At 34.1% G+C, this 72,089-nt stretch overlaps 2 protein-coding genes, 1 long non-coding RNA gene and 1 pseudogene across 4 annotated transcripts; 1 reads left to right on the plus strand and 3 right to left on the minus strand.

Annotated features, from left to right (window-relative positions):
- Positions 1-21,287: 21,287 nt before the first annotated feature.
- LOC120069981 (uncharacterized) lies at positions 21,288-26,623 on the minus strand. 2 transcript variants are annotated; one of them, XR_005479764.2, is made up of 3 exons: positions 26,484-26,623; positions 22,025-22,162; positions 21,288-21,790 (listed from the first exon to the last, which is right to left on the minus strand). It is a non-coding gene; the product is annotated as an uncharacterized LOC120069981 (long non-coding RNA). The 2 variants fall into 2 exon arrangements; XR_005479753.2 differs by having other exon boundaries at positions 22,020-22,162.
- Positions 23,139-26,852, plus strand: LOC120069902 (alpha/beta-Hydrolases superfamily protein). Its single transcript, XM_039021770.2, has 9 exons — positions 23,139-23,682; positions 23,885-24,002; positions 24,908-24,944; positions 25,049-25,118; positions 25,212-25,316; positions 25,499-25,649; positions 25,730-25,812; positions 26,295-26,388; positions 26,494-26,852. Exons 1-9 carry the CDS (start codon positions 23,652-23,654, stop codon positions 26,576-26,578), a joined length of 774 nt encoding a protein of 257 aa, XP_038877698.1. The 5' UTR covers positions 23,139-23,651; the 3' UTR covers positions 26,579-26,852.
- A 4,182-nt stretch (positions 26,853-31,034) lies between these two features.
- LOC150038861 (uncharacterized) lies at positions 31,035-31,838 on the minus strand (annotated as a pseudogene).
- A 3,701-nt stretch (positions 31,839-35,539) lies between these two features.
- LOC150038862 (uncharacterized) lies at positions 35,540-41,155 on the minus strand. Its single transcript, XM_090314764.1, has 9 exons — positions 41,148-41,155; positions 40,327-40,393; positions 40,076-40,165; positions 39,898-39,962; positions 38,950-39,024; positions 38,429-38,579; positions 37,254-37,355; positions 37,033-37,099; positions 35,540-36,217 (listed from the first exon to the last, which is right to left on the minus strand). The coding sequence occupies exons 1-9, from the start codon at positions 41,153-41,155 to the stop codon at positions 35,691-35,693; spliced, it is 1,152 nt and encodes a 383-aa protein (XP_090170890.1). The 3' UTR covers positions 35,540-35,690.
- Positions 41,156-72,089: the final 30,934 nt, after the last annotated feature.

A 72,089-nucleotide genomic window follows, 5' to 3' on the forward strand; every position in this document is an offset into this window, starting at 1 on the left:
GATCAAAAGGCTTAATTGCTTGGATTAAAGTTTGGGCCTAAATTTGAGGTAAGTAATCTTACTACTTTTACTACTGGAATTTCCTTTGTGTCAGGCGATAAAATTAAGGTTAATTTCGATGGTTTTAAGACTATATGAATCGAGATGCCTGATTAGAGAAAGTATATGAGCTCATTCAGATAAGTATGATGTATGTTATTTATATGAGCATGATCTTGTTTTACAAGATCTTCTACATGAATGTATGAGCATGATCTTGACCTTTTGTGGCATGTATGAGGATGTATGAGTTTCATATTATGTTTAATGTGTGGAACTCTATTAATGATGCATGAAACTTATGTTAGTGATAGTTGCCTCCTACCCTTAGTCATGTACCCACCAGAGGTTGGTGTTTCCTTCGAGATCCACCAGAGGTTTGTTTTTCCTTTGGGATTCATCAGAGATTTGTGTCTCCGTCAGGATTCACAAGAGGTTGGGGATTTCACCACAGGTTAGTGATCTTCTTCAGGTTTTCACTAGAGGTTTGTAGGTACATTTCACCTACGGTAGGGCGAGTTCAATTATCTACTAAATGGCCATCCATGAAAAGTAAAGGTGTATGCATGACCCACTAGAAAGATGCATTTACTGGACATAAATACTTAGCCTGACCCTGGTAGTGGGGTTACTTACTGAGTATTTTATACTCATTCTTCCTCATGTTTCTTTTTCAGGTAAAGGTAAGAACACGTCGGCGAATGACAAGCGGAATCCGTGATTGAACCACTGGGACCAATCAATGCTTTCACTCTTTTTTTTTCTATGTTTTCATGATTTTAAACTTAGCCAATTGTTAAATTCAGAGGATTTTCAATTTTCTTTTTGTACATTTGATTTTTTGGATGATGTTTTATTGTGATATTTACTTTACTTCTTTTTTTAAGGTAGCCTGTTAAATGAATTTATTTTATTCACTTTTGTTAAAGTTATTAACTTTGGTCTTTTATCAAATCATGGAAAAGTGTCGTTTTAAAATGTATGTATGCATGTCTATAGTGATGACCAAGTTTAAGTCCTAAGGAGCCGGGTCGTTACATTCTAAGCAGGCTGAAACTAGTAACAAGGACCCATCTACCAGAGCTTGTAAGAATCATCCTTCTAGCAACATCATTAGTAATTTTGAAGAAGGGGGTGACTACTAGAAAGAAAGATAAAGTGAATTATCTTGAGATTATCAGTAATATTTGTTTCACCTCCCCTGTTGAACCAAGAAATGTCAAAGAAGCTCTTGAGGATGAATGTTGGATTAATGCCATGCAAGAAGAGCTTATACAATTTTTGAGAAATAATGTTTGAGGGCTCTTGTCCCTTGGCCAGAGTCTTTAATGTGGTTGACACAAAGTAGATATTCAAGAACAAGACTGATAAGAATTGTAATGTCATTAAAAATAAAGCCAGATTAATTGCATAGGGTATACTCAAATAAAAGGTGTGGGTTTTGATGAAACCTTTCCCTAGTTGCTTATCTAGAGGCTATCAAACTATTGCTTGGAATATCTTACCTCCTGAAATTCAAATTGTATCAAATGGATGTAAATAGTGCATTTTCGGATGGATATCTAAATGAGGAAGCATATGTTGAACAACCCAAATGATTTGTGGATCTTTCACATCCTGATTATATGTACAAACTCAACAAGGCTCTTTATGGACTTAAGCATGCGCCAAAAGCCTAGTATGAACGTTTGACACAATCCCTTGTGAACAATGGTTATAGTAGATGAGACATTAATAAGACCTTTCTGTGAAAAAATCTCAAGAGAAGTTTGTAATTGTCCAGATTTATGTTGATGACATTGTGTTTGGAGGGATGCCACAAGAGATGGCAGAACTCTTTGTAAAATAAATGCATAAAGAATTAGAAATAAGCATGGTAGAAGAATTATCCTATTTTATGGGGGTTTCAAATTAAACAATTGAATGAGGAAATTTTTATCTCTCAAAGTAAATATGCCAACATTGTGAAGAAGTTTGGCCTTGAAAAGACTAGTGTTAAAAGAACCCTTGCTCCACTCATGCTAAAATGTCGAAAGACTTGGATGGAACTCAAGTTGATGAGAGTCTGTATAGAAGTATCATTGGAAGTTTTCTTTATTTAACCACCAGCAGACCGGGCATTTCATTTTCTATTGAGATTTGTGCCAGATATCAGTCCTGTCCAAAAAAACAGTCTCTTGTTGAGTACTAAAAGAATAATTAAATACATTAATGGCACAAGTGATTATGGTTGCTATAAACATTTGATACAAGTAGCTCTCTTGTTGGCTACTGTGATGTTGATTGGGCTGGGAGCTCAAAAGATAGAAAAAGTAATTCCAAAGAGTGTTTCTTTCTTGGGAACAACTTGATTTCATGGTTTAGTATGAAACAAAGGTTTCTTTGTCAACAGCTAAAACTGAGGCCTGAGTACATTGTAGCAGGGAGCAGCTACACCCAGTTGATATGAATGAAACAAATGTTGCAGGAGTATGTGATAACTGGTAGAAATACAAGTTATTACAACTCAAATAAGTAAAACAATGAGAGAATGTGATGGTAAGTAAAATAAGAAATATCCTGTCCAAAAGCACTAAACTGAAAGGAATTGCGATCGCATGTGCCCATCGCATAAAAGCAGTTAATTTACTTATTTTGTGCATGAAAAATGTGATGGCACAAGTGAAATTGCGATCCAAAGGAACAAGGCGTCAGCGCGCGTGAAGATTGCGATCACAAAACATACGATCGTATGCGATTGTGAGAAGTTTCTTAAAAAGGTGGCTGAATCAAAGTGGCAGCACAATAAATCACGATGGGATGAAAAGCTGATAACAGTCGAATCTGAATTTAATTGATAAGTCGTTAAAGCCATAATGTAGCAAGTACACTCAACTTTTCGGTGACCATTAATCGGTGCATCAGAGCAAGAGAATTAATATCGCCCATCATTGCAATCATTAGAAAAGAAGGTTGCTTCACCTTAAGCTCTATAAATATGAAAGGCCACCTGTGTAAACAAGTAACAAGTTAGAGAGTTAGTTAGTCTATTCATGCACATACTCGTAGATATACTTAGAAGACAGAGATGAACAAGGAGACGAGGAAGCTAGGAGATCATTCTCAGATAGATCGAGAGAGCGCCGGAAAGCGTTACAAAGGAGAGAGGGCCAACACTTATGAGAGCAAGAATACACATCGAGAACAGAGCTGAAGTGAAAAAGAACAGTGTAAAAGGCCACGGGAAGCAAGCAAGACATTGCTTACCGAGCTTCTTATCTCTCAATTCCATTTGTTATTTTGTATTCAGTACTTTATTTATAGAAAATGGAAATCTCATTTCAATCTAGTTCAATCTCTCCATACTTTGCATGAGTAGCTAAATTTCTGAATGGGTTGAAAAGTATTTAGCTAGCATGACTTAAGATTTATATTTTATGCGATCATCTTTTCTTATGTATGCGTTATTCACCCTTTAGAGATACTTGAGAGAGTAGTCTAAAGATAGAATCTAGACATGAGAGAGTCAGATTAGAATCTAGGCTTGAGAGAGTCAGATTAGAACTGCATAAGTAAGAAATAGAAACTTATGTTACATCGCATGCACCCTAAAAATAGGTATGATTGTATGTGGTCACCTTGTTTTATGTGTGCATTACGCATCATCGCATAGACAAGAATAGAGGCTTAGACATAAGTCCTATCGACTTTATCGTATACTCATCGATACGTCCTAGAAATAGGAGTTATGGCATTCTGCATTAAGAGATGACGTGTTGTTATTTGTGTGTAGCATGATCACATAACACGTGCACAATCTTAGGAAATGTTAGCTAAACCCCTTCTTAACCCCTTCGTCGCATACTCATTGTAACTCTACACTTTTATCAACTCTGCATTCAACTCCGTCGCATAGAAAAAATTCTTAATCAAAACACCATCCACTTCATTTGTTTTTACTACTGCAAGAGAATCAAAGTGACTGTCGCATATTTACTTAGTAGTCCCTGTGTTCGACCCTGGACTTACCAGGAAACCTAATAAGGCTTATACTTGGGTCTTGTTAGGAAAACTTGCATGATCACCACCTAACACACATCACCGCAAAATCACAAAATAATTGCATGCATTAAGTTTTTGGCGTTGTTGTAGAGGACTACAGTACATATTGTGCTAACAGTAAACCTATTTGATTTTCTTTGTAGCTTTCAACCTCTGTGCATTGTCATTCCTTCGGTGAAGGAAGAAGTAGGTGTCACAAAGCGAAGGACATGGTCTTGAGCCCAACTTCAACCTAGAGATCGAAAGAACATTTCGAAGAAGACAGAGAAACAACCACCGACAACAACAAGAAAGAACTCCTAGAATGGCAGAACAACTGGAAGAAAGAGTCGCAAATGTGAACAACATAATGGCTAATCCTATCCTCCTGGCGAATGATCGCAATAGACCCATCTGGGACTATGCGTCATCCAACCTGTATGATTTCTCCCCAGGAATTATGAGGCCAGCTTTGGACAGATCAAGGTTTGAAATGAAGCCGGTTAAGTTTCAGATGATCCAGACAGCCGGACAGTTTGGCGGACGGCTTAGTGAAGATCTGCACGCCCATCTCCGGAGCTTTATTGAAATTTATAACACTTTTGTGTTCCCGAATATCTCTGTTGAAGAAGTTCGACTCACGCTGTTTCCTTTTTCATTATGCAATCAAGCAAGGAAATGGGCATATTCCCTCGAACCAGGGGAGATAACTTCGTGGAAACAAGTTATCGAAAACTTCATGAAGAAGTATTTCCCTCCTACGGAAAATGCAAGAAGGAGGAAGTTAATCACACATTTTGAACAGAAAGAAGACGAATCGCTCAGCAATGCGTGGGCGAGGTTTAAGAGATTAGTGCGAGATTGTCCGCACAACGAATTACCAGACTGCCTACAGATAGAAATTTTCCGAGAAAATGCGAGATTAGTGCGAGATTGTCCGCACAATGAGAGAATGTGACGGTAAAATAAGAAATATCATGTCCAAAAGTGCTAAACTGAAAGGAATTGTGATCGCATGCGCCCATCGCATAAAAGCAGTTAATTTACTTATTTTGTGCATGAAAAATGCGATGGCACAAGTGAAATTGCGATCCAAAGGAACAAGGTGTCAGTGGGCGTGAAGACTGCGATCGCAAGACATGCGATCATATGCGATCATGAGAAGTTTATTAAAAAGGTGGCCGCATCAAGGTGGCAGCACAATAAATCACGATAGGACGAAAAGCTGATAACAGTCAAATCTGAATTTAGTTGACAAGTCGTTAAAGCCACACTTTAGCAAGTACACTCAACTTTTCGGTGACCATTAATCGGCGTATCAGAGCAGGAGAATTAATACCGCCCATCATTGCAATCATTAGAAAGGAAGGCTGCTTCACCTTGAGCTCTATAAATACCGAAGGCCACCAGTGTAAACAAGTAACAAGTAACAAGTTAGAGAGTTAGTTAGTCTGTTCACACACATACTCGTAGATATACTTAGAAGACGGATACAAACAAGGAGACAAGGAAGCCAAGAGATCATTCTCAAACAGATCGAGAGACTGCCGAAAAACGTTACAAAGAAGAGAAGGCCAACACTTACGAGAGCAAGAATACACATCGAGAATAGAGTTAGAGTTAAAAAAAACAGTGTAAAAGGCACGGGAAGCAAGCAAGACATTGCTTACCGGGCTTCTGATCTCTCAATTCCATTCGTTATTTTGTATTCAATACTTTATTTATAGAAAATAGAAATCTCATTTCAATCTATGTTCAATCTCTTTATACTTCGCATGACTAGCTAAATTTCTGAATGGGTTGAGAAGTATTTAGCTAGCATGACTTAAGATTTACATTTTATGCGATCATCTTGTCTTATGTATGCATCATTCACCCTTTAGAGATACTTGAGAGAGTAGTTAAAGATAGAATCTAGACTTGAGAGAGTCAGATTAGAATCTAGGCTTGAGAGAGTCAGATTAGAACCGTATAAGCAAGAAATAGAAACTTAGACATAAGTTCTATTGCAATCTACACATCGCATGCACCCTAGAAATAGGTATGATTGTATGCGGTCACCTTGTTTTATGTCTGCATTACTCATCATCGCATAGACAAGAATAGAGGCTTAGACATAAGTCCTATCGACTTTATCGTATACTCATCGCATGCGTCCTAGAAATAGAAGTTATGGCATTCTGTATTGAGAGATGACGTGCTGTTATTTGTGTGTAGCATGATTGCATAACATGTGCAAAATATTAGGAAATGTTAGCTAAACCTCTTCTCAACCCTTTCGTCGTATACTCATTGTAACTCTACGCTTTTATCAACTCTGTGTTCAACTCCGTCGCATAGAAAAAATTCTTAATCAAAACACCATCCACTTCATATGGTTTTACTACCACAATAGAATCAAAGTGACTGTCGCATATTTACTTAGTAGTCCCTTGTTGGACCCTGGACTTACCAGGAAACCTAATAAGGCTTATACTTGGGTCTTGTTAGGAAAACTTGCATGATCACCGCATAACACACATCACCGTAAAATCACATCATAATTGCACGCATCAGTATGATGTCTCATAAGATATCATGACTTTTTATTTTGACAACGTGAGTATAACCAATATATCTAAAAACCTTGTTTAGCACAATCGTACTAAACACATCAACATCAAAAATCATTTCATTCATGACCTTGTGAAGAGTAAACAGATCATGTTGGAGCAAATCAACACAAAAAAACAAATAGTAGACATTTTTACAAAGGCTTTAGATGCAACTCATTTTGATGCCTTGAGAGCAACGTTGGGCCTATGTGTTATGAAGGCATAAAAATTAGTCCAGTGGGCCAGTATGAGATATCACTTGGCCCATCAAGCTTGAAAGCCCTAACGGTTAAGTAATTTTAAAACCATATTAATTCTGATTGGTGAAGTCGTGAGGAAGTTTAATTAGCGTTTAATTTCAAATTTTCTTTTGAATTTGAATTGTCTTCAGTTGAAGTGTGATGTTTTTTTGCTCAAAATCGTGGGTGCCCTTTGCTCTCAACCGTTTCGAAATAGTTCCTTGCTTACAATTTATGTGATTTTCTCTTAAATGATTAGCACTAGACAAGGAACACACACTTTCAATAGAAAAATGGTGAGATACAAAGAAAAGGCTAAAAGGAAGATGAATGTTGAAGAAGATGTTCCTCCAACTACAACAAACAAATATGGAGTCTGTGTGCGTGGAATCCCTACTGCTAAGAAAGAATTTTGAGTTTCTCCTCCTTCGGCAAAAGGAAAAAGATTGGGAGCCGGTTAGTTTGTGGAAATAAAAGGGAAAGAAAAGTTGAATACTCTGTCTCTCACATTGACTGGCCTTATTGGATCCAAAGTTGAAATTTTTCTGGATAAAGAAAAATCCTCATCTAGTAATTCATCTAGCCACATGCATGAGTTTATCGCTTTACCTAGAAACCCTAGTGATCCAGTTGTATCATCTGATGATGTTAAAAAAAAAGTTAGGGTTCCTGAGGGAAGCACAACAATTGATGATAATCTTGCTTCTATTGTTGGCAATATTGAATCTATTTTATCTTAATCTAGTGTGCTTGTTGAAGAAAATATTGGTAAAGAGAGTTTGTGTATGTCTAATGCGAATGTTTCAGACGATTTTGTTGATAAAATGGTTTCTGAGATGCTTGCTTTTATATCCACTTTGCCTGTAATTAATGCTTCTAAAAATCTTGTTGAGAATGTTGATCTCGTTGTTTCTCCCAAATTTGTGCAACTTGATAAGGAGGTTGTTAATGCTTCTCTTGAGAGAAATACCATGATTGATCAAGAAACTATAAATGATGATGACCCTATATCTACTAAAAATGATGAGAAATTGAAGGATGTTGTATTGTCTGATGTTGGCCCTAGACCGTGTGAGCGGAATCCTGAACATTCCCCTAGCTCTGCCCATACTTATGATAATGACATTGATGTTAATACTTCTCTTATTGATCTACTATCGAAGAGAATTGAGCATATTGGAACTGGTGTTGATGCTTCACATGAGACATCCGAAAATGTTTCTGAAAAGTTTCATTTTGAGGAAGATTCTAACTGGGGTCTACATAGTAGCTCTAACAATAAGGTCTCTTATAATGTCTATGTAACTCATGCAATAGCTAAATGCAAGGGAAAGTAGGCTATTGGATGTAATATTTCTCCTGTTCCCTTGGATGGAGCGTCTTTCCATACCAAAAAGAATGCCAGTTTGTGGGAATATGTAGTGAAGAGATATTGTCCATAAAAAAGAATTGTCAGAGCATCTTCAGAAGTGTCTAGACCTTAGGGAATTGTTACTTGATGTCAGGCTTGAAAGGACAGTCTTGAGTTTGGGGCCTTATTATCCCCAACTAGTTTGAATTTTTTTTTGTGAACTTGACCTCTGATTTTGCTGATCCAACCAGTTCTAACTTTTAGAAAGTTTATACATACGTCATTCTTTTGTCGTATCTCCAGCAATTATCAACCAGTTCTGAACAACGCCCATCTTTAAGGAACCTTGTGTTTGAATTAACAAGGGGTGCTCCATCTTCATGGCCTAAAAAGTGTTAGCTTCCTACAGTAGTGCTCAGTGTAAAATATGTCCTTCTCTATAAGACAAACATCTCGAATTGGTATCCTGGCTTCTCTGTATCTCTTGTTATATTGATCTATCAAATTGGAACTAGGTGTCAATTCAACTATGGTACATTTGTGTTGAATCAAATTAAACGGCACATTCGGACTAAAGCCCTTCGGTTGCTCATTTTCTACCTGAGGTTAATTTGTGGGATTCTCCTTTCTCAAAAACCTGATTTGATTGCACCTACTGAATCCACTGGATCTCAACCTAGCCACTTTATCATCCATTTTAAGCTCCTACAAGGACATCATGTTCTTGATATTGACATTACTACCACGACCTTTCATGTCGATGGCCCTAGTCGAGCTTTCATTGAATCTTCTTTTGGAAGTCGTGTTTTACAAGTGTTATTTAATGAGTCTCGCGACATTGAGACCTTGATGTAAAGACTACATGAACAAAATTCTTAAATTGATGGGGTGTTGTAGGTAATGCGAGGTGTACTGTCCAAGACTGGAAAGGCTTCTTCTTTCAGAGGTGTGCTTAATCTTTTTTCAGCTAGAAAGGGGGAGAATTTGTGGTGTTGTGTTGATTTGGAGGGAGTTTGTTAAGCTTCTTTTGTTTTGGCTCTTGATTTTGTTGGTTATGGTGATGGTTGTTTGGTTTTGTGGTTGGCTGGCAAATTGACCTTGTTTTTTTTTTTTTTTTTTTTTTTTTTTGTTGTAAAGACTAATCTTCCTGTTGTTACTAAGAATGTTTTTGTTGGGGTTGATGTCCTAAATCTTGTAGGGTCATATAGTTTGTAAATTTTTTTTAACAAACTCATTGTTTATTTAACATATTTTAGTTGCATTAATCACAAACCAATAAACTAACATCCAAGGTTATCTTGTAGCTTAAACAAGTATATGGAGACATACGGGTGGATCATATTTAATCGATAACCTAAATGGTCTATAGTAGATGGATAAGACTGGGTACCTTATCCTAGTGACACTACGAATATGGCCCACTTTGTAGGTGTTACAATTGTTGTAAAGTGTAACACCCCAAATTTTTATTATTTATACAATTTCAGTAATTTTTATTAATTAAGGGCATTTTTGGAATTTTTGGACTTAAGTGTAATTGCGAGAAATTAATGGATTGACGTTGAAATTATTCAATTTGGAAATTAATGGATTGACGTTGAAATTATTCAATTTGAAAATTAATAGCAGGAATTAATTTCATTTTGGAAGGAATGGGTGTTTCAATTTAATGGTTTAATCGGAGGGAAGTTATGGAAATTTGACTTTTAATGTCACACAAATTTAATTTGAAATTAATGTCAAGAATTAATTTTATTTTGGAAGGGGGTTATATCACACAAATTTAATTTGAAATTAATGTCAAGAATTAATTTCATTGTGGAAGGGAGTGAGTTAAATTCTTTGTGAATTGAAAATTTTACGGGAGAAAAGGATTAAAAGTTGGAAGCATGTTCTGATTGAAGGAAGAATTTTGAGATTGGAATCTTGAGGGTGATTGTTGCTCAAGCTTCATTGGGGAATTGAATTCAAAGATTGATTATTAAAGACTACCAGTTGAATCGCTATCTGAATCTAGTATCGAGGTAAGTAATCTTACTACTGGAATTGCCCTAGTGCCAGGCAATGATAATTATGATTTATTGAGGATATATTGATATTTTGATGTTTATGTATGCCTTGCTGACATGAGGGTTTAAAAGACTAGTTGTGCATAGAGATGTTTAAATACTAGTATGATTTGAGTATATTATTGTTGTTGGAGATCCTGCTGAATCTGAGGATGATGAGATTCATACGTATGTTATAGAGCTATGATGAAGAAATTCATATGTGTGTTATAGAACCATGATGATGAGATGCATACGTATGTTATAGAGCTCTGATGAAGAAATTTATATGTATGTTATAGAACCATGATGATGAGATGTATATGTATGTTATGAGACTAAGATGACAAGAGGTATATGTACGTTGTAGAATCATGATGATGAGATCTATATGTATGTTATAGAACCATGTTGTGATACTTGTGATGTTGAGATTGTGATAGTGTCCTCACTGATTAGTTAAATGCTCACCAGATATTGTGTTCCCTTCGGGATTCACCAGATATTGTGTTTCCTTCGGGATTCATCAAATATTTTGTTTCCTTAAAGATTCACTAGGGGTTGTGTTTCCTTCGGGATTCACCAGAGGTAGTGGATGTACTTAACTATCGTAGGATAGAAATCAGTTTTTCATGTATGTAGGTGTCTCATGAGGACTAGAGTAGTTTATATGTTCCACCAGAGGTAGGCATCTAGAGGACATAGATGCCTAGCATGACCCCAATAGTGGGGTTACTTACTGAGTATTTTATACTCACCCTTTCTCATGTTTATATTTCAGGTAAAGGTAGAGACATGCTAGTGAATGACAAGAGAAATCCATGAACGAGCCACTGGGGACCATTTTTAATGCTTCCGCTCATGTTTTAAAAGTTATTTTATGTTTTTAACTTTCGGTCTTGACATTTGGAACTTATCGTTTGAGATTTGTTTTCAGACTTATTTATTTCCATTTATGACTTATGGGTACCCCATTATTTGTTTTTAATATTTGAATTTAATGAAGGACTTTTGAACTTACCTTATTTATTTATCATTTCTTTCACCATAAAAGGGTGTCGTTTTAAGTTCCATGCATGCATGTATTTAATAACGGCCTAACTTAAGTCGTACGGGATCGGGTCGTTACATAAAGTGCTACAATTGATCTAATCTTGATCATTCATATATAGACATGTGAGCGGGGATATTCTATACAAAGAAATTTGTATAAGACCGGACCACAAAATGTTTAGTATCATTATATAACATCGTTCATAATAGAGAATTATATTTCACCAAGATGACCATAGGTAACATGACCTTAACCCTGAGTGAGTTGTGAACTCTTACCTATGAGGGCGGTCCTTTGATTTGTATGGGTGAGAGTGGCCAAATCGCCGACTCAATAAGCCTACCATTTTGGGGATTCGTCTGATTAGGGAGCAAGGAATACAACTACACAAGAAGAATTCACTCCTTCCCCGAGGTCGGGGTAAGTAGATAAATTACTCCCTTAAAGGTTGATTCCAAGGCTTGAACAATGTGGCCTCGCACCCTCTCCTAGCCCTAGAGAAGTTTAGTCATAGTTGGACTATAATCTATTGTTCATTAAAGGGACTAGTAGTACTTAAGGAGTTAGATGTAACTATAGGAGCAAAACGGTAATTTTGGTCTAGCTATACTTACAAGCAATTTGCGAAGGGTCATCGTACTGTTGATTGGTTATATCCAATGGACACAAAAATATATATGTGGTGTGAAGAGTGCAGCTATCGGTCTTTAGTGGAGTGTCCGATAGTTAATAGATAGTGAATAATTTAATTAAAGAGTTTGATTAATTATTCATGTATCGTTGGGGCTTTAAGCTACAGGTCCATGAGAATCTCTTGGTAGCTCAATAGGATTAAATGAGAATCAGTTTTTGAATTAATTTGAATTGTTCAAATTAATAAAGGGATTTAATTATATATGATATAATTAAGTTATTTTAATTATATATATGATATAATTATTATCATGTATTTGATATATTTGTGAGAGGAAATAAATATTTGAAAATGATTCAAATATTGTTTATATGAATTGGATTCATATTTGTTAAATTTAATATAAATGAGATTTATATTAAATGTCATATGAGAGAGAAAAAACTATAGGCAATACTGTATATGATACAATATTAAAACTATAGATTATATGTTATATTTGATATAACATATAATTTAATATATATATATATATATATATATATATATATATGAAATGTTATCTTATTTTTAAATGAGGGAGGGGGTTCCCCTCTTTTCTCTCCACCCACGTAAGTAGGTGGTTGATGTTTTATGGGCATTTGATAGGAGAGATTCTCCTTTATCTTAGAGCAAGAAAGGAAGTCAGAAAAATATACGTGATTGAACAGAGAAAAGTGTGCTCTTTGTAAGTTTCTAAATTTTTTCTTTTTCCTTCTCTCTTCTCTAAAATTCATTCCCTTATTCCAAAATAGTCAGAGCCCACTACTCCTGGGTTCTCTACCTGAGAATACCAAGGTAGCCATTGTGGTAATGCTCATTTCTTGATCGAGGGATTCTAAAAGAAGGTCTTCAAAGGTAAAGGTTTCTGAAATCCTAAGTTTCCTTTTAATTAAGCATGCTATAATTTATGTAAATGCATAAGTTGTTCTTTCTTTTCTATAAAAATTACATTCTATGAGAAATAGGAATTAGGACGATCCCACTCCCGCTCAAGGTTCTCTTCAATGAGATCTTTCAGTTTTGACTTTATTTCTGACATTCGTTATTTTGCTGATTGGTTCTTAAATATTCTGCCTTAAAAAAATATTGGTTAATTTGACATAGGTAGGGTAGCGGATAAATCTTGATTCGGATTGCTGACTTTTCATTTCTTTGACTCTTGTCTTGACCGATCGTCTGTGTGTCACCCTTTTCACCAAGGAAGATGATCCTCTTTTTCCAAGGGTTTCATAATTGGACATTGAACTCATTTCATATGATGGGAGTTGCGGGTGTATTGGGCGCTGCTCTGCTATGTTAAAAAAATATTGGCCAAAGGGGAAATTTGTTGGAGATTTGCTTATTATCTTTATATTTTTCTAGGATAGTTTTTGGCGGTTGTCACAGTTGTCACAAATGAAGTCTTAACATCTGCCTCAAACATTACTATTTCCTGAAAAATATTTTACTTTCTTAATCTAGAAATTATATACATAATTTTTTTTATTTCCTAATCTAGAAAATCTCAACAGAACCTTATTGATCGATATTTTCCTTATTTATGGTACATCTTCTTTTGACAAAAAGGGAAATATGTTTAGGTAATTCTTTCATTAATTGGCCACAAATTTTAAAAGGTGAATTCTATTCTTCTTTGAGGGTCGTCACATTTGCTTATTATGATGAGTAAATGTATTCTTGGTGGCTGACTTGTTCATCACATTAATTTGATCTTTGCTCACTTTGTACCGTTGTGCATATTTGTTGCCTGAATCATTCAAGAACTTAAAGCTTATTTTATCTTAGGGGGAGCCTAAAGCATCATTGAAGAGAAGGGATTTTCGGTCTTAGGAGAGCCTAAGTCTTCATTCAACTAGAAGGATTTCTCAAGCCTTTGTGGGAGTTTAAGGTGTTATAAATTGAGAATGGAGTTCTCAAGACTTATAGGGACCTAAGTTCTCATGTGAAGGGAGTTCACTGAGTCACAAGGGAAACAATCAAGCTGAGAGAAGTCTCACATACTGTCGGAAACTGAAGTGTTCGTCACTATTATCACACTTAAGGGGAGCCTAAGTAGAATTAAAAGGGAGTCTCACGTCTAGGGAGCTTAGATGACTAAGGAGTTGAGTTCTATGTGAGCCACTATAGTAGTTGGTATATTACAGATAAGTACTATGTTGTAATTGCTTGACTCCTTAATATTAGTGAATTATCGTGTTGTTAGTATTTTTGTTGGTATAGTGCTTATCAGTGCTTTCCATTTAACATCTGTATATCGAGTGAGCAGACATCCTATTGCTTTTTCAACAATAATTAAACTAATCTGAACTGCAAAAATGATCGACAAAGTTTTTATTGCTCCAACTAAGAGAGTATTGAAGAAGATGGTGAAAATAGAGAATGGGTTAGACCATAATTGAAATAGAGGAGAAAGAGTAAATGGAAGATAGATAAAATGGAGGTGTAGATAAACTATTTCTTTCTATATACTTACATTCTTTAACTCTTATTTTAAAAGGTTAAATGCATTAATACAAAATTTGAAAGTTCAGTTATATTTTTTAAACAAGGTGCTAACAGTTTGAGGTTTTTGTATGGATGATCCAAATTAAGAGGAGAAAATGAGATTTATTCCACTTTTGATAATGAAGGGGCTTTTTTTTACCATTTGCTGATGTCAACACCATGTGAAATTACCAAAACGAAAACCCTTGGGCGCACATGGAATGACCAGTCTCACTCTTTCCTGTCTCGTTCCTCTCTCTTGTTCCCTTTCCTTCTCTCACATATCGCTCCTATCTCTATCTCGTTGTCTCGCTCTCCTCTCTCTTGTTGTCTCTCTCTCTAATTCTCTCCTAGTCTCGCTCTCGATGTTTGGGCGTTCGCTGCTAACATGCATGAATCAATGCTCGTCGGATTTGGTACGGTTGCTTGTTGGACAAGAGGAAAAAGAAGAAGAGAAGAGAAGGAAAAAATCCTCAGAGAAGAAGAGGACGAAAATCTAGAAGAATGAGAGAAGAAGGAAAAAAAAACCAGGGGAAGAAGAAGAGAAGAAAAAGAAAAAAAAGAAAGAATGATATGTTTATAACTTTACTCATCCATGATGTCAGCGGAAAGTTAATTATGAATGTTTTTTAAAAAGTGGAATATTTTTTATTGTGAATGTCGAAAACAGGGCACCTGTGGAATTTTCTCTAACCATTTTCATTCCATCTTTTTTTCAGTTCTCAATCCCAAACCCGAAATCATCTCCCCACTTCCATGAATTTAACAATTCATATGGGTGACACCAATTCTAATACTCCAACCGTCACCGCGCCGAAGTAAAGCCCTTCACTAACCATAATTTTACCATGCATAATCAAATATAATGCGCATATATATACAACCATAATTTGTCAAAGATGAAATTCATATATTCACATCTTCCATTTGAAAACTATTTGGCGAAGAGATGAATTGTCATACATCTCATAAAAATTGTAAATTCCTTTGATTTATTCAATGTGAAATTCTCAACACATCTCAAAATAGTATTTCTTTAGGTTTACCATTTTTGTATTGGATCTCAATTTTTTTATTGGATTGAATGCATGTTTGGGTTTTACAAGCTCTGAAATCGTATTCAATGAGAGGAGTGACCCATGTATCTTATTAACATTATGAGGTCTCTTGAATTTTCTAATGTGTGTGATTGAAGGGAGGAAAAGGTAAGAAGTAGGGTGAATGGAATGAGGAGAGAAAGAAAGTGGAAATTTGAGAGAGAAAATTGAATAAAATTGGATTCAATTTTTGCCAAATCGAGCATAGCTCAATTAACATACGAGTATCTTAGTAACCACGAGTATGTGATTTGAATCCCTTTACTTCTTATTGTAGTAAAAAAAAAGATTCAATTTCTATATTTATGACATTCGAAAGTTTAACTTTTACATTTATCTTACTTAGAAGATTTAATTTTTATATTCGAAAGTTTAATAATCTAATTTTTATATTTTTGAATGCTCGAGGATTTAACTTCTACAATTGAAAGTTTAGTCCTGTAATTATTACATGTTTCATATTTAAGAGGTTTCATTTGATAATCATTTGAATTTTTTAGAACTAAACCTATAAACAATACTTATCTATGAGTTTTCTTGTTTTGTTCTTTATTTATTAGAGTGTTTTCAAAATTCAAATCAAGTTCCTAAAACTAGAAAAAAAATTAGTTTTTAAAAACTTAACATTGTTTTTAAATTTTAGTTGCGACTTTAAATCTTTCTTATAAAAAGGATGAAAATAATTATAAGAAAAATGTGAGAATACACTACGATTTTCAAAAATAAAAATTTAATAACCAAAATGTAATCAAATGAGGTCTACATAAGTGAGTGTTATAATGAAATAAGTGTGATTTACATCCAGACGAACACCTAAGCCAAAGCTTGACTTTTAGAGTAAATTGGTTCCCATCTTTCAAGAAAGAGGAAAAGAGGGAGAAAGAAAAATTGTCAAAAAATAATTTTTATTGAACTTGTTTTCAAATATAGAAAAATGAACTTATTTTATTTATAATATAATAAAATGTTACTGATAGAAACTAATACATATCTATCAATGCACATCACCATCTATCACTAAAAAATAAAAAGGGTAATAACAGATAGTGAAATATCATATTAGAAAATATTTTCAACAGTTCAGTTATTATCCTTTTAATAATATAAAGTATATAAGTTTTTTAAAATAAAATATAAACATCATCTCAATTTTCATGAATAATTAAAATAAAAAAAGAAAGAAAGAAACTAATGAAAGGATCAATAATGCTATCAAATGTAACTCTTAAGAGTTTAAAAACTATCAAAACAAATAGAGTTCAACTGACATGCGACGTGTGGTTAGTGATGTAAGTTGTAAATATTCCGCCACTATCATTAAAAAAAATGATAATTGAATAACTCAAATACAACATTAATTAAATCTTAACCACTAAAAATGTAATTCCCACCTAATTAATTGAGTTGGACATGAAAGCTTTATCTTCTTTTCCTTTTTTTCTTTTTCTTTTTTTGAGTACGAGGTGGACATAAAGGTTAAATACATATTTGTAATAACCAAATGAGGCCTTCTTAAATATAAAATTTTGACGTCCGAATATGGCGATATACTATTTAATGTTTTTTTTTTCTTTTTTTCTTTTTTTTTTTTTTTTTTTGAAATTAGAAATTGATAGCATAGACCACACAATAACATATTACCAAAATAAAACAAACATTATCACGATATTGGAAAAGGAAATCTTGAAGAGTAAGACTAAGAGGATGCCTTAAAAAAAAAGTTGAAAATTTTTGTTAGCTTCGATTAATATTTTTTTTAAAAGGCAAATATATGAACTCTTAGTTGTAGGTATATGTTTTACTTAGTTGAACGTTCATATTAACAATGTATACGTGGTTATTTGCATAGAGTAGGTTAATTCTAGATACGTTTTTTTTCCTTTTTTTTTTTTTAATTAAATTGAGTTTTGAATTATATGTGAATCTTTAAAAATATCGATTGACTTGAAATCTTAATGGGAATATAAATTTAATTTTACATTCTTTAACAAAATTTAATAATATAAACAACTTAATATCAAATAAATATAGTTCTTGAAAATTATCTTTTCATGTAGATTTTCCTTGTATTGAAAGAAAAAGATAAAAAGAAAAAGAAAATATGTGATTTTGGATAGAACACGTTAAAATATAATAAGGTTCAGATATCTTTGTTCTTGAACTCCTTTTTTTTTTTTTTTCCTTTCTAATTTTAGTCTCTAAAATTTAATTTTAGATTATTTGTTTTAGTTTTTAGACTTAAAAATAACTATTTTGAATTTTCAACTTTGGTCTTATCTATTTTAGGTTTTATATATAATATTTATAATTTTGATCTAATTTTGCACTCTAATATTCACTCGTCCCTTCAACCTACAAATACGTAATTTTAATTTTTTAAAAAATAAATATAATGACCATAACGATTTTTTTTAATTCAAGGGTAATTTTTTTAAATGATAAAACGATCTATCACGAATAGATAGTTACATTTTGTTATATCTATAAATAAGTTGGCTCATTTTTTTTATTTGAAAACAATCCTTAATTCAATGGCTAAAATAGATATTTTGTCCGTTTATGGACCAAGAATGGAATAAAATTAAAAGTATAGTAATCAAAAGAAATGTTTTAAAAGTTTAAAATTCAAAAATAAGATAATCTAAAAAAAATTTAGTCATCTTTAATATGAAATATGAATTCTGCTTTATATTTTTAGATTCATCAGATTTAGTGAATATTCATCGAACTGATTTGTTTTTAAAAACTGTTTTTGAATTCTATCCCTAAAACAAGCTTTTGAGTGTATTCAAATTTTTAAATTTTGTATTTAAGTAGTGGTTGAATGAAAAATGTAGACTTTTCCAATTTTAGTCTCCCTAAAAAGAACAACAAGATCAATCACATTAAAAAGTAAAAACTAAGATAAATATTCTTTCATATTATAAATTCATTATTTTTTGTTAGATAAAACTATGTATAATTTATATGATGTAAAATAATAATTATATAGATTTCATAACATAAATTAGGTTTTCATAAATTAATTAGTAATAGTTGAGATTTGTCCTAATGAACTATTTTCATGGTGTATAAATATATTCAAAATTCTCAACCAAACACATTCGAAAATAGTAAAAAACATGAAATACAATTCTAACTTCTCTCTACTCATTTATTTTCAAATTTTTGTTATTAGTTCCCTAACCAAACACACTTCTAGAGACCAAAATAAAATTCAAACTCGATGAAAAATCATTCAAGAAACATATATCATCTTACTACCTCGGTAAATGTTATTAGTTTTTGTAAAATCTCTAAAGAAGATATCAAAGTTGTCACGACCTTGCAACTTTGACACCTTCTATGGGCATTCTTTGATTTAGAAAGATGTCTTTTCAGCATCGGTTTTAGTCCTTATTTTTTAGAGAGGTCGAAGTTTGTTCCATTGGCTTCCAAAACAGAATCAAGAAACTCGTATCCATAACCTAATTTTTTACTCTTTCTAAAAAAAAGGTAATTTTTTAATTGAATATTTATTCTAAAGTAGAAAATTTGTTTTAAAAAATGGTACAATACACTTTACGATCAAATTTGGCATCATGGTGGAGAACATAAAAGAGATACCCATCTAAGAAAGAAACTCCTAGAAACCAAAATGGAAACTTTAGAAAAATATGAAGCTTTTGAAGAAAATACTTGATTCCACCAGAATCATTTTCCCACAAAAATATTAAAAAAAAAACAAAAGGAAAATTTTAGACTCTTAAAGAAAAGTTTATACTAAAGTGTTTACCTCTTTTCCTTCTTTTTATTTCTAAGTGGGAACTTTTTATTCCTTTCCTTTCCCTCCAAATATTAAATATTTGGAACAACTTCCAAGCAGCACTAAATATTAAGAAATATATATATTAAGATAAATAAGTGAATAAAAACTATCTTGAATTAGAATATAATTTCTTTCCCTTTTAAAGAGTCTACTAAAATTTTGTTGCAATTAGCACATTACATTAATAACTTTTATTCTTAAAGCAATCAACCCCATATCAATCTGACAAGACAAAAAGAAGTTAATTATTGATAATCATTTTCTTAATATATCTATTCGTCTTTGAAAAGTGTGTTATTCATTTGATTAATTTAATACATAGAACCATTAGAAATGAGAAAAATATATATTAATTAGTTTAGTTCCATTGATAAGACTAAAAGTGGTTCTTTATCTTATGCTCAATCTTTCTCTAAACAATATTTTTATTCTACTATTCTCAAAACCATTGGAGTTGCCCATTGCTTAATTAAACTTCTCATTTACTTCAAACTTTATTACTTTAAACAAATGTGAAAGTGATTTATACATCCTTATTTTTCTTCTTTAATCAGAATTCTCCACTTAACTAAAGGCCAAATAATTTTTTTTTTCTTTTTACTTCCCTACTTTTTATCAACCATTAAATTAATGTCATCCTTAAAATTAGGTTTTTTAAAAAAGTTATAGAGATAAAAATAACCATTCACCTTGAAATCTAGCTAGAAAAATGTAAGAGCCTAGTCACATCACTACCATCTATATTGAGCTACAAAATCAAGGAGCTAAAAACAAGGCATCAAAATGTTCAATCCAAAACTTACAAATATTGTCTAGTCTAGTTAGAACAACACTTGCCTCTAGCCATAAATCTTGAATAAAAAGAAATTCGTTTTCATTTTTTATTTGATTAGATTAAAATTTTAAGATTGTCATGATCTAAATGTATGATAGAAAATAAATGATTAAATTACAAATTTAACCCCTGAATATTTAAGTTTGTGTCAAATAAATCTCTACACTTTTAAAAAGTTTCTAATAAGTCATTGAATTTTCAATTGTCTCTCTATTCAACCTCAAACTTTTCGACATTTTTTAAAATCTCACAAATCTATTTGACACAAAATTGAAATTTGAATGATCTATTAGATAGAAATTTCAATTTTATATACAATAAATTTGTTCTTTTTTTAGAAAAAATGAATATATTAGAATTCTATTAGACTCATAATTTAAAATTGAGAGACCTACATGACATTTTTAAAAGCTTATTGATCTATTAGACAAAAATGAATATCTTATTAGATACCTTTTAAAATCTAGAGATCTATTAGACACAAATATGAAAGCTCAACACCAGAACACCGGAACCCGTAATTTAACACAAATTTATTGGAAAGCAGATAACATTGGGAAAGAACATTGGGAAAGTACTCAGCTCTGGTTCACAAATGTCTAGTCCAAGAATTTGCACCAGCTTCTTGCCTAGTGATATTATGCTTTCACTTTATCTAGTCTAGAGACTCTAGACAAGGTGAAGTTAGAACCAAAAAAAAAAAGAAAAAGAAAAAGAAAAGAAACATCCTTTAATGGGAGACCCCCCACCCCAAATGAGAGATGGGGTTAGGGTCTGTTGCATGCTTTCATTCTACTTTAAATTTGCAATAGAAAAAAGAAGATAATTTGAGTTGCATTGCATTAGTTATAAAATAAAAATTTTTAAAAAAAGAAGAAGAAGAAGAAGAAGAAGAAGAAGAAGAAGAAGAAGACTGTAAAGGTTCCATCTTTTGGTTCTAAAATGCATAAAACTTTTCTTATTGAGCTCAAATGCTCATACCCAATGAGGCAAAAGGGAACAAGAACAAGAAAAAGATAAAGGAAAAATAGGGGAAAGAAAGGAAGTAAAATTTCATAATGAAGTATATTAATGCTCAACAAAGATTAGTGCCAACAGCATATGTTGTTTCTTGTTAAAAAATTAAGCCCACAATTAAGCACAAACCAATTCTATAATCAAGTTGGATTATCTCTCTATTTTAAAGGGTGGGGTGGAGGAGGAGTTGACAAACAGAAAAGTTGCCCTTTCCATAAAGGAAGGAAAAGTGCTCAAACATTGACCAGGAGAGAAGAGTAGATGCTTCAATTGTAATTTAAAACAAACAAACCAGTAACAGTATGCCACGTCATCTTTTTAAATTATTTTTTTTTTTCTTTATTCTGATCATTGGTGTTTGGTCAACCAGAAAATTGATGTAGATTCTTCTTGGCCATGCACTCACAAGTTGGCTTTTATTTTGCAAGAGGTAGTTGAAGTTAAAGCTCTCAAAATAAGAGTATTTTCTCACAGCCAAATGTCAATTTTCTGATAAAGTTTTCCCCTCTTCCAATAGGTTACCTAAGTCTGCAATTTTTCAAAAGAAAATGTTAAGTTCAACTGCAATGAAGGCTCCAACCCTACCACTATTCTTTAATCAGGAAAGCCACAAAAGGAGGGGGAAGGGATGGCAATGAAGATAATATTAACAGAGATATCTCATCTCATCCCAAAATGCCTACACTGTAGAGTTGAAATTGCATCATATTGGGTCTGACTAAAAGTTAGTGGTGTAAAATTGACTGAGACCTTTTACCTAACCTCTGTGTAGCCACTTAGTGGTGAGTGTGTTATCAATGATCTTGTTGAGCTATAGAATCCATTCTTCAGACCCAAATATTTATAATCCTTTTTGTTGCTATCAGAACCTCCTTCCAAAGAAACTCAGCCAAAATGATCCTGAAAAGTATCAACATAGCAGTGGGAACATTGCAAATGTAATGGCCATGGAAGTGTAAAATTAGACAGTTCATATCGCCTCTTTGTTGTTCCTAAGGGATTAAATGAAATGTTTCTTTTTCATTGCTTCATAACATAAAAAAGAAAAAGAAAAATAAAAAGAAAAAGGTTGTTTTCACAAGACTTTAAAGTTAGGTAGAAGTAGTAGATGAACATATTTCTCAACCCAAGTGAAATTTTGTGTGAGGATTTTCCTAGTAAATGAGGTTCCTGTAGTAAGTAAAGAAGCGAATTGAGTGATTAGAAGAATTAGGCAATAAAAAAAGAGACTAATCAAATATAATGATTGAAATCTATACTATTTCTGTTCATATCATTTATTATGTACATGAATTTCAGTGAAAAACTTTGATTTGGTACCCTTTATTGGGGGAGGACTTTGTATCTTATTAAGTTTTGCTAAAGATTTAGCAAATCTACAAGCTGTAGAACAAGTACTTTTGTCTCCCTCCATGAGCCTCAGATATGAAAGGATCATTTAAGTTACGTTTTTCAGCTACATAATCATATCAACCAATAGAAACTACAGGGTAACAATTCTAATCCCCTGAAAGATGAAATAATGATTTGATTCTGCTGAATTTGTTGTCAATATGGTGGCCGTGTGTGCATAGATACAAACAAAAGTAGTCTTTGTAGTGGGTCTCAGAGCAATCAAAATACAATGAACTGGCAAGCAGAAGAGAAGAAAGAGCAGAGAAAAAGTTGAAATGCTTTTTTATTGTGCATGATTCCACTTAAGACAACCAGGTTGGTAACCACATATGGACAATTATAGTATAAAAATATAAATGAAGAATATAAGATAAAATTACTTAGCACTGCAAATTTAGATATTTCTTCCTAGCTTAAATTAGATAGATTGGACACTCAGAACCAACTTCACTTTATGGTTAATGGTATCAATCAGAAATTCATTAAAAATGATTGATAAGAGATATTTCCTTCGACATACTGAGGGGAAATTCTTTGTTATTTCTAGTAATATTCTTGAAGTTTGTTATTGGATTTGCTTTATTTTCTGGCCGCTGCCCAGTGCCCACAAGCATAGATTCTCTCAATTTTGCATATCCAGAGCTCTCTCTCCTAGCTGGGAGCCTTGCGGATGGACGAACGTGCTCTGCCTGCTGGGATTCTTTGTGTTTCACAAAAAGATTTCCTGCTTTTGTCCTTGTCTTTACTTCTCCTTTTCACAGATGCCTCTCCCTTTCTGAGTTTCTTGGCTATATGGTGCTATGTGCAGCTGGTGTACACACCACACTGGCATAGTGATTCATATTCTCCCACATTTTATTCCACTTTCACATCACCAAATTGGCTATAAATAGACATTTTCATTGTTGTTTTTCTACATCACAGCATATTACACTTCTGGGTCATTGCATATACTCACAAGTGCCTCTTAAGTGAAGTTCTTACAACTTTCAACATGAGCTACTCACATTCTAATATCAGCTCTGGTTTGTTTACTTTTCATATTCCTTCTCATTTCTTTTTCCATCCATAGCCATTTTGCTTGAAGTCTGGTTTTTTATTGTTAACCAACAAAGTCTCGATCTTTGTCCCTCTTGGTGTTCCCTTTAATGTATGGCTTAGTTGTTTTTGTTTTCTCTAATTGTTCATGATTCAGAAAAGTTACACATTCTAGTGGCCAAACTACAGGTAGTAGATCAACAGCAAGAAGATCATTAGAGTTTGGAAGAACACATGTTGTAAGGCCCAAAGGAAAACACCAGGCCACTATTGTTTGGCTGCATGGCCTTGGTGATAATGGCTCTAGGTAATGCCTCTTTTTGCTCTCTAAATGCTCAAACTCCATATAAATGATTTGTGATGGTGAATAAGACCAATCGAGTTCTTCTGTTCATATAAGAACCTGAGTTATCTAAAACTCATACAGTACCAAACTCAAAGAATCCAGCATGTTTGATAAGTGTTTGAATGAGCTTCATTGAAGCTAGCATAGCACTAAGGTTTCCCTTTGGCGCATGAAAAGCAGAGAAATTTGTGACTGTCTACGTTGGATGTTTATTTCACTAGCTTGCCATCAACAGTGGACAGTTATATTCCTTTCCCTTTTGCATAAAGTACTTTTTACCTTCTTTAAGAAGGGTTTCTTGCCGACCTTTGTTTCCTAAGCCAAACGAAAAAGGGAAAAGGTGATCTCAGAATGTCAACAACTTCATATTCTTCCCTTGAGTTTCTCACTTGAAATGTGAAAAAGTAACGGCACAGTAGAAATTGCAAATAAATGTTGAACTTTCCCTTTCAACTTGTCTGACCATATGCTAAAGTTAATTTGAGAACCAAGATTTAGAAAAGGTGTACATAAGACTATTTTACATTTTTACATGGTTCTCCAGACAAGATAGGGCCCTCTATAGTACTTTCTTTTCTTCCTATTTATTCCATCATGGATTTTCTTTTCCCTTTTCCTACCTATTTCATCTTTAAATACCAGAATTTCACTTGCTAAACCTTGTAAAATTGATAAGACAAATAAGGTTTTGCTTTTATATGAAATATGATCAATCATACATCATGACATCCCAGTTCAAGATTGATAAGAGTTTTAAACTTTTCCAAGGATGTGATCTTAGTGGTTCTGCACTTTAATTTGAAGATACTTTTGCAAATAACCAGTCTTATAAGTTCTGCTTTCTTTTGTTCTCTGTTTAACTGCAGCTCTTCTCAGCTCCTGGAAACCCTTCCTCTTCCAAACGTAAGAAATATAATTTTATACTATCAAATGGATATGCCTTCCTGTTTAGCCTACACTCCAGGCTTCTCTTTCCATACTAATCACCATTTCTTTTAAATAAGCAGATCAAATGGATTTGTCCAACTGCTCCAACTCGACCGGTATCTCTACTCGGAGGCTTTCCTTGCACTGCATGTTAGATCAACAACCTCCTACTTTTTTCATTTTTTTTTTTTTTTCATTCCTAAGCCCATATTGTCTAAAACTGTTCCATGTGATTCTTATCAGGGTTTGATGTGGGAGAGTTTTCAGAAGAAGGTCCAGATGATTGGGAAGGTCTTGATGCCTCAGCTGCCCATATTGTAAACTTACTGTCTGCAGAACCATCTGATGGTAAGCTGAGAGTTATTTCCATCTTAAGCTGCCAAATATATCAAGTGCATACTGAAGCCAAAATAACAGAAACTTCAAGACAACCAAAACTTTTAACAATCTGGGAATCTTTATTTATATTAAAATATTTGTTCACCAACTTGATGGAGAATAAATTTCTTTACTTCAATTATTTGTGACAGTAAAAGTTGGAATTGGAGGCTTCAGTATGGGAGCTGCAATGGCACTTTACTCTGCAACTTGCTGTGCTCTTGGAAAATATGGAAATGGAGTCCCATACCCCATCTACCTAAGGGCAGTTGTTGGACTTAGTGGCTGGCTTCCTGGGTCAAGGTATGTTGTTTGGGAAAGAAATCTCCATGTCTAATAAGTGCTCATCTAGAAACAAATAATATACTGAATATGCCATACAGGAGCTTAAGGAACAAATTTGAAGCATCACACGATGCTACGAGGCGAGCGGCATCAATTCCTATTTTACAGTTTCATGGAACAGGTAGGTGTCTAAAACCTTTAGCTAATATTTTTGTTACTGTTTTCAACTGACCTGAAGAATAATTCACTTAGCTTTCTTGCATACAAAGATGACTTCAAATTGAAGATTTCAACCATCAGAAGAATACAGTTTTTTTTTCTGACAAACTGCATGACTTCATTAACTCAGCATTTGTTAAGAAAGCATGAATATATTCCGCAGCCATTCTCTTTCAGGATTTCAACTTTCACAACTTGTTTAAAAGATATTGATTCTCAACAGTTTAAAAAGGGATGATTTTAGAAAAGAAAGGACTATTCAGAAGACCAATTTGAAAAAGGGCAAAAAAAGAATAACATCTTCAGTTGTCCTAGACTAGACCAAAACAAACTCATATTTTCAACCATTTCATGGCAGAACAACTCTGAAATAACATTTTGAGTTTCCCCTTTGTTGGGTTTTTTTAATGAATCATTCTAATCCATTATTAACACAAAATGCAGCTGATGAGGTAGTACCTCTAAAGTATGGAGAGAAATCAGCCCAGACCTTGACCTCAGCTGGGTTTAGAACCCTAGTTTTCAAAAGCCAAGAAGGGTAATGCAAATGCTCTATTCTAATTAAAAGCATAAAATTGAATGATCAAAACATAGGAAGTCAAAAGACTTAAAAAGGGTTTTGGATTGATTTACTTGTTTGCAGGCTGGGGCATTACACAATCCCAAAAGAGATGAATGAAGTCTGCAGTTGGCTGAACTCAAGGCTGGGGCTTGAGGGATATCGCTGAGAATTCTTGAAAACTCCATTTTCAACGGTACAGCTGAGAAGAAAGAGGACAATAAAGTTATTAACAAAAGAAAAGCTTATGCTTTTTGGTTTGAGTAGGCTATGGTAGAATGGGACATGGGGCTTTTGGTATAGAGAAAGAAACTTCCCTGATTCCCTTTTAAAACTTCTCTGTTCCCAATAAAGTTTTGGATTAGTTTCTCAATTTATGAAATATGTGTAATAGTTGTAACTTGTAGTAGTAGTACCAATAGTTGAGCTAATTTTCACTTCAATTTTCTTTTTTTTTATTTTTAGTTTTATTATGATTATGAATTTCTTTTTCTTTTTCTTTTTCTTTTTCCTAACTCTCTTTCCACTTTCCTCGATTGCTTCAAATTTTGTTGGATAAAATGATATGCCATATTTTTATGGAGTGTTTCAAATAAAAAAGTAGAGTTTGATAGCATAAATTCTTAATATCTATATTGAATAGATAAACTCTAAGATCATTCATGTCAAATTGTCAAGAATAATTACATACCGGATTCAGTAACTGGAATCTCTCTAGATGGATTCAAGAAAGACTGGGTGGTTATTGTTTTGGTATCTAAGAGACCATAGCCTAAGGTCTCTTTATATACTAGTTCAATTAGGGTTCCCATTAAACCCTAATTAACTAGGAATGGGCTTCTACCCATTAAGTGCATACTCAATTAGGAATCTAGGGCCTTAATTAATTAGAGCACATAATAAGACCCAATCTAATAAAATAACTCAATGTGATAAATTATTAATCCACATACATAGCCCATACTTTAATTAAACATATTATTATTTAAATATGTCTAACAAATCTCCCACTTGGGCTATGTCTATGTACCTAATATAATTAAATCACGTAAACCTTAAGCGCATATAAACAGGTTATTTCAATAATAGAATTCCCTTTTAGTTCAATCTGGTCCATCTCCTGTATTAGCATGAAATCAAGGCGGCTTTCGTCACTACCCTTGTAACTAAACCTTCCTTGATCACCAATTTCAATACATTCAATGACATAGATCAAGTATGGATGGATAGCATGGAAACTACATGCAAATTGATCTAGATCATGCCTGTTTCCAACTGGTACAAATTTCTTAATGAGAACATTCTATAAAAAACTTTATGCTAAACTGCATGCATGATAAACAAGTTCAGGTAATAAAACATAAACCATCAACTTTATTCTATATAGAAAATAAACAAAATAAGGTCAAAGAACATCCTCAATAATAAACTCCCACTAAACCATGGAATCAAAAAAGTGACTAACACCTATGTGAGCAACATGCTCATGAAAAACTTTAGGTGGTAAACCTTTAGTCAATGGATCTGCCACCATAGAGTTTGTTCCTATGTGTTCTATCAAAATTTGACCATTCTGAACTCTTTCTTTAACAACCAGAAACTTCACGTCTACATGTTTTGATTTCGTATTGCTTCTGTTGTTGTTGGAATACATCACAGCCGACTTATTGTCACAAAATAATTTTAGTGGTCTTTCTATGCCAACCACTATCCACAGCCCAGTGAAAAAATTTCGCAATCATATTCCATGATTGGATGCCTCATAACATGCTATAAACTCCGCAGCCATGGTAGAAGAAGCCATAAGTGTTTGTTTAACACTTTTCCAGGATACAGCTCCTTCAGCCAACATGAAGATATAGCTTGAAGTGGATCGCAAAGTGTCTTGACATCCAGCATAATCAGAATCAGAATACCCAATGATTTCCAAAACTTCTGATCTCTGATAAGTGAGCATATAATCTTTTGTTCTCTGTAAATACCTCATAACCCGTTTGGCTGCTTTCTAATGATCCATCCCCGGGTTACTCAAATATTTGCCTAACACTTCAACTATAAACGCAATATCTGGACGCGTACATATTTGGGCATACATTAGACTTCCAATGGCCGATGCATAGGGAACCTTCTGCATCTCCTTAGTCTCGAGTGTGGTCTTGGGGCATTGACCTAAATGAAATTTATCACCTTTAGCAATCGGGGTATCTCCTGGCGCACAATCTTTCATTCCAAATCTACTCAAGATCTTTTCAATGTAGTTCTTTTGTGAAAATCTCAAATTACCTTGAGAACGATCTTGCAGTATTTTAATTCCTAATACAAAAGAAGCATCACCAAGATCCTTCATCTCAAAATTTCTTTTGAGAAATCTCTTAGTGTCATGCAATAAACCTACATCATTACTAGCTATGAGTATGTCATCGACATATAACACCAGAAAGATTGATTTACTCCCACTGAACTTGTGATATACACAATCTTCCACAATGTTCACCTCAAAACCAAATGAGGTTATCGCTTTATGGAATTTGTGATACCATTGACGAGAGGCTTGCTTGAGACCGTAGATGGATTTCATTAATTTGCACACCATAGACTTTGAATTACCAGACACAAAGTTTTCTGGTTGTACCATATAAATCGTCTCATCAATGTTCCCATAAAGAAATGCGGTTTTTACATCCATCTGGTGTAGCTCTAAATCAAAGTGAGCTACTAGTGCCATGATTACCCTAAAAGAGTCTTTCGATGAAACTGGAGAGAAAGTCTCTTTGTAATCAATGCCTTCCTTTTGAGTAAAACTCTTTGCAACAAGATGAGCCTTATATCTTTCGATATTGCCATGTGAATCCCTTTTGATTTTAAATATCCATTTACATCCTATGGGTTTCACTCCTGATGGCAGTTCGACAAGTTCCTAAACGTCATTATCTTTCATGGATTTTATTTCCTCTTCCATAACACTTATCCACTTTTGAGAGTTAGAATTTTGTAAAGCTTGTTGGAAGTTGATTAGATCATCTTCCATTACGCCTACATCATCCTAATGTTCTTGAAGAAACACAATATAATCATCTGGAATTGCACTTCTTCTCTCTCTAGTAGATCTTCTTAATGGCACTACCTGAGGTTGTTGAGTTTGAACTTCAGGTTCAACAACGGGGACTTCAATATTGTCTTGTTCTATAATTGGTTCAACAATGAAGTCAGGAATTGAAGCCTAAACATCATTTATAATCACATGAGGAAAAGAAACCAATTTCTCTTCAAAGACAACTTTCCTTATATTATCTTCCCCCCAAACTCAATATCCTCAAGGAATCTAGCATTTCCTGTCTCAAACAATGATCTAGAAGTGGGATCATAAAACTTGAAATCCCGAGAGTGCTCAGAATACCCAACAAAATAGCAGCTAATAGTTCTTGAGTCCAATTTTCTTTCATTAGGCCTATAAGGCCTAGCCTCAGCTGGACAACCCCAGATGTGAAGATGACTAATACTAGGCTTCTTTCCTGTCCATAGCTCATAAGGGGTTTTAACTACTGCTTTACTAGGTACCCTATTAAGGATATATGCTGCAGTCTTTAGTGCCTCACCTCAGAAGGATTCTGGTAGAGAAGAATGACTAATCATACTTCTTACCATATCCTTAAGTGTTCTATTTCACCTCTCCATTACACCATTCATGCTGGGTTTGCCCGACATAGTGTATTGCGGGACGATTCCACATTCCTCTAGGTATTTGGCAAAGGGCCCTAGACGTTGTTCACCCGATCCATCATATCTACCTTAATATTTACCACCACGATCAGATTTGACAGTCTTAATTTTCTTTCCAAGTTGAAGTTCGACTTCAGCTTTGAAAGACTTGAAAACGTCCAAGGATTTAGACTTCTCATGAATTAAATATAGGTACCCATATCTTGAATAGTCGTCTATGAACGTAATAAAATATTGTTGTCCATTCCAAGAGGCCGTAGGGAATAGACCACAAATGTCTGTATGTATTAGTTCTAAGACATTTGAGCATCTGTTGGCACCTAATTTTCTTATGTTTGTCTGTTTTCCCTTAATACATTCCACACAAACGTTGAAGTTACTTAAATCAAGGGAATCAAGAATTCCATCTAACACAAATCTCTGAATTCTCTGTTTAGAGATGTGACCTAAACGCTTGTGCCATAACATAGCGGAATTCTCATTTAATTTATGCTTTGTTCCACCTGAATTAGATAACAGGATCTTGTTAAATGAAGCAAAAAAATCAAGCATATATAGATTATCAATTAAAGAACCGGTACCAATAAGCTTAGAATCTTGAAAAAGACTAACTTTATTATTTCCAAAAGAACAAGAAAAACCAAATTTGTCCAAACTGGAAATAGAAACTAAATTCCGTCTAAATGACAGTACAACAAAAGTCTCATTCAGATCCAAATAACAACCAGTTTTTAAAAGTAGTCTAAAATTTCCAATAGCTTCAACTGGAATTGCTTTGCCATTGCCCACATAGATGAATCTTTCAGCATCACTTGGCAGCTGGCTCCACAGGCAACCCTGCATTGATATACTTATGTGAGTAGTAGCACCAGAATCTACCCACCAAGTATCTGTAGGTACATAAGCTAAATAACTTTAGAACAAACCAAAGTAAGAAGTTTACTCTTCTTTACACGTCACTTGGCGTATTTGGGACAATCTTTCTTGAAGTGACCTTTCCTTTTGCAGAAAAAACAAGGATTTTCAGTAACTTGTTTTTTGTTTTTATTCTACTGAGACGTCCCTTCTGCAGCATCCACAATTTTCCTTTTCTTCTTATCACGAGAGCATATTGCCAAATGAGTACTTTCTGTCCTTTCTCTCTTAATCCTATCTTCTTCTTGCACACATTGTGAGATAAGCTCATTAATACTCCATTTATTCTTCTGAGTATTATAGCTTATCTTAAACTGAGTGAATTATGCAGGAAGAGAGATAAGTACCAGATGCACGAGTAAATTTTCATTTATCTCGATATCAAGTGCCTTTAATTTACCTGCGAGATTGGACATTTCCATAATGTACTCCCTTATGTTTCCATTGCCCTTATACCTCATAGAAGTTAAAGAATTCAAAAGACTACTTGCTTCCCCTTTCTCATTTTTAGCAAAATATTTGTCAATTTGAGCAAGAAACTTATTGGCATTTTCACTTTCTGTGATAGAGCCCCGAAAAGACTCCGGAATGGAGTGCCTAATGATCATTAGATACATGCGATTTGACCGTTCCCACTTCTTTATATTAGTCGTATTTGGTTGTTCCTCAGTAGAAGTAGGTTTATCGGTCCTTAATGCAAGGTTCAAATCCATACACCCGAGAAGTATCTCTAGGCTTTCCTTCCAAATCTTGAAGTTCAATCCATTCAACTTAGGGATTGAACTCAGATTTCCAAATATTTGAGTAATACCAACTGAAACAATAAACAACAAAACATATGCTCACAATTAAAATATAACAAAATAATTTCACATATATGGTGGGCCTCTTTAACAAGATACCTAACACAACATTGATGTCTAGCCTTTAGGTAAAAATACCAACTGTAAATGGTATTCTCAACGTAGTAATCAAAGTACTAACAATTAACTCTATCAAAAAATAGCCTTTCTTTGGACCGACTATTTTTCACATGAACAATCCTTATAATTGTCACATACTCATTACCATATGCATACTCACAATTTGGCCAAATAATTATCTTCCTTTGGGCTAATAATTATCGGCATAAATTCATGAATATGCACATCTTATATTTTAGAATTAAATTAATCTAGATAACAGAGGATACTTTGGTAACATATTATTTTGATCAATTCAATCGAAAATATAAGACACAATAATATAATAATATTATTATACAAAAATAAAGGAGAAAGAACACCAAATAGTCTTTACCAATATTCACTTAATAATTGCATACACATAATACAATCAAAGCAACATAAACATGTGAATATCGCCAAATATCATCAATCAAATTTAAATTTAGTCTACAACATGATCAATTACTTTTGAATCTACGACATGATTAATCAAATTTAACTCAAATTCTTAATATGATTAATCAAATTTAACTTAAATTCACAATATGAACAATCAAATTTAAACTTAAATTTACAAGTAATTGATCAATTTTATGCTTAAATACACAAAATTCTCAATTAAAATTGAGATTTAAAAAGAAGATTATCAATTAAAAAAAAAAAACTTGATTTTAACCCATGAGAGTCATCTGTTAAGGAAAAAAAAAACCAAAACTAAAACATTATGAATTCAAGCCAACAGTGTGTCGCTTGCATCCTCAAATGGGTACGACCAATTCCTTCACGTCGGTGACCCAATTCCCTCACGCCGACAAGACGGATTCCATTGGAAAAACGGCAAGAAAATAATCAAAATCCTACGGCCAAAAAAAATTGTAATGTCGAAGACCTTCGACTCTATGAACGAATTGCTTTCTTACCTATTACTGGCATGAAGTGAGGGTTTCGGCTTCCCTATTTTTTTTTAATTCTTTAATCAACTATCAAGAAATCAAAATTGAATCACAATATCATTACGAAGATATACCAACAATTTAACATGAAATTCATGTTCTGATACCACTTGATAGCATAAATTCTTAATATCTATATTGAATAGATAAACCCTAGAATCATTCATGCCAAATTGTCAAGAATAATTACATACCGGATTCCATTGAGAAACTAATGATAGTGGGATGGGATTCAAAAAAGACTGAGTGATTATTGTTTTGGTATCTTGGGACCATAGCCTAAAGTCTCTTTATATACTAGTTCAATTAGGGTTAGATCATATAATAGGGCCCAATCTAATAAAATAACTCAATGTGATAAATTATTAATCCACATACATAGTCCATACTTTAATTATATTATTATTTTAATATGTCAAACAGGGTTATCAAATTCTTTAACTCACAATGTAAGAAGTTAATATTTGAAATTTTTTTCTTTTTTAACATAAAAGGCAGTTGAAAATATAAAATTAATATTTTTTAGTCATGGACTTACGAATTATTTAGACCAAGCAAAGAATAAAATTTACAACTTCACACTCCCCGGCTCTTCGGACAAACAATCCCCATAGTGATTCATAATTGTACTGAAAATGAGAAACAAACTAGCCATAATCCTTTATATCAAATGAGATTTTTGTTATCATTGAGCTCTTAGGACACCTACACTTTTTTTTTTCACAAATGTGTCACTCTAACCAAATTAGTCTTGAAAAATAGGAGAGATACTAGCCAATGGGCATAAGAAAGGTGGCAAGCCTTGGATTTGTAGCAACGAACTAGAGCAGAGAGTTACATGCTACTTTGCACCCAATTAAAGACTCGCATTCTATAGTTTTTTTCTAAAAACTTATTTTGGTCACCGAATGATCAATAATCTTATATTTTCTCTAAATTTTTAGAAAGGTTCGTTTTAATCTCTAAATTTTAAATATGGTTTTATTTTAGTTCCTAGACTTTGCTTATTTTAGTCTTTGATATATTAAAATTTTTATTAACTTTTTACCAAAATGACAAGATGACTTGTATTTTTGGATGACTAAACTACCAAATAAGTTAACTACACTAAAAAATCTAGAGTTTCAATTTTGAAGGTAACAAAGCTAGAGAATATAAAAGATCATTTTAGTTCAAAACTTTGATCGTTTAGTATTCTAGCATGTTGATTGTTGGTATTTTATTTCACCTTCATCTTATTCAATACATCTAGAGCCGAGTAATCTAACAATACAAGCTCCTTTAAATTTCTATTGAAGAGTTAACATAATTTTAATAGTAAGGACTAAAATAAATACTTTTAAGTTTAGGAACTATAATGAACTCTTTTGAAAGTTTAAGGATCAAAATAAAATCAAAGTCAAAATTCATATACTAAAATAAGATTCAAATCTTTTTTATATAAAAATAAATGAAAGAATATCGAGTAAAATTTAAAAAAAAATAACACTAGCTAGAATTCTAAAAATAAAATAAAATTATAAGGTAAGGGTACCATATGTGCTATGTCAGGAAACTCACTCAAAGTTCAAAAAATGCGGGGAAACAAATTTTAATGAATAAATAGAATTTAAAAGGAAAATTAATATGTTAGTCATATTTTAATTTAATATGCGCTAATGATGTGAAAAAATAATTATTATAATTAGAAATATGATATATTTTATATTTATTTATGATAGAATCCTACTCTATATATTTAATTATTAGTTGATTATTTTTTTCTCCAAAATCTTAGAGACATGCCTAGATCAGTTTTACTTGTCATCTTAAACATAATTCAATTTATTAAGATATATATTATAGTTATTTTTTTATTACTTTCTGAAATTGTTTTCCTATTTCTTAAATGAATATTTAATTTGTTATTTCACTTGTCAGCAGATTTTTTAATTTAAAATTAATTAATAAAATCATGAGTAGACATTATATACAAGTAAACATTCACAATACATATATATGCTCACTAGATCGGAAGATTATTCCACTTCAACCAAGTTCCCTTTTTGTCGCCTACATCTGCCAAAAAGCAATAGAAAGAAAAGGCATTAGTTAATCTTAGCTATTCATATTCCATCAATTATATATTCTAAGAATTCCTTCATACGAGAGCTTTCATTTTCTTATCATCCCACAGTCAGAAAACATTCATAAGAAATCAATCAACTGATTCAAGTGATTCATCTATATCATTAATCAGAAAGTCCTTCTCTTGCTCAGAAAGAAGGAAAGTACTATTTTATTAAGAATAAGATACTTCTCTTCTTTCATAAGCTCATCTCGATAAGGTTAGTTGAGTCTAATGTTCAAAGAGTTATACTTGATTGGACCTTTATATATATATATATAAAAGTTAATGCAAAAACAATGCTACATAAGAAAATTAAAGACAATTCCCCAAGTAAAATAGAATAAGAAAAAAACATCAAGATCAACTTCAAAAACTAAATTGAAATTTGGTAATCGAAACTTTGTAAGAGTTCAACAACACTCACACAAGCAATAAGTCAAAACAACAACACTAAATAAAATTTTACAAACTCTCTTGAAATCCAATTAAATATCACCTCAAGCTACATAAAAAAAAGTAACATCCATATGGTGACTTTTTTTTTTCCTTTACTTTTTCTTTCAAGACTCTACTTATGAAAATATATTCACAAACACCTAACCAAGCCAAAAAGTCCTATATATAATCACCTCCATTTTAAGCAAAACGTCCACTGGACCTATTAATTTGGCTGATGTTTTGTGGGTTGCCTCTTAAATCTAGCATCAGATTTGAGCTCGATCCCGCTTGAACATACGACAACATCGGCATCGATGGCTGATTGAGAAGATCGTTATCATGAAATGGTTGGGAATTAGGGTCTAAGCTGCAAGGATCTTCAAGAATTCTATTTGTATATGAAATTGGTGCAAATGATGATGGGAAATAATTATCATGAAATGGTTGGAAATTAGGGGCTAAATTGGAGGGATCATCTTCAACCATTCTATTTGTATATGAAAATGGTATAACTGGGTAGTGAATATTATTATTATGGAGCATTCCATTCTCAGGTGTACTGTGGTAGTCATTGTTCCCTTCAAGAAGTTGATGAAAATAGCCATTATTATTTAATAATGTTGACAAATTATTGCTCGATGTTGATGAGAAATTATTATTGGGAACTTGTCTCAATCCTTGAATGTCTCTCATTTCATCACTAATAATGCTACCATTATCTGATCCTGCACAAGCAAATTAGTAATATTATTATGTAAAATTAATTACAACTTTAGTCTCCATAAAATATATATATATAAAAAAATCAAACTATTTACGAAAATAGTAAAAAGGAAAAATATTGAAGATGGATATAATTCTAAAAAAGATTAAATTTTACTATTTGGGTAAATAGTTTCTCTTATTTTTCTATTTTTGAAAAATCTCATTTATACTTATATATTAAACACTTATTAAAAAAAAAGTGAAACATATTCGATAGATATACATAAATCAAATTGGATAGAAATCACTTTTAGTCCCTAAACTCTTTCATAGGATAACAATTTAGTCCATGAACTTTGATTTGTAAATGATTTAGTCTTAATACTTTCAATTTTGTAACAATTTAGTCTTTGAACTTTACTATGTAATAATTAGTTCTTATACTAACGATTTAGTCCCTATGGAAGAAATTAGTATTAATATTTAATGAGATTTGTTGCATAAATCAATCGAGACTCATATCTTTTATAAAATACGAACTCTATATAAAAAAATAACTAAAAGTTGACATCTAATTTTGATTATTTTTTTATGTTATAAACCAAGTTGTTACAAATTTGAAAATATAAAGATTTATAAAATTTAGTAACTAAACTGTTAACAGAAATAAACGTACATAACAAAGAAAAACTAAATCTTTACCTTCATAAAAGTCTAGGGATAATGGAGTTGTTTAACCAAACAAATTTTATATAAAAAATAGAATCGGGAATTTTAAAATAATTTCAAAGAACCCTTATAATTCATGAAAGGTAAAAAGTTTATAGTTTGGAACCTGATCGGATGCCACAAGGATTTTGACAACTTAGACAACGACATGCTTCAGTACAAGGAACTCCTGCCTGTGTAAGTATAATTAAAAACAAGATTCAATTTAATTAATTATTTACAAGATATATTTAATTACCTTTTTAATTTCATAACATTAAAAGGAAAATTAAATAAATTTTGAAATTAATTTCATTAAAAAAGGGTTAATTTTTCTTCAAACTGAACCTGAAGGCATTCACAATATTTTTGTTCACATTTTGACTGCCTGCAATTGCATCCTCTTCTTTCTGAAGATGGAGTTGTTTTTGTTGTCCCATACTCTTTTACCTAATTATAAATATCATTATTTTGAAAGATAATTAAAATGTATATATAGAGAGAGATATTAATATAAAAAATTTATTATTTTTTTCTTTATATATCAATATATGTGGATAATTGGCCAACTTAACTCATACCTATCGATTAGTATTGTGCAGAAAAAATCAATTATAGACATTAAGGTAATTAGATTTGGATTTGTTGATCGTTATTCTATATGATAAGTGAAGTCTATTCCCGAGAGACAAAAGAACCCTACTACATTTGATTTGATCGTTAAGGTGACATGTTGAACGGCATTAAATCATAAGCAGACTGTCGCTATGGCTTGAACTCACTCTTTATGAATGTATTTGTTTTTCTTATAGTTCGGAGATATTTAGATTTTATAGAAAAATAACAAAAAGAAATTAAAAGAAAACAATAAAGTTAGAAAAACACGAAAAATCTACTGGAAAAATTAACTTTTCAAAAACTCGGAGAAAAGCACGATCTACTAGAAAAAATCCGCTATGTGAAAAATTATTATAATCACACAAAATAATTCTCTCTCCCGATCACAATTACAGTAACACTCTTTCAGTGTCTTTATACCATTTAATCTCACCCTCAAACTAGAGAATACAAAAAAGAATTTAACTAAAATTAGCACATTTAAGCTTTCTAACTGTGACAACTTGAAACCAAAAGGCATAGGTTTCTATTATAGTATTTGGAGCCTATAACTTTCTTGAACTTTTCCAATATATATGAAAAAACAACTTTGATTTTAATATTTTACTAAAAATCTAACAAAAATCCTATAAATAGTCTCTATGGTTTGATAAAACTCAAACCACATGAACAATATATAGCACATAAACAATATATAGGAACAAATTCTAAATTTTTTACTATAAGGACACATTTATAATTAATTTATCTAAATCAATAAGAACCAAATTTATAATTTTAACATATTTTGTTTACATGATCTCGATATTAAACTATAGATAAATATTGTTAGCAACTTATATAGCATGGTGAATTCAAAACAATTAATATGAACTAAAAATGTATATATAAAAAGAAATACAAACCTTTTTTTTAGCAAAAGCTAAGGGATTTTTGGATAGAATTTGTTGTTTCGCAGCCTCAACTGTGTCCTCATACAAAGTTTTGTTGAAGCAATCTATACAGCCACAAACATCTTTGCTGCAAAACATACCACTAGCAAAGCATTCGCAGTATCTACATAATTAAATACCATTATTATTTTTCTTCAAATTTTAATACTATAATTAATTAATTATATGGGCTACCTAAGAAAACTCTCATATATAAACGCCAAACTATTTGTAAAAATAACAAAAAAAAAAAAAGAGAAATATTATTAGATATTGATAAATTTCTATCATCGTCTATCACATAATATGAATAATAGGTTTCTATATGTTTTTATCACTGATAAATACTGATAGGTTTCCATCCATTTCTATAAAAGAAGATTAAATTTTTTCATTTTGTGTAAATAATTTTCCTTATTTTTTTATTTTGAAAATTTTCATTTGTTTTAATTAATTAATTAATTAATTTATATATAAATATGTTTCACACTTACAGTTTTAGGCACTCGGTTTTCTTGCAATTGCAACGTGGGCTGACTTTATTTCCATTTTCCACTTTTGATTTCTTCCTGCATACAAATTGCACCACCACCCAACATTGTTCAAACATATTATTAATTCATATACTAAATCTTCGGTGGAAAAAAATAAGGTTAAATAACACTTTCGTCCTTCAACTTTTGTTAGAATAACAATTTAATTCTTAAATTTTGGCTTATAACTATTTAGTCTATGTATTTTTAATTTTGTTATAATTTAATCCCCTAAACTTTAATATATTAACAATTTAGTCTATGTACATTCAAATTGTAACAATTTAGTCTTTAAGACTAAAAAAATTACCTAAATTAGATGTCAATTTCTATTATTTTATGATATAAACTTTGTATTTTGTAAAAAAAAAATATTGAGTCTAATTAATTTTTTTTAAGGCAGCCTAGTTAGTTTATAAATTTATTTATGCAAGAAGTCTTATCAAACATTAACACTAATTTTTACCATAAACTAAATTATTACATAGCAAAATTCAAGAATTAGGTTCTGTTTGGTAATCATTTAGTATTTTGTTTTTGTTTTTAAAAATTAAGCTTATGTCATCCACATCTCTTTCCATGATTTACCTCTTGGTTGAATTTTTAGCCAAATTTCAAAAATAAAAATAATTTTTTGAAAGCTATTTTTTAAGTTCTCAAAATTTTTCTTGATTTTTTAAACCAATAGTAAAAGGTAGATAACAAACAAAGAAATTTGAAGGTAGAAGTAATGTCTTTAAGCTTAATTTAAAAAAATAAAAACAAAAATAAAATTATTATCAAACGGAACCTAAATTTTTATAAAATTAGAACTACATTGACTAAATGATCATCGCAATATTAAAAATCAATATTTTTTCCCAAAAATAAATAAATAAATATGTAGGAAGAAAAGAAAATTTAATTAACCTCTTTCTTTTGGTGCCATGACCATTATTGTTCATCTCGTTTATGGAGACACCTAAAGACACGGGCTGTAACAGAATAAAATTACACATTAAATATAGAAAAATAATTTTCATTCAATTTTCACTAAATAAAAAGATATATATAATATATATTTATTAACATGATTATTATTTCTTACGGGATTATTAGGACTTCCATTTTTATTATTGCTCTCGAAATTCAAATATGGAACATCATCCGAGTTTTGATATTCAACACCACCATTTTTCTGCAATAAATATGAGAAACCCTAATTAAAATTTGGTATTTAAAAAATAAAAATATTATGTAATTTTGCATTTAATTTAATTAATTAGTAGTTTTTGCCTAATTTGTTGCATAAAATGAAGTGTTTAATGTAATCATCTCAACAGATAGCTCAGTACAAACATTTTCAGTCTGATGGAAATAGTTGATCTTCGAGTGATCATCACCAATTACAGCTTCTCTATTGTTGCTGAGGAGCCAAGTGTACATACAAAATTACCATAAAAAAGGAAAAAAAAAGAAAAAAAAAAAAGAGCCCCATTATTATAATTAATACTTTAAATCATGAGAATAACTTAATATATTTAAATACTATTTTTGTCGCTTGTTTAGAATTTTAACTTTCGTTTAGTCTACGTACTTTTAGAAAGTGACTATTTACAACTTTATTTTCAAATTTTATACATAATGAAAACCCTTCGATGAAGTGTTACGCTAAATTTTTTATTGGAAGCATTTAAGGTAAAAATGATGGACCAAACTAGCTAACCACTTACTAAAAGTAAAGAAACCAAAATTGATATTTCAAAAGTATTGAGATTAAAATAAATCAAAACTAGAAATATAGTATTATGGGAAAACCCTAACTATGATCATTGTAACCACATGCATGCGATTTCAAAATCAAATTTTTTAACAACCTATTATAGGATGAGGTCAATAATTGCACTACGATATTCCAACTAGATTGATACATCTCTAACACTCTCATCATATTCCGAGTAAAAAAGAATACATGGATCACAATAGAATATACGAAAAAACTCAAAATGCAATTAGTTGACCTTTTAACTAAAAAAAATTCTTTTAAAAAAAATAAATATATTTAAAAGTAAGATAAGTACAACATCACCAAAATAATTTAAAAACTGTTCCAAACAAAGTTTAATATGGGACTTCTAAAAAAAGATGAAAAAAAAACATTTAAATTTAAAGTGCATCACCTCGTCATGTGTCTAGTACGTTATTTGCTTTACCTGAAAATATTAAGAAGATAATAATAATAAAAAATTAATATTTAAAATATTCTCAAAAACTTCCAATCCTTCAAGAACCTCCAAGATAATCCAAAAAACCAAAATCATAAAAATATATATATATATATATATCCGGCAAGGGGTGGCGGTGTGCGGCGCACAGCAGGAGTCGACGGCGGCAGCGGTGTGGCTGAAGTGCGGTGGCCGGAGAAGGAGATGTGAAAGAGAGAGTGGCTGTGAGAGAGAGATCGAGGGGGAGAGAGGGACGGACGGAAAAGGGAACTCACCGGCGGAACTAAGACGGTGGAAAAAGGCGGCTCCCGGTGGCTTGGACGGCCGGAAGTCGGGCGGTGCGGTGGCTGGTTTCCTCTTCTTGGTGCGTTTTGCGTGAGGTAGAGAGGGAATATGAGAGAGAAAGGACTGAAGTTAAAACTTTGGCTACTCTATTTTAATTTTTTAAACTCACCACACACACACACATAATTTCCCATAATCTTTAATTAAATAAAATATATATATAAATCAATTATCTGTTCCAATTATCTAAAAAAAATTGTTTCCATTAATCAAATAAAATTTTATAATTATCTCGATAAAAATAATTATCACTTATAAGATAAAACTCGAAACTAACAAAAAAAAAAAAAATCCCAATAATAACTCCAAAAATCTAGGATTAAAGATAATAAAATCCATTAATTTAGAATACTTAAATTTAAAATACATGGAGCTCCAAATGTTGCATATGAAGATTAAAATGAACCAAAACAAAATATATCATAATTAAAATAACATTTATATCAATTTAATAATTACTTAAAAAAAATATAGTAAGAAAAATTGAAACTTTGACGTGGTATTAAAAATCAACGAAAATATCTTTTTGATTACTAGGTTATGTGTCTAACTTTAATTTAGCTCTTAAATTTCAAAATATTACATTTTTATTTTCAGTCTTTGACTTTTACTTCAATTTGATCCCTAAAGTTTTAAGATTTTATACTTTCAACTTTTATTCATTTAAAATCTCAACATATCTAGATGTTTGATGTCAATGTCAATTAATTAATTAATTAATTTAAAAGAATGAAATAATTAGAATTAAATTAGCCTTCACTAATTTTTCATCATCATATCATAATTATTTTTAATTAGTTATAATATTATTAATTGCCTAATATACCATTGGTGAAAGTGAAACCAATGTTGGAACTGAGGAACTTATGTTGCTTTTAAATTTTGTTGTAAGCTGCTTAATTTAGGAACTTAGGTTAAGTTTGTTAATATTCTTGATATGAAATATATAGCAAGAAAAATAGACTATGACCTTTTTTTTTTTTTTTTTTTTTTTTTCAAATTGTCTGCTTATTTTTAACAGTGGATTAAACATTTTTAAAATCGTTAAGACTATTGTCACTTAAGATTGTAAAAATATCAAGTAACACAGTTTTTGTTCAAGTGAAATGTGGAACATCGTTCTTGTCAAGGTTGGGTGTCTTTTTTCACTCTACTCAAGTCCAAACCATTAGTACCCTTAGTGGTTCTAACCAAGAAGCACACAGGTCCCAAAATCGCATAATCTCTCCTATAAACGTATTGAACAATATAATAGAGAAGTCAAAATTTTAACTAAAAATTTGACTATTCAATTAAGAACGATGAAGCCTTGGTAAATAAATCGTAACACAAAAAACTTCATTTTTAAAAACTAACTGATAATGAATTGAGGCTTGAAAACTTTGCAACCAAAAGTAAAGTGGAAATGGAAGCCAAAACTAAAAACAATAAAACTAAAAAGGAAACACATCCACAACTCACAAGCAAATCCAATTGTGCTACAAGAAAAACACCCCTTATTCATTAATCAACAGATCAAATATGACAACCTTAGAGGGGTGAATAAGGTTTTATTAAAATTAATTGAAATTTTTTTCTAATGTTGACCTAATTAAACAATTTAATAAAGTTTTGCTAACAAGTAACTGAACACTATTTTTACGCAAATAAATTCAATCCAAAATTATCAAAAAAATTAATAATAATAATAATTTAATGCACCATTGTTCACACGAGGTTTTCGGAGAAAACGTGTTTCGTGAAGTTGAACTTGAGTTGGTGTTGATGTTAAAGTTGATTTGATGCGATATGGTTTGATCTCTAATACTTGATCCTCTGATTCTCTCTCGATTGGGTAAATGTGCTTGACTTGAAGTCTTGGAAACTTGAAGTAGAAGTCTTGAAGCTTGGAGTAGAAGTCTTGGAAGAGTCTTTGTGTCTTGATGTTGAAGTTGATTTAATGCGATGTGGTTCGATCTCTAATACTTGATCCTCTGATTCTCTCTCGGCTGGGTAAATGTGCTTGACTTGAAGAAGAAAAGCATCGAACGTTCTTGAAGTAGAAGTCTTGGAAGCTTGAAGTAGAAGTCTTAGAAGCTTGGAGTAGAAGTCTTGGAAGAGTCTTTGTGTCTTCAAGGGTCTTCTGTCTTATATGAGTGCAGCTTCAAGAGTCTTGGGAGTCTTCTGCTTGTTGATGAATTCTCTCTAGGCTCTCCGAATATAGAAAATGCTGCCTTTACAAATGAAGAGAACTTCTATATCTATAGAGTTCTCAGGCATAGAGTCTTGGGAGTTCTATATCTATAGACTTGAAGAAGAAAAGCATCGAACGTTCTTGAAGTAGAAGTCTTGGAAGCTTGAAGTAGAAGTCTTAGAAGCTTGGAGTAGAAGTCTTGGAAGAGTCTTTGTGTCTTCAAGGGTCTTCTGTCTTATATGAGTGCAGCTTCAAGAGTCTTGGGAGTCTTCTGCTTGTTGATGAATTCTCTCTAGGCTCTCCGAATATAGAAAATGCTGCCTTTACAAATGAAGAGAACTTCTATATCTATAGAGTTCTCAGGCGGGCTTTGTGGGCTTAGGCTTGGTTGGTCCATGGGCTTGGCCCTTGGGCCCAATTAGTTGGTTTTGGGTCTCATTTCAAATTTGGGTCCAATTAACCTCTTTTTCTGTACTTTGGACTTTAAACCCAAATAATAATATCAAATTGGGCTAATTTAATCTCATATGTTTCAACCGCGTGGCTTCATCGAAATTTGTCTTCAATTCAATTCAGGTCATAGGTCAATCTTCTAATCGGACCCAATAGTTTAGAAATTCATCATTAATTTAGTAAACGACGTGACAATTTGTGATTGGTCCAAAATTCCTCATTCAACAGATGCCCCTTTTCGAGATTTATGCACATCTATACGGTGGGTAGATCTCCAAAAAAAAAATAATAATAATTCAAAATCAAAGTGGGATTTTAACTCCTTTACTTTGATGCATCATTTTGATCAGATATGTGATTTTAGCTCAAAATTTGGATTTTAAAGTTGTCTGCTAGTTGCACTTAGGCCAAGTAAACAAAAGATGAACTTTAATTCTTGACTTTCTTGTTTGAGAGTAAGCTTTTATTTGGGCTAAAGTAGAATTTATGCTCCACTTCAATTGTAAATTGAATTCTTGAGTAATATCTCAGATTCTAACAATTCTTTTTCTTAGATTTGGAGTCTATTCAATTCTTCATTTGAGTTTAAAGCAGAATTTTGACTTTTCTTTTTTTACTTCGGTTGTGATATGATGGATGCTTGTAATGCGTCTATGCTTTGATTTGAGGCAATATTTAAATTATGCCTAAGCTTTGACATTGGGGTAAAATTTGGGTAGTACCTCGAATCTTGATTTGAATTTGAAATATGATTTTAATTTGATTTTAATAAAATTTGGAGTACACTAAATTTAACTTGAGAATGATTTGATTTTGAATATAATTTGTATTCAATTCAAAATTTTTATTTATATTTGGATTAAACTCCCACTTATTATTGAAAAGACCAAAATTTGGTACAATGAATGTTCCACCTAAATTTAGCTTTGACTTAGTTTGATTTTCCCCCAAACTTTTAGTCATTTGGAGTGGAATTGAATTTCTACCCAAATTAATTCATTTGAATTTGGAATGAAATTTTGGATTGAAATGCAATCAATTTTGGCAAGTTTGGTTGGGGAAATTAGGGCTTCCCCTTTTTTGTCTTTATATATTTTTTCCTTTTTTTTCTTCTTTTTTTTTTTTTTTTTTGCTTTTTTTTTTTTCACAATTTCCCTTTCTTTTCTTTCTTTCTTCTTTTATTTTTTTCTCCTTTTTTTTTTAACTATCTTTTTTTCTCCTTTTTTTTTCTTGCTTTCTTTCCCTAAATTTTTTAAATTTTTTTTTACGATCTCCTTTTCTTTCTTTCTTTATTTTTTACTATCCATTTATTTATTTGTTTACTTATTATTATTATCCATGATTTTTTACTAACTTGTCCCCTGCTTTTTGTAGGAGTTGAAGTGTAACTTGAGGGAGCACAACCATTTCTTTTAATCTCACTGGCCCGTCAGTAATCAAAGTGGTTTTTTTTTTTTCGTTCGTGTGACTGACTCCTTGGTGTACATATACCTCCTCGTGTTCGTGCATCCTGATTGTTATAGGAGGGGCCCTGCAAAGGCTTACTACTCTCCCATTCGATTACCCTAGGGAGGATCATCGAAAGGTTTGCCTCGTAGTGCCGTTCGTGCATCCTAATCGTCATGGGAGGGACCCCGCAAAGGCATACAACTCTCCCATTCGATCACTAGGGAGGATCTTTGAAACATCTGTCTCCGTTCGTGCGTCCTGATCGTCATGGGAGAGGCCCCGCAAAGGCTTACAACTCTCCCATTCGATCACTCTAGGGAGGATCTTCGAAAGGTCTACCTTGTAGCACCGTTCGTGCATCTCAATCGTCATAGGAGGGGCCCCCAAAGGCTTACAACTCTCCCATTCGGTCACCCTAGGGAGGATCCTGGAAAGGTCTGCATTATGCGCCGCTCGTGCATCCTGGTCGTCATGGAAGGGGCCCCGTTAAGGTTTACAACTCTCCCATTCGATCTCATAAGGGTCTACTATGGTTTCCTCAATCCCCTTCTTTTAGTAAATTTTTTTTTAATGGTTGAAGCTTATCCCCCTGTGATATTTTTTTGCAGAACAATGGTTCACTTCACCGAGCACATTTTGTCTAATGAGAGGCATCTCGTGATTCTTAAAGACCGGAGTCAGCCCATGAAGGAAGGACTTAGCCTTCTTGTAGTAAAATCATTAGCCGGTCCTTTCACTGATCGTTGGCCAAGTCTAGACGACAACATGATCCTTTCCAAATTGTCGATGGAAGTGCCCTTGACTCGAGGAGAGCGTGCATGGATCTTGCGATCTTCTATTCATGAGGAGACCCCCAATCCCAATCGAGTGCTAACTCTTGGACGTCGCATAATTGAGGGCTAGGTCCGCTGGACTGTCATGACGAAAGTCTCTGAAGAATTCGGCTTCATTGACTGTTACTGGGAGTAGCTTGAGGTTGTAATAGGTCAAAACGAGTGATTACTTCATGACGTCAGTTTGCTTGGTGTAGTGACGGCCTCCTTGTATACATATGATCGCAATGGTGACATAGTTTGAGCTTTCTATGAAGCTTGGTACCCTTCAACCAACATTCTTCATATGCAATAGGCGAAGGATCAATTTCTTTATGGGACCTTTGGTTGCTCGGGGGCCTTCCGGTCTAAGGAAGCTTTTACGAAGAGGTGTTTCCTTCCCTCAAAGAGCTAACTAGTCACCGTGACAAAGAGAGGTACTTGCCAAAGACGTGTGAACACCTTTTTCAGGTATATTTTTCGATAGTGTGCTCGCAGAGAGAAAATCGCATGACTCCCTCGAAGCATGACTCCTCAATGTCTATCAGCTCCTGGATCTCTTTTTGGTTCTTGGGGGCTCACAAATATGACAAGTCCAATACACGGAAGCAAAAGAAAGCCTCTCGGTCTCGGTCCACGCAAAATCCGGACAGTTCGCAGATTGCATTTCAAGATTGGTCAAACAGGGAAAACATACTATTCGCGGAGCTAGAGGTAGGAGACGAGTTGAAAGACAAAACTTATCTGGCCACCTTTCTATCCTACTGGTCATGTCTTTTTGTATTTCCCCAGAAGGGAGGTTACCTTCGCCCCGGGGTCTTCAAAATGGCTATGGCTATTTTGATGGCTCACGAGAATGTTTATAGTCTCGCCGTTCTAGTCTTGGCCAACATCTATCATGGCCTAGGGCTGACAACAGAGGCTTTGAACCTGATCGGGCGTATGGACTTTCACTTCCCCATGCATTATGTCCATAGTTGGCTGGCCCATTACTTCAACACGCATTACCTCGTTCCTGCAACTGTTCGAGGTCCCAAGATGGCTTGCTTTTCTGGCAAAGGTGGTTCGATTTACTTCGACGATTACGAGGCATGGTAATTGATCCATAGCAGCGCCAGTATTCAGTGGCACGCAAGCATTCATAATAGGAGCAGGCATGAACGCCTAACTGATGGTAGAGACCTGTCTTTTCTGAAGTCTAGTTATTTCTCCAGCATGCATTCAGGCTACATATCCTCCCAGTGTGGGAATGTCCGAACTATAGAGTCGTATAGTCCCTTCCGCTTCGGTCGACAGTTCGGCTTCCATCAGGACATTCTGAATGATATAGGGGGAATACCTCCCGCTCCTATGCCAAAGAACGTTTTACATTACGGAAGAGTATGCAGGAGACGCAATCCCTCATCTCAGGTATTCCTGTCGGCTCGTACATTGGATCCACACACTCATGTTATCCCACAGTTCAAGTATTGGTGGTTAACAAAGCACGAGAACTACTTCGAAGAGAATGCTCATTTGTTAGTGACCAGTGCTATTACCTTCCCCCCCCCCCCCCCCCCCCCCCCCCCCCCCCCCCCCCCCCCCCCAGTGCCGCTAAGACTACCCAAAGGTAGAGGGATCAACCATGGGGGAAAGCAACTTCACCTGACTGAGGAGGTGGTAGCGACCGCACAAAAAGACGCTTCCAAACTAATTGAGGAGGACAGTCACAGTAGCACTGGTGATCATTATTGGAAGTGACCCTCCAAAAAGCACAGGGCATCGAATGCCGATTTTCTTGAGAGGGTTCAGAATGATCTAGTGGCTCCTAACGCTTTCAACCTTCTGGTACGTCGTCCCTTTATCTATATATATATAAGTCCTCTCATCTCGTTCTTTTTTTTTTTAACTGTACAGTTTACATTTAGTCTCCCATTTTGCAGTCACCCCTGAACCTCTCTCTTCAAGGACTTAAAGCATCACAAACGCGAAGAATCTTTGGTGGGCGCTTTTGCCGTTGACCCAGCTGTTGAGGGCATTGGTACCTCCGATGCGCTGCCGATGGATCCCGTGGTAAGGTCCTGTCAAGTACGTGCTATCCTCGGTGACATCCCTCATGCCAAGGAGGCGATGGTCGTCGGGAACATCGAGGCTTCAGATTTCTTAGCCAAGGAAACTAGTTCCTCTTTGGTGCCTGCGGTAAGAAGGGTTCTCCAACTCGGAGAAGCATCGAGGGTCTTGGCAAGTCCAAGTAATAGTGAGCTCCCGAGGCGATTAGATAGGGCACCACCCCCAGTCGTCCCTGAGGTTTTCGAGTTCTGTGCTGCAACTGTGGTTTCCGACGTTTGATGCCATACAACCTCAACCATGTGGGAGACTATGCACAAGAAGATCATGCGTCCTTCTTTCGAGAAGGTTCTTAGTCTGGAGAAAAAAACGCATGAAATATTCCGAGCCATTTCCGACATTTGTGGTGCCAACCTCTCTCCTCTCAAAAAACTTATCGATGAGTACTTCCGAAACGTGGAGAAGTATAATCAGTTTCAGTTATCCTATTCCTCTCAATTAACTCAAACAAGTAAGGAGCAACGTCTGGAGGAGGATAAGTCTGATCTAGAGAAGATACTGTACGATAAGAGTAGTGCTTTTACTAAACGAAGGCGTTACTTGAACGTGACTCTCGGGCCTTACAAGAAGAAGAAACACTACTAGCCAGGTTGGAGGCATCAGGGTCGAATGGGCCAAAAAATCGCAGCTAATTTTTTAGAGCGAAGCCATTTTGACTCGGCATAAGCTTGAGGCCTCGGAGATGCGGGGGGCGATAAACGAGATCGATACCACCTCAATCCTTTCTGAAAAGGACGTAAAAGCTTTGGATGTCCTATGCCACATGTTGGAAGCCGTGCAACATGAGCTGGGGAACTACCATTAGGTACCTTGACTTGATGTTGCTTGTCTAACTGGATTAGGCATGCCCCAGTAGGCAGTGGCCTAGGAGTTTTTATTATTATTATTTTTTTCTTTAGCTACTGGATTTGATTATTGTAGTGTTGAAATATCTTATATGGAAGTTTTTTTTTTGTCATTTTGTCAGTGATGTGCTCTGGCGCCTTTTAGCCTCCTTTAAATTTCTGCTTCTCTTATTTGTTTATTTATCTATTTTTTTTACTCATGTACATGCATATATATTTTGTTTTATCACGTGACTGAACTTAAATTTCTTTAAGCTGCCTACGTACCCTTTATAATGACAGGGATCAAGTCGTAATGTAGTTCGTACAAAGGTTTTTTTTTTATTAAGCGTAAAACTTCTTGAGAAACTTGTCGTTGATTGGGCCAATTCTTAGCCCATCTTGATCAACTATCTTGTAGGCTCCATTTGTGTAGAATTCTTTGACGACGTAGGGCCCATCCTATTTAGATGTAAACTTATTCCACGTATGTCTTGTCGTGATAATTGGTCTCCTTACGGCGAGCACTAGATCACCTACTTGAAAGGACTGAGGCTTTACATGCTTATCGAAGGCTTTAGACATTCGCGCTTGGTAACATTCCAACGCTTGTTGAGCTTCTAATCGTTTTTCATCCAGTGCTTCCAACTCTTGGAGCTGAAGTTTGGCGTTGTCCTCTATAGTCAGCCCTTCTTACACTGCCATTATTAGCGATGGAATTTTTCTTTCCAAGGGAAGGATAGCTTCTACCCCATAAACGAGAGAGTACGGGGTGACTCCTGTAGGGGTGCAGTGAGTGGTGCGATAAGCCCACAACGCTTCACCGATCTTCTTCTGTCAATCTCTCTTCGACTTGGAAACAATTTTCTTCAGCAAGTTGCACAATGTCTTTTTAAATGCCTTAGCCAACCCATTTGCGGTGGCGTTATATATGGATGACTTGTATTGCTTGAATTTGAATTTTTCACACAACCTATCCATTAAACTATTGGAGAATTGTCTCCCATTATCCGTCACGATCCGATGGGGAATATCGTACCGATAAATGATATGAGTGCGGATAAAGTCCACCACGTTTTCTTTCTTAGCTTCCCTTAGCGCGACAGCTTCAACCCATCTTGAGAAGTAGTCAGTGGTTGCGAGGATGTAGGAGTGCCCTGCTGTCGACTTAGGTGTTATAGGGCCGACCAAATCAAGCCCCTATGCTTCGAAAGGCAACAAGGCTATGGTCGGATGTAAAGGCTCGGGTGATTGATGAATGAAATTCGTGTGATATTGACAGGCTTCACATTTCTTTGCATAATCCATTGAGTCCTAGATCATTCCCGGCCAATAGTAACCCATTCTTTTCAGTTGGAATTGTAGCTTTGGTCCAGCTAAATGCGCGCCGCATACGCCTGAGTGTACTTCATCCAAAGCCTTTGCTAACTCTTCTTTACTGAGGCATTAAAGGAAAAGTCCTTCAAAGAATCGACGATATAGGACCCCTTTATAGTAAATGAAATGTGCGGCCCTCCTACGAACCTCAGTTTTACAGCGGGGTTCAACCGGGAGCCTTCCATGCTCAAGGTAATCTATGATGGGCTGTCGCTAGTCTTCCTCATCGGTTAGGAAGACTGATATCACATTCGTTTTCCCATATTCAATCCCAACTAGAGGTACAACCCATCTCCACCAATCGAGACATGTTCCAATGCTACGCTTTCGAACTTCTCCATCAACTGGTGAGCGTAAGTGAAGTAGGGTTTCAAGTCGTCATGCTTCACCTCATACTGGCATAAAAGTTGATTGATTATCAACTTTGAGTCACCAAAGATTTCTATACAAGCTATTCCAATCTCTAAGGCCATTTGGAGGCCAATTATCAAGGCTTGGTATTCAGCGACGTTGTTTGAGCATAACTCAGCAAGTGCGAAGCTATAAGGCAGCATGTGCTTTTCTGGTGAAATGAGGACGATACCTGCCCTCGCACCACTTTTTCATGCCGCACCGTTAAAGAACATGACCAACAACCCTGAGGTTTCTGTGAAGAAAACTTCGTCATCAGGCAAGTCTTCACTTAACTCCCAATCCGATGGAACCAGGTGATCTGTCAAGAAGTCGGCTAATGTCTGCCTTTTAATTGCCCTTTGCGGTACATAAACAATATTGTACTGTTGAAGCATGATTGCCCATTTGGCTAAACGTCCCGAGATGATCGGCCTGGATAGGACGTACTTGATGGGGTCGGCTTTCACAATTAAGTGGACTGTGAAGGCCTGCATGTAGTGCCTCAACTTATCTATGGCGAAGAAGAGCCCAAAGCACATCTTCTCTATTGGGAATAATTGATCTTGGCTCCATTCAGGGTTCTACTCAAGTAACAGAGAGCGCGTTCTTTTCCCTTTTCTCTTTCTTGTGCCAATAGTGCCCTCAATGATCTCTCTTGCGCTACAATGTATAGTATCAACGGCTTGCCCACTACTGGGGCTCCTAAGATAGAAGGGCTGATCAAGTACCTCTTTATGTTATCGAAAGCATTCTGTCAGGCATCATCCCATTTGAATTTCTCTCATTTGCTCATTAGTCTTTGAAAAGGTTGACACCGCCCTGCCAGGTTAGAAATAAACCTCCAGATGTTGGCCAGACGTCCATGCAAACTTCTCAATTCATGTAGATTTCTTGGTCTTGGCATCTTCTGGATGACATCAATCTTGGATTGGTCTATCTCTATCCTTCGATGTCTCACAACAAAGCCCAGAAAATTTCCTGAAGTTACGCCAAACGCACATTTAAGGGGGTTCATCTTTAATTGGTACTTTCGCAAGCGATTGAACATGGTCCTTAGATCTTTCAAATGGTCGTATCGTCGCTTGGTCTTGACCATAAGGTCATCCACATAACACTCCATGTGTTTATGCAACATATCATTAAACACCTTCTGCATGGCATGTTGATAAGTAGCGCCAACATTCTTCAACCCGAAGGGCATTACCTTGTAACAATATATCCCTTTTGGGGTTCGAAATGCCGTCAATTCCTCGTCTGCGAGGGCCATTCATATCTGATTATACCCAGAAGATCCGTCCATGAAGGATAGGGCCTCATGTCCCGTTGTTGCATCGACCATGATCTTTGTGATAGGCAATGAAAAATCGTCTTTCGGGCATGCACTATTTAGGTCGTGAAAGTCTATGCAAACACGAAGCTGTCCATTTTTTTCTAACTGGGACAATGTTGGATATTTAACTTCATGAATGAACCCAGACTCAATTAGCTTATTGACCTCAACCTCAATCTGGGGAATAAGTTCTGGCCAAAAGCATCGTTGAGCCTGCTTAACAGGTCGACACTCCTATTTAATCGCGAGATAGTGGACTACTACTTTTGGATCTAGTTCCGACATCTCTTTGTATGACCAGGCGAAAACATCCCTATATTTGGTGAGTAGACTCATGTATTCATCCTCTTCCCCTTCCGAGAGGGACGCACTGATGAAAGTCAGACGCGACTCTTCTACGGTGCCCAGGTTCACCTCTTTTAGCTCGTCCACCGTGGATTGACCACCATCCTCTAGACCTTTTGGAGCGTCCTCCACTTCCTCTTCGGTCATACCTTTTTTGGATTCTTCGGTGATGCTGATGTGGTGGCACAAAGTTTTGCCTTCCTCCTGCTCTAAATTTTCATTCTGAGGATTGGTGAAAACGACGTCGCGCCTCTTTACTTTGAGCGTGCCCTCACTTGTGTTTAAAGTAACGAAGGTCTTTCTCTTCATGCGTGAGGGGACGGTACTACGGATTTCTCCATCACTTCTTGCCTCTCCTAATGGCTTCTGGTCCAATGACGGTTCAACATTTTTAAGGTCGATTCACCACCAGATGAACGCTCGGGGTATCGGCCCCTTCTTTCTTATAGTCATTTCGGGGGCGTCAGCGCAGGCTTTTACTCTCCCTTTTGTCATTCTAGGGACATATTAGTCGAGGGGATCTTCAGGCTTCTCGTGCTTCAAGCGATAAAAAACAGGAGCACGGGGTTTTCCTTCGCTCTCCTTTGGAACTGCACCTAGTCTCCCGAAGGCCGACGGTCGCTCCACCAACGAAGATTGACAGATGATTTCCTCATTTCCTTCATTCGGCAGAGTCAAGCTTCGAAAAACTGAACGTTGAGTAACTCTGGGAATAGTATGTGGGCTTCCCCTTTCTACTTCTGTCATGCTTAACCTCTCAAAGACCAAGGCGCGTGCGGCCGACGGTCTAATACAGTCGAAGGCTGAGGCTCTTTTATCTTTGCCCTTCTCTTCTCCTGCATCATCGACTTCTTCTGCAGTGATATGATTGCTATTGGCCACTTTCCCCTTCGCCTTTCTGATCATGTGAATTGGCTCTAATGGCTCATATCCAAGTCCCGCCCTCGACGTAGGTATAACATGTCCTTCTTGCAAAAGCTTCTTTTGGGTCGGCGAGAGTCGGGTTTGATCATAAATCTTCAAACTCTTAAACTCAGTGTGAGCTGTGAAGTCATAGCCGCCTTTGCCAATAGCTTGTAAGCCTTGGGATCGAATCCATCTTCAGTTTGCCTCTCGGGCAGCTTTAACCTCGTCACTTCTGCCTCCGGCTTGTGGATTTCCTACTTCGTTATCGGCGTGAGGGGTATGACGAAGCTCTCATTTAGAATTTCTATGTCGCCGACCTGCAAACCTTTTGAGCATTCCGTAAAATATGACTCACCCTTTTTTTGTCTCGATAAAGGGACATAGCGCAAAATTGGAGGTTTTGAGGCTTTTTCGCCCCTCACTAGGGGTGTTTCTCCAACGCCGAGGGATGTTCTACTTTCTTTTGGGCTGGAAGCTTGTACCTTGCTACCCACCCCTTTCTCTGTGTCTAGTAGTGACCTCGACTAGGATCCACCTACTTTCTCTGCCAGCAAGTTTTCTGTCAATATAGTCTCACCGGAATGTAAAACTTTGCATCTACGAAGTGAGACTCGGCGTTAGAAAATGGATTAGAATCTGCTTCAACCTTCTCAATCCCGTCTTGGTAAAACTTGAAACACTGAAGTAGTGTCAACGTAATCACACCATTCCCATGAATCCAAAGGCGTCCCAATAGCAGCTTGTAGGTGGTCTTTGAGTTTATCACATTAAACAACGCATTAGCCTTCAAATCGCCAATGAGGAGCTCCAAGCATATCATGTCTATCGCCCTTTGGTTGCCTTGATTGAAACCCTAAATTACTAATCAAACAGCTCTTCCATGAGTATGCCCAACTGTTTCATAGTTGTCTTAGGCATTATATTGACGGCAGATCTATTGTTGATGAGGATTCGACCCATTCCCTATTCTCGAATGTATCTAGAGACATACAAAGGCCTATTATGCAATTTGGATCCCAGTAGCAGATCTTCATCTAAGAAGCCTATAGATGTGCAATACGAGGCATAAGCACGTGTTGCAGAGGTCGATGCACCAGATGTGTTGGATTCTAACAGTGCCTCAATGAGGATCGTCTTAGCTTCTTGCGGGAGTGAGAGCAGGTCGTCTATGTTGAATGGTGACGAACTCTTTGGTTCTCCTTTCGACTTTAATGGGCTTGGAATGTAATATTCTTCTTCCATGGTACTGACAGCATGACATGCAGCAGCCTCTAGCATCTCCTCTGAACCTCAATTGCAGAAGTACTTCGGGAGGAAATCTGCTAACGTCATCTGTCGTCTGGGACGAGGAACATCCTCGTCTCTCTCATCAATAGCTTTGGGCCTCCAAGCCTTCTTTCTACCCTTCCTTTTTTGTGTCTTGCTCCCTCTCTTGTAGCTTCTATGAGAGCGTAGCTCTTTTTTGGTGGAGGTCAGTCTTTCCTTCTTACGACGCACCACAAGGATCCAATCTTCGCTATCGTCATCGTCGGCGCGCTCTTCTCCGTTTTGAGGATCTGTAGCTTGGACCTCCTACTGAAACCACACTACCACAGGTTTGATGGTCCCAAACTGGACCGAGCACTCCCTTTCTTCATAATATATGATTGGTGCCACCACGTTTGGAGTTACCATCACCGCAGCATGATTCGTTTGGACCACCTCATCTAGATCCAGCTCTATTTTCCTCTCACGGGCCAATTTGAGGATCAATTCCTTTAGTAAAAAACATTTCTCAACTGGGTGGCTAACGACCTTGTGATACTTGCAATAGTTGGGATCATCCACTTTGTCGGCCTATTCCGATCGTTTACATTCTGGTAGCTAGATAAGGTGGTTCTCTAGTAGTTGCTCAAGTATATCTGCCACGTCAGAGTCGAGGAACGGGTAGACTTTTTCCTGTCGCTCCTTCAGGGTTAGGCGACATCTTTCGCCTCCTTCGTCTTTCTTTTCTATCTTCTTCTTTTTTCTTTGTGAGGAGAACTTCAACGGGGTTATATTAACGACCATTGATTCCTCTGTGATACCTTTCACAATTTTTTCGGCGCTCTTCACCTCCTTCTTGTCTTTCCTCAGTTCGTGGCTCAGGAAGTCCCTTGTTCCTCTGTTAGCGATACTTAGCTCCATGTTGTGATCACGGGTCACCAATTCTTCAAAGGTACGAGGCTTTATTCCCTGCAGGATATAGAAGAGTTCCAATGCATACCTTGCATGCACATTCTATAGCAGATAATTGGATGAGTCGATCTTTGCAATCCAGACTCAGAGCTCTCCATCGGTTGATATAGTCGACGATCGGCTCCATTTTCCGTTGTTTGACGTTTATCAGCTCCATTATGCTGACAGTGTGCCTAGTGCTATAGAAGCGATTCAAGAATTCTCTTTCAAGTTGCTCCCAACTGTCAATCACCTCAGGCTCTAAGTTTGTGTATCAATCAAAAGCATTCCCTTTGAGGGTTCTGACGAACTGTTTGACTAGTAGGTCTTCCCTTGTTCCTGCATTCTTGCATGTTTCTACGAAGTGGGCGATATGTTGCTTTGGGTTGCCCTTTCCATCGAATTGTTGGAACTTTGGAGGTTGATACCCTGCAAGCATTCTCAGATTGTCGATCCTCTGGGTGAATGGCTTGGAATACATTAAGGAAGTTTCAGCCGACCCTCCATATTGAGCTCTTATGGAGGTCATGATCATGTCTTGCAGTTGTTGGACCGATAGAGAGGCCACCGAGGATGGCTATTGCAGTTGGTTTTCTTGTAGCACGGTCTTCCCCCTGTCAGTTACTTTGATCATGGGTGCTTGGCTTGATTCAGCAGCCTCTCAAGACTACATTTGTTCTTTCAGGGCAACGATCTCATGGTCTCGCTCCTCGATGACTTTCATCAGAAAGTTAATCTTCCTTTCCATTTCTGCCATGGCCGCTTCTGCCTCACATCCGCCATCATGACATAAATCACATCTGGTGGTGAATCTCTTTTCAGCTTGTTGGAGGCGGAAGTAGAGTTGTCAAACAAGGGGTTTCCCTTGATGACAACCCCACTTTGTGGGGATTCCATCATTTGCCTTAAGATGTTATGGGCAATGAGGGAGCTCTGCTCTTGCTCCTGCATGACTTCTCTTAAGCAGCCGCGGGTGACAGGTCTCATGTACGAGCTGTTTGTGGAGGAAGCTTTGGATGCCATCTTCTTAGGTGCCATTTGGCTTGTTTGGATGCTGAGAGAGAGAGATAAGAGGTAGAGAGGTCCCACTGGACGTGCCAATTTGTTCACACGAGGTTTTCGGATAAACGTGTTTCGTGATGTTGAACTTGAGTTGGTGTTGATGTTGAAGTTAATTTGATGCGATGTGGTTCGATCTCTAATACTTGATCCTCTAATTCTCTCTCAGTTGGGGAAATGTGCTTGACTTGAAGAAGAAAATCACCGAACGTTCTTGAAGTAGAAGTCTTGGAAGCTTGAAGTAGAAGTCTTGTAAGCTTAGAGTAGAAGTCTTGGAAGAGTCTTTGTGTCTTCAAGGGTTTTCTGTCTTATAGGAGTGCAGCTTCAAGAGTCTTGGGAGTTTTTTGCTTGCTGATGAATTCTCTCTAGGCTCTCCAAATATAGAAAATGCTGCCTTTACAAATGAAGAGAACTTCTCTATTTATAGAGTTCTCAGGCGGGCTTCGTGGGCTTGGGCTTGGGCTTGGTTGGTCCCTGAGCCTGGCCCTTGGGCCCAATTAGTTGGTTTTGGGTCTCATTTCAAATTTGGGTCCAATTCACCTCTTTTTTTGTAGTTTGGACTTTAAACCCAAATAATAATATCAAATTGGGCCAATTTAATCTCATATGATTCAACCGCGTGGCATCATCGAAATTTGTCTTCAATTCAATTCAGGCCGTATTCATTCTTTTAATCAGACCCAATGGTTTAGAAATTCGTCATTAATTTAGTAAACGACGTGGCAATTTGTGATTGGTCCAAAATTCCTCTTTCAACAACCATATTTGATTTTGATAGCAAAATTGGTAATGAATATATAAAGTGAGGAGCTACCAATCAAAATAAACCAAAATGAACAATTAATTTCAAGAAAGAAAATTGCAATTAATGTCAAGAAATAAAATCTAACAACAAATTAATTCAAAATTAAAGTAGTATATGAATAGAGAAATTGACACCGAAAATTTTATAGTGGTTTAGCACAACGAACCTACATCCACTTCTCAAGCTCCTCTTGGATATGTTACTAAAACTTGAAGATCAAATAATCCTTCCCACAGTTGAAAAATAATCCTTCCCACAGTTGAAGATCAAATCTTTACAACAACTCTTTTTCCAGAATCAAGAGCAATCCTTACAATGGATTTGAAAATAAAGAACAAGATGAGAAAATTTATCTAAAAGAGTAGATTTACGAATTTGTAACACTTAATAAATAATTATGATACAATATCTCTCTCTCAAGAATAATTAAAGTTAAAGCTTGAAGAAAGCAACAGAGGTTTTGTGTTTTATGGAGGATAAAAAATAATGTGAATTTGTTGTTAAAATTTGTAGAAAATGAAGAGTTTAAATAAAGAGAAAAGTAGGTGAAAGCCAAATTTAATTTGAGTTTTTAGATCTTTGTAAAATTTAAATCAAAGGTGGAGATTGAAAGAAGGGAAATTATTTCAAATGGTAAAAGTATTGAAAATATTTACAAAATATAGCAAAATTTTAGAACGATCAATGATAGACACTGATGGACAGAGATAGACTACTATCAGTGATATGATATCACTGATAGTAGTCTATCTCTGTCCATCAGTGTCTATCATTGATCGTTCTAAAATTTTGCTATATTTTGTAAATATTTTGATTAATTTTTTTATATTTAAAAACAGCCCTTGAAAGAAGTAATTAATAATAATAATAATTTTATTTCAAATCGACTAGCCTTAGACACAAACATAGAATATATATATATATATATATATATATATATATATATACATAACATTATCTTTCAAAACCCAACAAGAAGCAAAAGCCACCATATATCCAACTAGTTGTTAGACACAAACATAAAATAATATAATAACATATATTTTTCAAAAATCGTTTTTTTATATCAAACACAACAAAAACTCAAAGACCCACCATGTTTCTCTCCTCCATTCCTTCAAGTGGCACTTTTTAATTGGTCTACTTTGATGAATTAGTCATCACGTTATCACCTCAGATATTTTTTTGTTAAGCTTGTTTCGACTATATCTTATTTGTTTAAGCTTCGATTTAAGTGATTCAAACTGCATTGAAATTTTTGCTCCAAACTCTATGCAATGGACGATTTAAAATAATCAAACTATTAATAAATTAATTCAGATTTATTATCATCTAAACATTAATAAATCAATTAAAATTATTTAATTTGAGATTAAGAGTCAAAAAGTCAACCATATTTATAAATTGTAAGTAGAAAAATTACCAATTTAGAGAGACTGAAAATGCATTAAATATTTTGAAAAATTACACATTATAAATAAAACTTGGATGATATAGAAAGTAAAATAAAACTAGAAAAAACCCTTAACTATAAGGAAAATTTCACAAAATGACCCAAAAACCAAAAACTTTTTTTTACTAATGACCTCTTCCTAAAAACTTTTCTACTACTGACCTTCTGCTCATGCAAAATTCCAAAATTACCTCCAATTTTAAAAAGCCTTCAAACAGTTTGGTATCTTCGCACCTCTGCTTTTTATAGGTCCCTTTATTTCCTTAATTTCCTTCTTAAAGCATTTCACTTCGAAGAATTTTCTCTCAAATTTGCTCATGTTTTCTCTCTGAACTTCAACCGAGCATTCCTCTCAAGTTTCTCGTCGGTCGTCTCTACGCATTTGCCACCATCGTCATGATTTGAAAGGTATAGAACTCTTCTTCTTGAAGAATGCATGTTGATATTCGAGGTTTGACTATCTTTTAGAGTTTAATCACGTATTCGTTCGTAATTGATCGTTAAAAGAATACTAAGCGATCAGATAGAGAATACTAAGCGAGCATTTAGAGAATATTAAACAAGCATTTAGATATTACTAAGCGATCGAATAGAAATTACCAAGCGATCGAATAGAGAATACTAAGTGATCATTTAGATATTTATTGTGTGATCGTTTAGGTTTATATCGTGCGATCGTTTAGTTATATGTTATGTGATTATTTAGCTAACTGTTACACAATCGTTTAAATATTTATTATGTGATCGTTTAGGTTTATATCGTGCAATTGTTTAGCTATCTGTTATTGTTGGGGTTGATGCCTTAAATCTCATAGGGTCCTATAGTTTGTAAACCTTGTACGAACAAACTTGTATATGATTAATAATATTTGATATTTTATTCACTTTGTCTATGAAATATATGATATTTTAGTTGCATTAACCACAAACCAATAAACTAACATCCAAAGTTATCGTTGTAACTTAAACATGTATGTGGAGACATATATATGGATCATGTTTAAGTGATAACCTAAATGGTCTATATGGATAAGGCTGGGTACCTTATCCTTGTAACACTATGAGTATGACCCGCTTTGTAGGTGTTACAAATGTTATAAAATGCTATAAATGATCTGATCCTGATCATTCATATATTAGACATACGAGCGGGGATGTTCTATATAAAGAAGTTTGTATAAGACCGGACCATGAAATGCTTAGTCTCATTATATAATGCCGTTCATAAGAGAGGCTTTCATTTCACTAGGATGACCATAGGTAATATGACCTTAATCCTGAGTGAGTTGTGAAATTCTGCCTATGAGGACGGTCCTTTGATTTGTATGAGTGAGAGTGGCTAGATCACCGACTCAACAAGCCTACTGTTTGGGGATTTGTTTGATTAGGGAGTTGGGAACTCAACTACATAAGATGGAATTCACTCCTTCCCCGAAATAGGGGTAAGTAGATAAATTATTCCCTTAAGGACTAATTTTGAGTCCTGAACAATGTAACGCCACACCCTCTTCTAGTCCGAGAAGTGTTTAGTCATAGTAGGACTATGATCTATTGTTCATTAGAGGGATCAGTGGTACTTAAGGAGTTAGATGTAACTATATGAAAAAAACGGTAATTTTGTCCAGCTATACTTACGAGCAATTTGTGAATGGTCATCGTACAGTTGATTGGTTATATCCAATGGACACATAAATATATTTGTAGTGCAAAGAATGTAGTTGTTGGTCTTTAGTGGAGTGTCCGACAGTTAATGGGTGGTGGATAATGTAGTTTAATTAATTATTCACGTACCATTGGAGCTTCAGTCTACAGGTCCATAAGGTCTCCTTGGTAGCTCAGAAGAATTTAGTCGAGAATCAGTTTTTGGGTTAATTTGAAGTGTTCAAATTAATAAGAGGGGATTTAATTAAATTGATTCAATTATATATGATATAATTAAATTGATTCAATTATATATGATATAATTGACATAATGTATTTGATACATTATAGTTTAATTGGAGGAATAAATATTTGAATGTGATTCAGGTATATTTTCTATGATTGAGATTCACAGTTGTTAAATTTAATATAAATATGATTTATATTAAATGCCATAAAATAGAGAAAGATAACTATAGTTTATATTGTATCAGTATATGATACAATATTTAAACTATAGATTATAAATATAATATGATAAGTTGGTTATCATATTTATTTATATTATTTATATTTGGATAATTAGTCCATTTTTCTCTCTAACCACCTTAGTGGGAGGTTAGTTGGATTTTGTGGAAAAATGGAATAAATAAAATATGATTTTATTATTCCATAGACTAAGTTACATGATTTGTAAGTGAATCTATACGATAGATTGAGATAGCCTATACGATAGTCTCATTGTTTATACGATTGAGTGATCTTGCTATATGATAGTCTTCCTCTTCCTCAATCGTCTTTCTCCTCCAAACTCCAAACTCCCTCCTAACCAAAATAGTCAGAGTCTACTACTCCTGGGTTCTCATCCTGAGAATATTAAAGAAACCAAGTGGTAATGTCCTCCCCCTTTTGGTTCAAGTTTGGTTGTTGTTCGAGGAGTTCGTGACAGTTCGATGGATTTACGTGAAGAAGAGTCTTCAAATGTATAATCACTTGAATCTTTTTTTTTTTCAAAAGCATGTTGTAATTTTTATTAAGATGCATAATCTGTATGTTTTACTGTAAACATTTTTTTTTTCAATTGAAATGAGATTTGGATGATTCGCTTCCACTCATGGATCTTTGTAAATCGAGTTCCTCCAGTTATGTGATCATTTAGCTAACTGTTACACGGTCGTTTAGATATTTAATGTGTGATCGTTTAGGTTTATATCGTGCAATCATTTAGCTATCTATTATGCGGTTGTTTAGCTATCTGTTATGCGATCGTTTAGCTAACTGTTACGTGATCGTTTAGATATTTATTATGTGATTGTTTATGTTTATATCATGCAATCGTTTAGCTATTTGTTATGTGCTCGTTTAGCTAACTGTTACGCAATATTTTAAATATTTATTGTGTGATTGTTATTAGGGATGACAACGGGGCTGGGCTGGGGTGGGGATGCACTCCCATCCCATCCTCCTAGGGATTTTTAATCCCTGTCCCCGCCCATTCCCTATTTTGGGGGGTCGAGGTCGGGGCCGAAGAATCCCCGGTCGGGGATTCAGGTTCCCGTAGGGAAAAATCCCCGCCTTTTATTTTATTATTTTTATTATCTAAAATTAACCAAAATTAGTGTTTATAAAATTTTAAATTTTATGTAATAAATTAGTATTGTTGATACATATATTTGTTTAAATTAACAATTAAAAAAGTATTTTAATATTTTTTATTATAAGAATTATTATATTAGAAAATTAGAATTAAAATAAATTTAACTAAAACAGTAGCTTGAAACTACTGTTTCAGTATATACAATAATAATAATAATAATAATTAGAAAAAAACTGAAACAAAACTATTAATAATAATAATAATAATAATTATTATTATTATTATTATTATATATTTTAATAATTAAAAAAATCGGGGTCGGGGTAGGGGTCGAGGTCGAGGACGAGGCGGGGATCCCCTCCCCATCCCCGCCCTCCCCGATCAGGGACCCGATTTAAATCCCCAGTTTGACCCCCATACCATGTCAAACTGGGGATTTTCCGCCCCGATCAGGTCAAAGACCTGCAGGGACCCGACCTCGTGGGAAATTTTGCCATCCCTAATCCTTATAGCTATCTGTTATGCGATCATTTAATTTTTTTTTTATGTGATTGTTTACTAATTATTGCAATGTACACACTTGTCAGATTGGTAAGATGAACGTCCCTGCTGAGAAATATTTTCCTACTACAGTCTCTTGCTAAGTCCACAAAACTGGCTCTGTGATTAAGAATAAGTTGACAAAACAACAGATAAGACTGTATAGGAAAATTGCCTTTGGTCCACTATTGGATATAGATCTTGCTTTTAATGGACAATTTTTGCACCACTTTCTGTTAAGGGAGGTAGCAGATGTGAACCCAAACATTATATCATTCAACACTATAGAGAAGAAGGTAACATTCTCCCAAGACAATTTTAACTTGATAACTAGGTTGTGACAAGGGAAAAAATATAAAGAGAAACAACTAGTGAAAGGCTGCGAGAACTCATTCTTACACCAAAGGACCTAAATTAAAAAGATAGTTCTTGCAAGGATGTGGAGACCTCATTCGAGAAGTTCAATTTTATTAATGATGAAGATGTTGTCAAGGTTGCATTGGCACTATTCATCGAAACGTTGATGATTGGAAAAGACAAGAAAACCCAATTTGATATGAATATATTTGGCATTGTTGATGACCATGAAGTCTTTGTACATTACAAATGGTCTTCTCTCTTTTATAAACGTACATTGAATAGCATGAAAAATATCATGTGCGGGAAGAAGGAGACATATGATTCAAAGAAAGCAGAAAATGATTATTGTGCCTCATATTACTGCATAAAGGGTTTCGCACTTGCATTCCAGATATGTACTTTTGTTTCTGATTCACTTTAATATACATTGAACTTATGTGTTATGTACGTGTAACAAAGTTCCCATATGTAGGTTTGGGCTTGCGAAATTTTATCCACATCAAGTAAGCTCATAGCCACCAAAGTCAGCAAGGTTGCAATTCCTAATAATTCTTAGATGAACTTGTTCTCGTGCTCCATCTTATCAATCATTGAAAAATAAAATTTTCCAGCCAAAAAAAGTAAGTAACTAATCGCTTCTACCTTGCTCATTTGTTTGTAGCTTCATGCATTCTGACTTGCTCAATTGTTTATGTACAAACTATTATTGTGTCGAGACTTGTACCTAGCGCAGAGGAGATAAGGTACAAGGAGAACCAACTAGAAGGACTTAATGTGATTCATGTTGTTGGAGAAAGAAGGATCGAAGGGGTTGAACACTCCATTAATACTCACGAGTCTTCTGGAGGGCATGAAGAGCATGAACCCCATGTAGATCAACCTATAAATGTGCAACATATAGAGCCAAAACCACGTATGCCAGTTCAGACTAACCTCTTGAAGGGTAAGAGGCAGCAAAAATCCTCAATATTGTCATTCCAAATCCAAAGTTTTAGGGAGAAACTTCAAGAAGTTCGTAAAGATTTGGCGAAGTTGACTACCATGGTCCGTCAGATGGGAGATACACTTACTGTCCAACATCATCTAATGGGCCAACAACTGAACGAAATAAAGATGATAGTCCATCGTTTGAATGAGATATGTATTTCTGTATAGTCGTTTAGATATTCCCAAATGGTAACGATTGTGTACATAGTCTTATAAGATGGTTTAGATAATCTAAACTATCGCTTATATTTTCTAAACAATCGTTTACATATTCTCAAATGATCGTTTAGAAAATATAGACGATGACCTAAGATTATTAAATGATCATTTAGATATTCTTAAATAATCGCTTATATTTTCTAAACCATCGTTTACACATTCTTAAATGATCGTTTAGAAAATATAAACGATCGTTTAAAATTATTAAACGATCATTTAGATAATCTAAACGTTCACTTATATTTTCTAAACGATTATTTACATATAATTAAATGATCATTTAGAAAATATAGACAATCATTTAAGATTATTAAATGATCGTTTAAATAGTCTTAAACGACCGCTTATACTTTCTGAACAATCGGTTACATATTCTTAAATGATCATTTAGAAAATATAGACGATCGTTTAAGATTATTAAACGATCGTTTAGATAATCTAAACAATCAGTTATATTTTCTAAACGATCGTTTACATATTCTTAAATGGTTGTTTAGAAAATATAGACAAACATTTAAGATTATTAAGCGATCATTTAGGTAGTCTTAAACGATAGCTTATATTTTCTAAACAACCATTTACATATTCTTAAATGATCATTTGGTTTTTTGTTTGATTTATTTGAGATAGTAATAATATAAGGACTCATCATGATGAGAGGGACAATAATGAGGGGATTTCTCATGATGATAATGATGATGATGGTAACAATACCCACAAATAACATGGAGAAGAACCCCCCCAGACTGTCAATAAGTAGCCAGTTCATCAGACCATTCATGAAATACATGAACTCCCTACTCAAGCGTTCAATCTTAGGGGCCATTTCAATTCGAATTCAGCCCAGGTTGTGGGGACTTCAGCTCAAGAGGATGCCACTTAAGTCAAGGATAAGACTATTGCATGAATTAGTTATCTTAACATTATACTGTCACTGATTTATAATTTAGATGTAGGATAAAAATAACCGCAAGCACCAGAAAATGAAAAAACCAACCAAGTTTACACCTGAGGATGTGAAAAGGGGGAAAAAGGAGATTCTCTTTCTAATGATCATCAACCCCTTCATTTAAGTGATCCTTAACCACCTCATTCACCTTTAAAATCTTGTTAGCCTCAATCTCAAGAAGTTCATCCACCTGTACTGAGATTGAAACGGACCACTGGTGTTATCAATCCCAACTCCTTGGTCCCTGTACCTGACTTCCCCATAAGGACCGTTAGTTCCTATGACCCATGCTTCCCAGTCCCAGATGTTCTATGGAATACATACAAAAGATGAAAAAGCCATCCTAAAGCCCAAAATGAGGAGTGGACGATAGTATATACCTTTAGGACCAAGGATTTCTTTAAATACTTGAGCAGAATACATAGGTGCTTGGAGATGTGAGTATTTATACTAATTCAAGAAATTATACACGATCTCTAAGATAATTCTACATGATCATTTAGAATTTACAGTATTTATAATTATATTTTTCTTTGTTGGGCAAAACTATGGATCGCATATTGATGCACATGCATGAGAAGTTGCACTCAAAACTTGACCTGTGCAAGTATCGATTCATGGTGGTTGATTCAAGCTTCACGATAAGAAAATTTCACATATTTGTTGAAACTACTCTTCGCTCAACCATGTATTTACATCTTGCCTTTCCCAAGGTGCTTTGATGGAGCAAAAGGGAATGGCTTCTAAGATCCGACTAAAAGGTCTTGTGAAGGATGTCAAAGTAGCAGGCTGGTGGGATCATGAAGCATGCATGAAGTTTTGGGTGGACTCTCACTTCTTTACTGACTACGTGCTTGGGCAATATGAATAATACAAGCCAGCATGGACGGATGTTGACTGTGTATTTGGGTCAATCAACATCAAACAATACTGGTTTATGCTTATCATCGATTTGGAGAGGTGCACAATCTTTGTATTTGACTCCATGCTGAACTACATCGGTAGTGATGTAGTTAATGGTTATCTTCAACTCATGGCCAGAGTAATACCTTCGATGTTGATTTCTGTCCGATTTGACATTCAAAATAGGAGGTTTAAGTACGGGCAATGGGAAGTGAAGAGATCGAAGGTGACCCTCCAAGACGGCACATATCTAGACTATATCATTTTTTGTGCTAAATTTATAGAATATTGTGTAATCGGTGTTGATAGGGCTAGGTTAACACATGCTAATAAAGCATTGTATAGGAAACAGTATGTTTCCCAGTTGTGGGCAAATAAATATTTATGGTAATAGAATTCATATTGCACTGTACATTTAACTAAGCAAATAAATAACTAAGCAATCGCCTAAAACTAACTCAACGATCACATATATCTGAGTAAACAATCACACATAATAACAAAGCAATCGCATACAAATAATAAAGCGATCATATAGAAACAACTAAGCTATTGCATGGATCGAAGTAAATGATCACACATAATAATAAGCGATCGCCCATAAATAACTAAACGATTGCACATAATAACTAAGTGATCGCCTATAAATAACTAAGCGATCACCCATAAATAATTAAGAGATAAATAACTAATTGATCGCCAATGAATAACTAAGTGATCGCCCATTTATAAAAAATCGATCGCATATAAAAATTATATATCATTGAGCCTAGATGAACTAGTGGCAGGTGTTATTAATGTTTGTCTACACGTTTTCTTCTTATGTCCTCTCTAACCATATCGTGTACACCTATGTATTTGACATGACTCCTCTCTAGTAGAAGTATCCTAACGATTTGACGTCGACCGACACTTGCTACCTTTCGTGGTCGTAGAATTTCAAAGTCTTCAAAATATGGTCTTCGACTCCATGTTGGTGTTGCATGGAATACATATTGAATGCTTGAGAAATAGTTGAAGAAAGAAGATGGAAGGCTTTGGTATGAAGGCTATTTAAAATTAGGGGTAATTTTGGAATTTCGCATGCGCAAAAGGTCAGTGGTAGAAAAGTTTTTAGGAAGAACTCATTGGTAGAAAAGTTTTTGGTTTTTTGGTCATTTTGTGAAATTTTCCTAACTGTAAATTTGTTTGCTCTAAATAAGTAGAGTTCTAAAAATTATATACATAGTAAATAAATAGAGTGCAATGTCCAAAGACATTATGATTTGAGAGCAAATTCTTAATATAATAATTAAAAAAAAAAAAAATCTATCTATATCTATATCTTAGGATTGGGAAAACTTTTTAATTCTTTATCTCATTTTATCTAATCTTTACAAATTTTAATACTAAAAATCACATTTATCCCTCACTAATATCTTAAATAAAAGAATATATATATATATATATATATATATATATTAAAAAACCACATTTTATCACTAGTTAAATAAAGTGAAAAATATTTTTTACTTCACCTTAAATAAATGAGAGGAATTTTTTCTTTAAGAAAATCACATTTTATCTCTACCCAATATCTATTCCACCTTTAATAAATGGAAGAAACTTAAAAAAAAAAAAAAAAAAAAATCAATTTTTATCTCTAACTAATATCTACTTCACATTAAATAAAGGGTTTTTTTTTTAAAAAAAAAAAAAAATCTATCTATATACATTACTTTTGTAAGATCAATGAAAACTAAATTTCATATATAAATATAATGATAACCCTTTAGTTTCCATATCTCATTTTTCTTGGTGGTTTCGATTTTTTTTGTAGCATTCAAGGTTTTTTTTTTCTTTTTTAATTTCATTAAGCATTGCTACTATAATTTTGGGTTTTTTTTTCCTTATTCAACATTTTAAGTTTTTTTTTTCAGCTCTATAAGTAAGGATCATTTACAATTTTTTTAGTTCAGTTATCTCTTTTTTTTTTTCAACATTTTTCTTTTTTTTTTTTTTAAAAGACCTTCATTTTTTTATTTGTTTAAGATATGTTATTTATTTCAAATTTTCTTTTTTCTTTTTGTTCTTATAATTTAACATGAATTGCGTTCCCTTTTTAAATCTTTGTTATTATCAATGCAACTAATGTTAGTTAGATTGTTTTCCTACTATCAAAGATTTAAATTAAGAGATAAAAAATTCAATTATAAAACTTTAAAAACTATTTTTAAAAAACAAATTAATTCTTTTTTTAGTAATATGAATATTTAAAAATATATATATAAAGAAAAAAATTAATTATTGACTCTTATTTCAACTTGTACATGTACTTTCATTTTCAACGATATGAAACGCATGCAACACACATAGTTCCAACTACTAGAACAAGAATAATCCTACCACACTGCGGAAATATTATTATTATCTTTTTCTAGTATAATGGATATACTATTATTAATCTGTTGGGAATGTTCTAGAACTCGCAGTTCGTAAATTTTGTGTTAAACATTCTATTTATCAATAAAATACTATTGAGTATCTTATTCAATAAAGTTGTTGTTTTTGCATTCTATTATAAAAATCCAATAAACATATCCATGGCTATAGTATGAATAGTTTAACTTTATGTGGTGACATAAATAGGATCAACTTAATAGTATATAGCCTAAATGGTCTATAAGTATATGAATGAAATTAGGTATCTCATCCTGATAACACTATTGGATGTGACCAATTTTGTATAGGTAAGATGACGTGATCCAAAGATCATTCATGTAGAGACATGTGAGTGGAGGCATCCTATGCAATGCATAAAGAATGGACCATGAAATAGTCACTTTTCTTTATAACAACCATTTACTGTTAAAACTGACTATTTCATACTTAAGTAACCGAGGATAACTCAATCTTAATCCTGAGCTAGCTATGAACTCCTGTTTATTCGGCTCAATAAGCCTTCCATTTTAGGGATAATACCTGATGAAATATATCTACAGTGAGGAGAATGCAACTATCGAACGATAGTGGTGTGTCTTGATAGTTAACGAATAGTAATTAATTCGATTAAAAAGTTTTAACAAATTAATTACAAATCATTGGAGCTCATGATCTATAGGTCCATTAGGTTCTTCTATTAGCTCATTAAATTGGAATAATAAATTGAGTATTGATGTGTGAAATTAAGGTTATGAATTTGAAATTTTCAAAATCATTTTAAGGGGTTTTCGATTGATTGTATATGATACAATTATAAACGTTTAATTTAATTGAAATTAAATGAAATTGAAAAATTAATTAATATTTAAATTATGATCTAAATATAAAATTGATTTATTGGTGATATTGATATTTTATTAATTTAATATTTAAATATTAAAATAATATTATTTTAATTAAAAATCAATTAAAATTAGTTTTATTTAATTTAATTAATTTTATAAAATTGATTTTTGAAATCATTTTAAGTTAGTGGATTTTTCCAATTTTTGGGAAAAATCCACTAACCACATTTGATGGACTATCACCAAAATCCATTTCTTTGTGTGATGATCTTCGAGCTGGAGTTGCCCTTCATGCAACCTTGTACAATTGCATGAATTCTACCTATATATAGAAACTCCATGCATGAAGATCAAGAAGTAATCTGAGTTTTACTTGCGGAAGTGAAAACTTGAAAAACCCTACACCTCCTTCACTTGTTCTTCATCAATTCAACTTGATTTAAGTGTTTCCACCACATGTTTCAGCTTAAGCATAGTAGGGAAGATCTCGGTGGTAGTCCTCTTGAAGTTTCAAGCTCTATCTTTGTGGATCTCAGCTGAATTTGTGAAGGAAATCTTAAAAGGTAATATGTATTTCAAACCCTCTTCTGAATATCATATGAACAACATGCTTAAAACTCAAATTAAATGTAGTTTAAGTGCTTATTGATTCTGAAGTCTTCTATTGCATGTTTTATCAATCATTCAATTGGTATCAGAGTATGATTTAAGCGCTTAACTATTGTTAATTTAAGTTTGGTGAGTGTTTTTTCATGAACTACATGAAATAGTATGATGATATGGTTTTTCTAGTACTTTTTTATAGTAAAAAGACAGTTTTTATGATATTTTGATCTCGAGATGCCCTAAATTAGTTAGAAGCTTTAGAGGGTCTTAATGAGCTTAAAAGATGTTATTTGCTGATTTGGTTCTAATTTAATGAATTTTGATAGCTTTTTTTTATTGTTTCTACAAATTTTCTCACTGATGTGCTCGCAGCAGTAAAGTGATGCGCCGTAGCAGTAAGGTGATGTGTCTGCATCAGAAAGCCTAAATTTTCAGATTCACGCCCAGACAATTATGGTTGTTATTTTCTCGATCAAAGCTGTTATTCAACCCCTAAAATGATGGGTAAACGTCCATACCACGATTTTAAGTCATTCCTCAGCCAATTTAAGCCTATATAACGAATGGGAAGCCTCCTCCTTCATCAAACAACTCTTTATTGTCAAATTCTTCACCATTTCTCTACAATTTCTGTCATTTTGCAGCAGACCCCTTGGGCATCTTTTCAACTTCTCAAGTTAGTAGCAAGAACGAAAGTTCCTCTGAGGCGTAGTGGCTCTAGGTTATCTTATCCCGTGAAAGCGTGTTGTAAGAGGAGATTTATCCTTGAAAAGGAGAATCAATCTAGGGAAAGACTACGAAATTGAGCATTTACCTCAAAAGGCACCTTAGAGTTTTATTTTCCAGCATTATTCTCTTATTCGTTCATTCTAGTTCTTTATTTTCTTTCTTTATCCACTGAACATAATCTTGTAGCTATGATTTTTTATTTAATGAAATCTATTAATTTATTATTAATCATAAGCTAAATTCTTTAAGTGATTCAGCTATGTGAATACCCTAGGGTTTTATGGCTTAAGCAATGTTTATGTTTCATACCTCTTTGACTTTTCCATTTCCTTTGTTGAGTTTATGGAAAAATATTGTTGATTTAAACTGATAGCTTAATTTAGCAATCTAGTGGAGTCTTAATATTGAGAAGGTTAGAATATAAACTATTGTCACAAATAAATAGGGGACTATAAGCCTAGGATTAGGAAGGTTAGTGGCCTTAGGAATAAGAGATACTGTAGGATAAATAATTTGAACTTGAATTAATCTAAGATTCAGCTAACCATGGGAACATTAGACATTAGTGATAACTTGTAGAAATACAAGTTATTTTTGCTCTTAAGTTGGAACAACTAAGATTTTTAATGATATATTCTCCTCATTTTTAGAAGAAACGCATGGATTTATTCAAACATTAGCAAACTCATACAAAAGAAGTTTTATTACTAAATATCGCGGCATTAACGCACTGTATTACAAAATTTCAACTCAAGGATTAACGCTAAAGCATTAGACAAGTGTCACAGGAAAAGCTCTAACGCAAGGGCCATACGTTGGAGGGAGTTCAACGCAGAGAAGATTCATTGCTCTAGGCTGATTGTGTCACATCACCACTTGCAAGTATGGGCACCTGCAGCAGGTGGCGTCTGAAAATTTTCCAAGTAGCAGGCGGCGTCTGAAAAGCTTCCAAGAGTCAGGAAGCTAACTAGGGCATGGACTTTAATGCTGACCAGGACATGGACTTTAATGCTGCCCATTCACCAAGTGGACGTGACCAACGCCTATAAATAGACAAAGTCCCTCCAGAGTTAA

Source organism: Benincasa hispida, chromosome 1 (genome assembly GCF_027475165.1).
Source record: "Benincasa hispida cultivar pf3 chromosome 1, pf3_genome.v1.1, whole genome shotgun sequence".
Taxonomy (NCBI): domain Eukaryota; kingdom Viridiplantae; phylum Streptophyta; class Magnoliopsida; order Cucurbitales; family Cucurbitaceae; genus Benincasa; species Benincasa hispida.

Excerpts from the sequence above, each read along its gene's own strand:
- LOC120069902 (XM_039021770.2), top strand. The coding sequence starts at position 23,652 with ATGAGCTACTCACATTCTAATATCAGCTCTG. Across the intron at positions 24,003-24,907 it reads CTTGGTGATAATGGCTCTAG|CTCTTCTCAGCTCCTGGAAA; the intron begins GTAATGCCTCTT and ends GTTTAACTGCAG. Across the intron at positions 25,317-25,498 it reads GTCTGCAGAACCATCTGATG|TAAAAGTTGGAATTGGAGGC; the intron begins GTAAGCTGAGAG and ends TATTTGTGACAG.
- LOC150038862 (XM_090314764.1), bottom strand. Across the intron at positions 39,025-39,897 it reads CATGGCACCAAAAGAAAGAG|GAAGAAATCAAAAGTGGAAA; the intron begins GTTAATTAAATT and ends ATTTGTATGCAG. Across the intron at positions 38,580-38,949 it reads AAAACCGAGTGCCTAAAACT|ATACTGCGAATGCTTTGCTA; the intron begins GTAAGTGTGAAA and ends TTAATTATGTAG.